Source organism: Miscanthus floridulus, chromosome 14, assembly GCF_019320115.1.
Source record: "Miscanthus floridulus cultivar M001 chromosome 14, ASM1932011v1, whole genome shotgun sequence".
In the NCBI taxonomy this organism is placed as follows: Eukaryota; Viridiplantae; Streptophyta; class Magnoliopsida; order Poales; family Poaceae; genus Miscanthus; species Miscanthus floridulus.
Window position 1 is genome coordinate 3,467,345 of NC_089593.1, and position 71,021 is coordinate 3,538,365.

General features: G+C 48.5%; 3 protein-coding genes and 1 pseudogene across 3 annotated transcripts in view; 2 read left to right on the forward strand and 2 right to left on the reverse strand.

Annotated features, from left to right (window-relative positions):
- LOC136504904 (calcium-dependent protein kinase 25-like) overlaps nucleotides 1-1,159 on the forward strand; it is a 2,479-nt gene extending 1,320 nt beyond the window's left edge. Inside the window, 5 exon segments of the mRNA XM_066499945.1 lie at nucleotides 1-72; nucleotides 216-383; nucleotides 488-615; nucleotides 706-805; nucleotides 1,016-1,159. The exon segment at nucleotides 1-72 is cut by the window's left edge and continues 44 nt beyond it. Of these exon segments, the coding sequence (XP_066356042.1) occupies nucleotides 1-72; nucleotides 216-383; nucleotides 488-615; nucleotides 706-805; nucleotides 1,016-1,120 (573 nt within the window). The 3' untranslated portion in view covers nucleotides 1,121-1,159.
- A 29,922-nt stretch (nucleotides 1,160-31,081) lies between these two features.
- On the reverse strand, nucleotides 31,082-32,741 carry LOC136502905 (uncharacterized mitochondrial protein AtMg00810-like). Its single transcript, XM_066498156.1, has 2 exons — nucleotides 32,401-32,741; nucleotides 31,082-31,136 (listed from the first exon to the last, which is right to left on the reverse strand). The coding sequence occupies exons 1-2, from the start codon at nucleotides 32,739-32,741 to the stop codon at nucleotides 31,082-31,084; spliced, it is 396 nt and encodes a 131-aa protein (XP_066354253.1).
- A 6,399-nt stretch (nucleotides 32,742-39,140) lies between these two features.
- On the reverse strand, nucleotides 39,141-49,623 carry LOC136504474 (splicing factor U2AF-associated protein 2-like). The gene is made up of 13 exons (XM_066499411.1): nucleotides 49,300-49,623; nucleotides 48,855-48,986; nucleotides 48,564-48,775; nucleotides 47,524-47,733; nucleotides 47,335-47,427; nucleotides 47,124-47,162; nucleotides 40,955-41,044; nucleotides 40,766-40,868; nucleotides 40,603-40,683; nucleotides 40,427-40,503; nucleotides 40,165-40,245; nucleotides 39,835-39,926; nucleotides 39,141-39,523 (listed from the first exon to the last, which is right to left on the reverse strand). Exons 1-13 carry the CDS (start codon nucleotides 49,397-49,399, stop codon nucleotides 39,397-39,399), a joined length of 1,437 nt encoding a protein of 478 aa, XP_066355508.1. The 5' UTR covers nucleotides 49,400-49,623; the 3' UTR covers nucleotides 39,141-39,396.
- Nucleotides 49,624-51,597: 1,974 nt separating this feature from the next.
- Nucleotides 51,598-54,685, forward strand: LOC136504475 (amino-acid permease BAT1 homolog; annotated as a pseudogene).
- Nucleotides 54,686-71,021: the final 16,336 nt, after the last annotated feature.

Genomic DNA, 71,021 nt, shown 5'->3' on the forward strand with positions numbered 1-71,021 from the left:
CTTGACAATGTTGTCCTCAACAGGCTCAAGCAGTTCAGGGCCATGAACCAGTTCAAGAAAGCAGCGCTGAGGGTACATATATATATCTGATAACTACTACTAGTCCACATCGATCTCAAACACTGCTTATAAATCAAAGTTCTAAACAACACTGCTTGATTACAAGGGAAATTTAATTTAATCTAATTATGCCCTTAATTATAAACCTAATGTAGATCATAGCCGGCTGCCTGTCTGAAGAGGAGATCACTGGGCTCAAGGAGATGTTCAAGAACATCGACAAAGATGACAGCGGGACCATTACGCTTGAAGAGCTCAAAAACGGGCTGGCAAAGCATGGAACCAAGCTATCAGACGGTGAAATTCAGCAACTGATGGAAGCAGTGAGTTTTCAGAGCATACTATTTAAAAATCTGTGGTTCTATTCAAAATGAGGAGGTGATCGATCTGAAAAAGGTCCCTTTTGAAACCTTCTACATGATTCCAGGCTGATGCTGATGGCAACGGGTTAATTGACTACGACGAGTTCGTCACAGCGACAGTGCACATGAACAAACTGGATAGAGAGGAGCACCTTTACACAGCGTTTCAGTATTTTGACAAGGACAACAGTGGGTAAGTTGAACGTTGAAATGACACAGCTGAGATTCTGGGCTATAAATAAATATATCAAAGGAGAAGACATATAATTCATTTGTTTCACAGGTACATTACGAGACAAGAGCTTGAGCATGCCTTGAAAGAGCAAGGGTTGTATGACGCAGAGAAAATCAAAGAGGTCATCTCAGATGCCGACTCTGACAACGTAAGGAACAGATATTATGTAAAACTTAGTGTACATATATAATAAACCATAGAAACCATAACATCATCAATGTTACAAGGAATTAATGGTGGGTGGGGGTATATAGAAATATAATCTAGTTGATCAAATGATTAAATGTTGCTTGTATTGATTTTATATGTTTTATTGGTTTCTTAAATCAAGAGACTAAAACTTACTTTGCACATGTAGGATGGAAGGATAGATTATTCAGAGTTTGTGGCGATGATGAGGAAAGGGACCGCTGGTGCTGAGCCAATGAACAACAAGAAGAGGAGAGACGTAGTCCTAGAGTGAAGCAGCAAGTATGTAGTGTGTAACTGTGTACAGCGCTCAAACAAGCAAGTTTTCACAACCGTACACTAATGCAATGGAATTACTTTTGCGATCAGTTGATGGATGGTACGGTTGTGTACAATGTGCTATTGGTTGCTGGTTTTGAATCCAATACATATTTCGGAAACTGATAAGGAAATGGACGAGTACATGATGCATGCTAGCTAATCATTCCGGAAGTCATGAACCTTGTTAGATTGATCTCCACCAGTTGGCCTAACAGCCAATTGGGCCCTTATCCGTGCCCTGATCGGGGGCGCCTAGCCATTCTCCTGACTTATGGACCCCCGTCGCGCAGCGCTATAAAAAGAAAGGTGGAGGCCGGGGCGGAAGGTACGAGGTTCACCGTAGCCGCCATCGCCCCACCGAGGCTCCTAGCCCTAGTACGATCTAGAAGGGCGCGCTGTAAGCGACGGGAAGTCCACACCGCCTTCACCGTCACCACTAGTCCGCGCCTACGCTGCTGCTACCGTCGATGAATTAGCGGGCGCCTTCACGGCTTCCCCTACACCGACACGTCGCGGCCACCTTGTTGGCGGCGCCACGGCCACGACTGCACTCGACGAGGTACACTACCAAGTCTGCTTATCTAAGTTAAGAATTTCCCCACTGATCTGCACCTAGAGGTCCTACAAGTCTATCAATGGTATCGGAGCTAGGTTCTAGTTTGTAGATCTAGCACATTGGGGTAGAAAACAGAATAGAAGTCAAGAATCAAGTGATTCAAATCGGATCGGAATCCAAACCCTAACCCTAACCCTAGAAGAGAGGTCGGCGAGGGGAGAGACCTACCCGGGTTCTCCTCACCGTCGGCGGTACCGCCGTCGTGCGGGAAGACCGCGCGCGCTGGAAGAGAGCCGCTGCCTCGCCGGCGCTCTACTGCGCCGCGTACACTTGCGCAGGGTGCAAAGAGCACCACCGCGGTGCCGCTCGACGGCGCCGCGCGTAGCTCCGGCCCACGCGTGCACCGGTGAAGGGCGCCACGGCGGCGCCGCCACCTCCTGCGTCGCGTCCGCCCTTCAGATCTCAGGTGCGGCAGCTATGGTGTTTGGTGAAGAGAGGGATAGAGCTAGGGTTAGCGCGTATGGGGGTCTAGGGCACCGTGGCCTAGACCACTCGACAGCGACGCACTCAGCCTAGGGCGAGCGCGTACACCGGTGAGGGGACCCGCAGCGGTGCCGCTACACCGCTGCTCCTTTCGTTTCTGGCTGTGACGGTGAAAGAGAAGAAGAAATGTTGAAATGAGTTAGGGTTAGGGCGCACTGCCGAGGCAACCGGGTTTTGATCTCACAAAAATGAAGGCTGATCGTCGGATGAAGATGGTCGGCTCAGAGAGATTTAGGCCGAAAGTGGCCTAGGCGGGGTTGGAAAATCCCGGCCCAGGCCTAGGTTGCGGCCTGGGCGCGGGGAGCGGGCGTGCGCGCGTGGGCGAAGCAGGCCGCTGGGCCACCACTGGGTTGCCGCTGAGCCGCGCGCGTGGATGTGCAGAGAAATGGGCCGCGCACTGTTTCCCCGGGCCAGGCCGAATGCACAGTAATAAGTGTGAATTTGTTTATTATTTTTAGAAGTGAATTTTGATTAGTTTTTCATCTTTGTTCAATTTTGAACCAACAGGTTAAATTGTTTAGAGAGTAGAAAAGTACACAGTAAAATACTTCTGAAAAGTAGATAAATTATTTTTTCATGTTTCCGCTGCAAAGTTTAATGCTGATTATCTTATAATTAAATTTGAACCAACGGGAGAATTTAATTTAAATAGCAATTACTTTTAGTAAATTATGATTTTGTTTATCCTCTAATTAAATTGGAACAATAGAAAAAATTAAATTAGAGGAGTAGTCCGATTTGTTTATATTAAATTATGGTATTGTTATTTTCTAACCAACGTTGATGATAATATTATTATAATGAGTTTAAGGTTGAAGTTTAAATCTCTGATAAATTTTACACCAACATGGTCAATTTTTCAAAGAGTAGATAAAGACCAAGAAATGCTCCTAAACTAATAGAATGTATTTTATTATCGTGTTTCGTTGTAATGATGTTGATTATCTTCTAATTAAATTCGAACCAACGGGAGAATTTAATTTTGAAGAGTAGTTATATGTCTTTTAAGTTAATTTATGAGTTTTATGCATTAATTCTATTTTCTGCATAATGGTGATGTAGAATTGATGCAAAAGCATCTTGTAAGTTTTATTTTTTAACGGACGAGATCACTCGGCTGCATGCCAACGGACTGCAATGCTGGGGTGTGTGAATGAAAAGGCTTGAGTCAAGCCAGTTCAGGATAGTTTTTTTGTTAGTTTACTAATTTTCTAATTAAATTAGAATTAACAGGAAGATTTAATTAGAAAATAAAGTATAAGTGAATATTTTAGTCATCATGACTAAATTTTTCGTTACGTTAATTTGTATATAGATTTATCCCGCATGGGGAGAAGTTTGGCATAGTACTTATGCTAGTCAATCCTGTATGGCGGGAGAAGTTTTGTGATGACTCATATATTTTTTGTCCCGCATAGCGAGAGAAGTTTGGGTAGCTCTTATGCTATCCTAGTATTAACCATGGAACAATAGAAATGCACCGTCATGGTCTGTCGACGAAATATGGTCGGCAGTCTACCTAGGGGTATGCCCAAGGTAATAGATTATCAGCAGACAGATGCGCAAGCTACAAACAAGATGGTGACACAAGACAGACACGAGGTTTTATCCAGATTCGGCCATCGTGAAGGCGTAATACCTACGTCCTGCGTCTGATTGTATTGCTGTATGTCAATGAGAGATGATTTTGAGAGGAGTCCCCTGCCCGCCTTATATAGTCTGGGGAGCAGGGTTATAGATCTGGAAACTAATCCTAACCAGTTACAATTGCCATAGGTGGCCGGATAAGGATTCCTATTCTAACCGATTAGGATCTTGCTTGACCTCCAAGTCTGCCTTGATTCCTTGTGCGGGACTCCAAGCAGATTGGCCAGGCCATGCGTCGTCTTCTAGTGGGCCAGACCCCCTGGTCCGGGCCGGCCCTATCCTAGCCATAAGGGTATAGGGGTTAATACCCCCACAGCTAGTCCCCGAGCTCCATGTATTATGCTGCGACCACGCCGTTCGATCTCCTTCGGCTAATGCGATCCGTCTTCATATCATCTCCAACTGGTTGAAACATTGACCAAGCGAATATGCCAGTATTATGGTCAGAACAGAGAGCAGTAGACCACGATTATAGCCAAAGATTCCGGTTGTCCGAAGAATGCATGGTGCTCTAAAGAAAAAAGAAAAAGATTTCTTTCCTGATAAAGTGTGCCCACTTGTATTTCTGAAAAGAAATGTAAGTGACCCTTGTACAGTAGCAGTTATGGCCAACAGTCAGAGCGTAGGGGTCGATAAAATAAGAACATTCACCGCAAGGTGAAGTGTGCCCACTTAGTCCCCGAGCTTGGAAGTAGGTGACGTAGGCACGTGGTGCCAGGGTCTAAAAAGAATTCCCAATTAAGTTAAAAATCTAGTCGTCGTGCCAGCGATACGAGATGCACCGGCAGGTGCATCGTACCGATGTAGTCCCTGAGCTTGCTAGAAGGCGAGATATCAGCCTTGTAGCAAGGTCTAAGTGAGAAAAAATAAATGCCTCTCAACTGTATGTGAGTACAAATCACATGTAGCCAAGGAGAGTGGTCTCCGAGCAATGGTCGGAGAGTGGTGGAGGTAGTCCCCGAGCACGAGAGTGGTCTGGACAGTTCCCGAGCACGATGGTGGTCTGGACAGTTCCTGAGCACGATGGTGGTCTGGACAGTCCCCGAGCACAAGAATAGTCGCGACAGTCCCCAAGCACAAGGATAGTCGCGATAGTCCCCGAGCACGGGGGTGGTCGGGACAATCCCCAAGCACAAAAAGTGTGGCAAAAAACCATATGTCACTTGTACTATTATTTTATGTATTTATTTATTTACTTGTTCTGTCAAGTCCAATCTGACACGTCTGGTCAAAAAAGTAGATGGGTATAACACGTCATACTGCCTTTTTTGTCTTGTCAAGCAAACAGTTGCGTAGCACCTGTCAGTAGGTGCGTCAGCATGGCCCTCCCACACTGGCAACGAAGAGGCACATATATTGGCGTAGATCTCGAGGCTGTGAAAACAACCGTCTGCGGCGCATGCGCACATCTCCCAAGAATTCCAGGTAAACGAAACAGCATAACTCTTGGGTTAAATACAGTATAGGATAGGTAAGTTACTATTTACTGAACCCCATTGCCATTTGCAACCGCAGCTTTCTTCTTCCTCTCGCCAACCCTAATACATCCGAAATCGCCACCAATCAATCCGCCGCCATTTCCCCGTTCACCAGCAAGGCCAGAGTCATGGCGAAAAGTGATGCGCAGAAGAAAGCAGGGGTCATGGCGAAGGAATGGTGGAAATCAAAAAGCAACGAGTAGACCATTGAAGACCTCGTCACCATGGGGGTACTCCACAACAAGGAGCTCGCAGGATGGCGTGTGCCGGAGGGCGAGGGGTACCCCGATCCACAACCAGGTGAGATCGTGGTGTTCGAGGATTTCTTTAAACGGGGATTTGGGGTTCCGGTACATCCGTTTCTTTAGGGGCTCTGTCTTTACTACGAGATTAGGATTTGCAATCTACATCCCAACTCGATCCTCCTTGTCGCCACTTTTATACATCTCTACGAAGCATATGGCGGCTTCCAGCCTCATTTCGATTTTTTCCGCCATCTTTTCTGTCTGCGGAAGAAAGGAAGCGGTGGTTCGAAGATAGCCGAGGGTGTGTACCTCAACCTCCGTGACGGCATGAAAGCCCAGTACCTACACTGCCCATGGAACACGTCGCTCGATGACTGGTACAAGAAATGGTTCTACATCCGCGAAGAGCCGAACATGATAACGCTGTGCGACGTGGGCTATATTCCGGAGAAGAGGACAAGCTGGACAGAGAAGCCTGAGCACCTAGAACAGATTCTAGAAATATTTGGAATGATCCCGTGGAAAAAATTGGATGGTCCGAGCGTGGTCGGGAGCTTCATCAGCCGATGGATCTAGCCCTGCCAGAGGAGGGTACATCCTGGCTATGAGTATCAAGGGAGCGCGGACCCGACAAGGACGAGGCAGGAGGCACTTGACAAAATCAAAGTCAAAGCCAGAATTGGCGAGCTATTTAACTTAGCCGACCCAAATTATGCTAGGTTGAGCGACATCGAGCACGCTTTCAAGCTTGCCCGACCTCCCCCAAAGGTAACTCGTATTGACTTGTATCCGTAGTCTTATATTGTGGTAGGATAAGTAGAAACTTACTATGTTCACCCCTTTTTGTTACCCAAGTTAATGGTCGGGATAGAGCGACAGTGTTTGTGTCGCCACCCCCTGGAGTAGAGTGGCCACAAGGAGCTAATCCCACCACCTAGACCAGCGTCGAGATCGAGGACGATGACATCGACTAGGCGGTGCTCGGAGCGGGAGAGGAGGCAGCGACCAAAACTGCTGGTAAGCAGTCGGCTGCCCCTAAACAGTCGAAGAAGAGATCAGTAACCACCCTGCTCACCGGGGGAGCACTAAATATCAATGAGCCCGAGGGGAGCCCGAAGGAGAACCCAGCCAACAAGCATCGGTAGGCGTTTTTTGCCTAGTCGGACGATGACGCAGAGGAGGGAGAGGATGCGGACACCTTTCGACTTGTCCCTCAAAAAAGGAGGAAACAACTGGAGTCGATGGAGCTAGGTGGGTCCTCCGCGCCTGTGGGACCCTCATTGCCGACGGCGGTGAAGGATGCAGCCGGGTCAACCCCGGGAGTACCTAGGCAAGGAACACGACCGGCGACGGGAGTGACAACTCAATCGAGCACGCCATCGACCACTGCAACGCGAGGGACAAGTGGCGGAGGGGTCAAGCACCAAGGCCCAGCGACAGTGCTGGATGTAGAGGGAGACCAGGAGTCATCCGCACAGCACGTGGAGCAAGTACAGCCGAAGAGACGCGCCTTCTCCACATCATTCCGTGCTTCCAACATGTAAGTATTTGTAACCTTGATGTAAGTTAGCAATTTGCATTTAACATGATTGCCTTCTGAACTTATCTCGGATGTACTAGCTCGGTATCCACAGAAAGTCTGGACCAGCTAGCCGGAAGTGGCGTGGCACCACCAATAAGTAAAGAGCAGACTACCCAGCAGCCGGCCACCAAGGAAGCCATAGTAGAAGATCCGTCGGAGCATCAGCAAGCGAGCGGCCAGACAATAGTCCCCGAGTGGATGGTCGAGGTACCAGCCGAGCTGGGCACGAGTGCTTCGAGCGCTAAACCTGCTGAGGGCAACACCTCAGCGTCGATGGTAATGGAGCAGACTGAGGAGCAGCAGCCGGAGGTGAGAGCACATACCACCTTTACCGACGCTGCAGCTCATGGGAAGGCTGTGGTGATCACAGATGCTACTGACGCCGAGCCAGCACCAGGACCCGTCGAAGAGCCCAAAGAGGACGAGGTGGAGGAGGTCCTGGGCCATCCGCAAGACAAACGACAACATGTTTATGTGTCGCGTTGGCAGAATGACCAATGGGTTATCCATGAGGAAGTCCCAGAGGTCGAAGAAACCAAGAAAGTTGAACGAGCGGCGAAGCAGCTTGTTACGAAAGTGCAGGTAAGCTTAGCTTCACCCCCTGGTCTTGCGGTATAGTCGTAGTTGTGTTACTTAGCTATCTGCACACATGACTTAATGAAGACCGCAAGGTACCGCAAGAAATGCTTCAACCAGATCGAGGAGATTGTTGCAAACAACAAGGGGCTGACGACGGAGGTGGATCACTTGCGCCAGCGACTTGAAGCCGCTGATCATGAAAAACGGTGCAAGATTCCTAGAACCAGAACCTGGTCATCCAGCTCAGTAATAAAGAGCGGGAAAGAACAAGTAAGTAGCCATTTTATCATACCGACTACTGACAAGTGTTGTTGCGTTGTTGGTAGTAACAGTTGTAGTGCAGGCTTAGAAGCTGAAGTGATCCGTCTCCGAGAGGAGAACAGTCGTGTTGTCGGGAAGTGTGATCGCCTATCCGAGGACAACAGAAAACTGGCGCAAGACCAGTCACAGCTCTGGGACCACATGGCCAAGATAACTGAGGAGCTGAAAGGTAAGTTGTCCAACCGCATGTGCTCATTTTTGTTGTGTATCATAGTTTGGCATGGTCTAATGTCTTAATGGCGTGTGCGGTTTGCAGTTATAAAAATCAATGCAAAGAAGCATCTGGAGGCCATGATGAAAGACCGTGACGACTAGAAGGCGCAATGCCATGAGATCACCAAGGACCATGACACCTGGAAAAGTTGGTGCCAGGAGGTGGCAAAGGGCATTTTGCTGGTCCTTAACCTCATCGATCCGGCGCTAGCAGAAGATGTGCCAAGGACTCTGTAGCTGGGATTGATCGAGAGGTGCCAAAAGGCATGGGGATGGTTCCAAGAGTTCCTGAAAGAGGTAGGAGAGTACGCAAGCGCACATGTGCTAAGCATGGTACGTGCTCACTACCCCCTGATCGATCTCAAGCGCCTGGAGGCTGGATACCCGAAGGAGGTAAATCCGGACAAGGCCGAGGAGCTACGAGTGACCCAGCTGGACTTGTCGGCAAAAATTATTGGTGATATTAACCTGTGTGGAGGAGTGACACCACCCATACAAGGAACGCCATCAACAAGTCAGCTGGGAGCGCAGTCATTTTCATGCCAACCGGCGAAGCCTGCGGTCTCGACCAGCCAGGCGTCGGCGGGGCCATCTTCTTCAGCTCGATCAATGTTAGAGTCCTCAAGACCCTTGCACGATGTCAGGCCCAGCGAGCAGCAAGTGCCGCGTGCCCCGACCAGCCAATAGTGTAGGCTATAGCTGTAGAAGAAGATGTAGTTGGGTTATTGTAAACTTGGACCTTTTCAGGCAAGCTTGTAATAACGTAACTGTGTATCAACATAAGCTTGTTTGTTTTTTAGAAAATGTGTTTAAGCTCGGATATAGTGTTGATGTAACTAAGTTAGAATGTGTTGGCGTTCTATTTAGTTGTATCAGTTTAGTCGACACGTCATCCTAAAAGGTTTGTATGGCCCTGGTTTGTCTTACGGTCGGAGTGTGAGGTGCGTAGCTTGTGCACACGTAGAAACACACAAGTCAAACCAGAGAGCACCTGCCAATCAACCATAGCGTAGAGAGCGGATCCCATGCACGCGTTGGGAGAAACCGGAGACAGGGCCTGCTCCGAAAACCCGAGAAGGAATGGTGGTCGGTTTTAACTGGTAGAGTTAGAATAACAATAGACTTCGAAATGACACATTAGAGTGGTCGGAGAAATCATAATAGCTTTATTGAAATAAATCAATAGTACAAGAGGGGTACATATCTTAGTAGCTAAGCATAGAAACGCCTAAGCTTGTCGATGTGCCAGGAATTGGGTACGTCTGTGCCATCTAGGCGAGCTAACCTGTAAGATGTAGGGCGTGTAACCTCCTTGATCATGAAGGGTCCTTCCCATGGGGTTGCGAGTTTGTGGACACCTGCCTGATTCATCTTCCACTTCAGGACTAGGTCCCCGACCATGAAGAACCGCTCCTTGACGTTCTTGTTGTAGTATCTGCGCAAAATAGCAAGGTATTTGGCTGTACGTACGCAAGAATCGAGCCGCTTCTCTTCTGCACTATTCACTTCTAGCTCCCGCACTTCATTGGCCTTGTCTTCGTCGAAGTTCTCTACTCATGCTGATCTGAAGGCTATATCTGCTGGAAGTACTGCCTCAGCGCCATAAACCATAAAGTATGGTGATACGCCGGTATTGCGATTGGGCTGGGTTCTGAGACCCCAGACCACGGCTGGTAACTCTTTGAGCCATCTTCCAGGAGCTTTGTCATTCTCTCTATACATCCTCTTCTTAAGTGCGTCCAGGATCATACCGTTTGCCGGCTCAACCTATCCATTAGCTCTAGGGTGTGTCACCGAGACGTATTTTACTACTATGCTCCTTTCATCGCAGAAGTCCCAAAAAGCGCTCCCGGTGAACTGAGTACCCAGATCGGTGATGATGCTGTTGGGTATGCCGAAGCGGTGGATGACCTGGTCGAGGAACGCGATAGCCTTTTCTGAAGATGCCGTGACCAGGGGCATGTACTCTATCCACTTGGAGAATTTGTCGATCAACACAAAGACGCATGTAAATTTCCCAAGGGCTGGTTTGAAAGGGCCGATCATATCTAGTCCCCAGCATGTGAAGGGCTAAGAGGCTGGTATAGTCTGAATCTCGTGTGCTGGTACATGGATTCTCTTGGCAAAGAACTGACAACCGTCACAATAGCGGACTAGCTTCTCTGCATCGGCTACGGCTGACAGCCAATAAAACCCTGCTCGGAAAGCCTTGCCAACCAGCGTTCTCGAGGCCACGTGGTTGCCACAGGAGCCGGAGTGGATTTTTGTCTAGGAGATGTTCACCATCCTCCTGGGTTATACACTTCATCAAGATTTCCTCCTTCGCGTTCTTGCGCCACAATTTGCCATCGACGAGCAGATACTGCTTACTGCGACGCATCAGGCGTTCGTGTTCAATCTGATCAGTGTAACCGCTACCATCTATCAGGTACTTGATGAAAGGTACTCTCTAGTCAGGCTCCTTAGTGGTCGGAGGTGGTTTGGTGGTGTTTGACGCTAGAACCGTAGCCACCAATAGCTGGTCTGGAAGCTTGTCGGCCGCGGGATCTTCTTCTTTGATGGAGGGCGTGAGCAGATCTTGAACAAATACGCCATGTGGGACTTTGGCTTGGGATGATCCTAACTTTGACAGTGCATCTGCTGCTTGATTTTTGTCCCAGACCACATGTGTGTACTCGATGCCATAGAACTTACCTTCCAGCTTTCTGATCGCTTTGCAGTATGCGTCCATCTTTTTGCTGGTCGTATCCTAGTCCTTGTTGAGTTGGTTGATGACCAGAGCCGAGTCTCCATAGACATAGAGATGTTTGACACTGAGCTCGGCCACGATGAGCAAACTATGTAGGCATGCTTCGTACTCGGCGGCGTTATTAGACGCCGGGAAGTAAATCCTGAGGACATATCAGAGCTGCTCCTTGGATGGTGATACGAAAAGGACTCCTGCTCCTGCGCCGTCAATGTTGAGAGAGCCATCGAAGTACATATTCCAATACTCCATGGGCCCCTAAGAGGCAGGTGTGCTTAAGTCTGTCCACTCGACGATAAAATCGACAAGTGCCTGAGACTTGATTGTAGTACGGCTTGCAAATTCCAAGGAGAAAGAGCATAACTCCATTGCCCATTTGACGATGCGCCCATTCGCATCCTTGTTGCGAATGATGTCTCCTAGAGGGTACTCGGTCATGACCACCACATGATATCCATCGAAGTAGTGTTTCAACTTTTGGGATGTAATCGGTATGGCGTAGATCAGCTTCTGAATCTATGGGTATCTGGTCTTGGATTCATTGAGTACCTCACTAATGAAATAGATTGGTCGTTGTACCTTATATACGTGGCCAGGCTCATCGCGCTCGACCACCATGGCAGTGGAGACCACTCGATTAGTTGCCACAATGTAAAGTAGGAGGGTTTCGTCTTCTCTGGGAGCAGTGAGGACCGGAGGTGATGTAAGGAACTGTTTCAGCTATGTAAAGGCAGCGTCTGCTTCCTCCGACTACTCAAACTTCTCGGATGCTTTGAGTAGCTTGAAAAACGGTAGTCCTTTTTCGCCTAACCTTGATATAAAATGACTGAGGGCAGCCATGCATCCGATAAGCTTCTGAACATCCTTCACCTTTTTGGGTGGCTTCATGTCCAAGACAACTTTTACCTTCTCTAGGTTAGGGCGTATGCCATCGTGACTGACGACGTTGCCGAGCAGTATACCAGATGGAACACCAAAGATGCACTTCTTTGGGTTTAATTTCCATTGGAATGTGTTAAGGGCTGCAAAGGTACGCTCTAGGTTGTCAACAAGGGTGTATGCTTCCTTGGTTTTAACGACTACATCATCAACATAAGCCTCGACAAGGTTGTCTTTTATCTCGTCTTTGAGGCAGGCCTATATGGCGTGTTGATAGGTAGCCCCAACGTTCTTGAGCCCGAACGACATGGTCGTGTAGCAGTAGGCGCCGAAGGGCGTGATGAAGGATGTCTTGATCTGGTTGTCCTTGTTGAGAACGATCTGGTGATAACCAGAGTAGCAATCGAGAAAGGAAAGCAGCTCACAACCGGCGGTTGAATCTACGACCTTGTCTATGCGAGGTAAGCTAAAGGGGTCTTTAGGGCAGTGTTTGTTGAGATCAGTATAATCAACGCACATTCTCCATTCATTATTCTTTTTGCGTACAAGAACCGGGTTGGCTAACCACTCCAGATGATATACTTCTTTGATAAATCCGGCTACTAAAAGCTGTGTAACTTCTACCCTAATAGCCTCCTTTTTATCATGAGCGAACCGTCATAGCTTCTGTTTGATGGGTTTGGCCTTGCGATCGACATTTAAGGAGTGCTCGATCAAGTTCTGAGGTACACCGGGCATGTCAGCGGGTTTCCATGCGAACACACTCACATTGCTTCTCAAGAACCTGACGAGCGCATCTTCCTATTTAGGATCTAGGTTGGCCCTGATAAGGGCCGTTTTGCTGGGATCGCCATCAACCAGCTGGATCGCTTTGTGCTCTTTGGACTTGATGTTCTTACGTGGGGCCTCGAGCTCTAGAATCTCTAGGTGATCAGCTGGGGTCTTCTTGGCGTCAAGCGTGGTCTCGGCCATGTGAATAGAGAGGTCATGAGCCTCTGCTATTTTGAAGTTGTCCTCCTCGCAGGTGTAAGCTGCGTATACGTTGCCCCTAAGAGTTAGAACCCCCTTCTCAGTAGGCATCTTGAGCACCAAATACCTGTAGTGAGGTATGGCCATGAACTTGGTGAGCGCTGGTCGACCAAGGATAGCATGGTAGGTGTCTTCGAAGTCAGCGACCACGAAGTTGATATAGTCGGTGCGGAAGTGGTCTGGAGTACCAAATTGCACAGGTAGCATGATCTGCCCGAGAGGTGTGGAGCTCTATCCAGGGAGAACACCCCAGAACTATGCCTCGTATGGCTTGAGATCAGCCTGGGTTATCTTCAGGGTCGGCAAACTGTTCTTGAACAGTATATCGGTGGAACTGCCGCCGTCAATCAGCACTCTATCGAACTAAACCTTGTTGATATAAGGATCGAGAACCAGAGGAAAACGCCCTGGCTCAGGTATTGTAGCCCATTGGTCCTTTTTGCTTAAGGAGATCTCACGGTGAGACCAAGGAGGGAGCCGCGGATCGACGATGAGGTTGTCGGCATTGGCCATGTTCAGGCAGGCGCGAGCGAGTAGCTTGCGCTCTCGTTTGGTCTTGATGGACACTCTACCCCCAATGATGGTATGGACGCAGTCGGTTGGCTTGACGTACTTGTGATGGGGATCTGCATCTTCATCATCGTTGTCCTCGTCACGCTGCTCCCCTGCGTCGTTAGGCTTGTCGGATTTATCCGGAGCCTGTTGGCGTGTATAGATGGATTTGAGAACACGGTAATCCTCCATGGTATGGTTTGACTTGGGATGGAGCTGGCAGGGTCCTTTCAATGCTTTGGCAGTCTTCTTCGTAATTGCGATGTCCGCCACCTTTTTTAACGATGTTGATTTCGCCGTCATCTTCCCGAGCACGCTTGCCCCTGTAATCGTCATGGCGATTACGCTGATGATTATGCTGGTCGTGATGGTCGCGAGAATCATTGCGCTGATTGCGGCGATCAAAATTGTCGTTCCGACCATGGTTGCTGTCGCAGTCATCGCGGTGTGGGGGGTGGTCAGAGCGTGGAACCCTTGCTGCTTCTTCGATGATTATCTTTTTAGCATCATCAGCGTCCGCATATTTTTTAGCGGTAGCTAGGAGCGCTGTGACCGATTTAGGTCTTTTGCGGAGGAGCTTGTCTCTTAGGGCATCGTGGAAGCGGAGACTAGTGATGAAAGCTTCGATTGCCTCATTGTCGGAGATTGATGGGACCTTGATGCGCATCTCCGAGAAGCATCGAACGTACTCGCGCAGTGGCTCATCTTTGCGATCTCGAATCCGCTGCAGATCATATTTGTTGTCGGGTTGTTTGCAAGTAGCAATGAAGTTGTCGATGAATGCTTGCCTGAGCTCTTGCCAATAATCAAAGTAGTTCGCCGGCAAGCTGACCAGCCATTGGTGGCCTGCATGGCCAACGGCGACTAGGAAGTAATTAGACATGACGTGCTCGTCAGCCATGGCCGATCTGCACGCGGTTTCGTATAGCATGACCCATAACTCAGGGTTCTCCTTGCCGTCGTACTTCTGGAGTTTTTCGAGCTTGAAGTTTTTGGGCCATATGACTTGGTGAAGGTGAGGGGTAAACTGCTTCAAACCCGGAGGGCCGTGGGTGGTATCATATTCCATATGGCGATAGCTTTCGTGGGATGCACGATCGTTGGCTCTTTGGTTAATGCGATCGCGCAGATCGCGTTCTCTGAGGTAATGGCGGAGATCGTTATTGCCATCACGGCGATCCCGATTGCCCCCCTGGTTGACCCCACGATCGTGGTTATCACGGTGATTGTCGTGGTTGTCTCAGCGGTTGTCATCCCGGTAGTTGCGGCGGTTGTTGTCCCAGTTACCATCATGACCACCGTTTCCGCCTTGACGATTGTCTGACGGGTCGTTGTTACGCGAGCCACGTTGGTTGGGTGGCTGTGAGCGACTTGAGTACTGATGACTGTGGCTTGATTCGACTGAGGCGGTCGGAGCCCGAGCTTGGTTCGCAATCTCTGCAGTCTGGGCCATAACAGCCGTCAGGTAGGCTTGCATATCATCACGAATTGCCTAGATTTCTGGGGTATTGGGCAGTCGTTGCATTGTCACCATAGCAACATCTACGTTGGTGCTTGGAGTCTTGAAGACCTACTTTTCCCCTACCCTATCAAAGGCATTGTTAAGATCACGTGGCTGGAGCCTTATGCGTCATGCCTCCACTTCTGCCTCAGCTTCGGCTTGTCTGTGATTAAACTGGTCAATATTGCGTGCTTCGCGTGCTAGCCTTTCTTGTTCTGTTTCGCCAACTGCCGGGGGTTCGTCATTACTGACGACATTGATTAAGTCTCCTCACCTTGGTGGAAAGGATGGGAATTGTGAAAACCCCAGGGGGCGGTCTGGGATATCCAGATCGTAATCAACTTCTTCATCGTCGTGAAGCTGAAGATCAGTGTGGATGGAGCCATTAGATGCGGTGCTAGACGGGGAGCTTGAGTCACCCTCTTGAACTGTGTGGACCGATCCTTCTTGATATTCCTCGATCCGAACCATGTTGACGAAGTTGCGTAGGCCGTAGGGCTGAGCCTGGTAATTCTCCATCAAGGCTTCGCACTCGGAGAGCCGGAGACCCATTGCGGGGGCTGATCGGTGACGAACGGCACGCCCTTCAGGAGTAGACATGACCATGAGATCCGTATCGAGTCATGTAGGATGACTGGCCCGAGCTGGTCGGGTAGATCTGTTGTGGGTAGTGGTTACCTGCTCGGTAGGTTGATTTTGAATCGAATCTACCAGAGCTAGGGTTTCAGCAAGCTTGGTGCCGACTCGATCGATGGAGTCGAGCAGGTCGGTGTTGTCGATCTGCCTCCCTTTGTAGCGAGGAAGCGGGCGACGGGTTATCGGCGTGGCCGAAGACGATGCTGGTATAGCCGGAGCCAGATCCAACATGGTCAGAGCCGTAGCTGATGCCGGTGAAGCAGTGGTCGATGCAGATTGGATCCACGCCTCCTCCGTGATCATGGCGATGAGGTTGTCAGAGCCAGTGGTCCAGGTGATCTGGCCGACGGTGAACGTGAGGCCGTTCGGCGTAGCCATGGATCCGGGGATGATGACCATCTTGTTCTTCTAGAAAGTAGTACGCACACCCCCTACCTGGCGTGCCACTGTCGATGAAATATGGTCGGCAGTCTACCTAGGGGTATGCCCAAGGTAGTAGATTGTCGGCAGACAGATGCGCAAGCTACAAACAAGATGGTGACACAAGACAGACACGAGGTTTTATCCAGGTTCGGCCGCCGTGAAGGCGTAATATCTACGTCCTACGTCTGATTGTATTGCTGTATGTCAATGAGAGATGATTTTGAGAGGGGTCCCCTGCCCGCCTTATATAGTCTGGGGAGCAGGGTTACAGATCTAGAAACTAATCCTAACCAGTTACAATTGCCATAGGTGGCCGGATAAGGATTCCTATTCTAACTGATCAGGATCTTGCTTGACCTCCAAGTCTGCCTTGATTCCTTGTGTGGGACTCCAAGCAGATTGGTCGGGCCGCGCGTCGTCTTCTAGTGGGCCAGACCCCCTGGTCCGGGCCGGCCCTATCCTAGCCATAAGGGTATAGGGGTTAATACCCCCACATGGTCAATACTAATCAAAGGATAAGAAAAAGATACAAGCATGACTTGCAAAAGTACAGTTAATAAAAGACCTTGTTGAGTTCTTGAAGTAGAATGAGGAAAGTGTACTCCTATACAGATCAAGAAATAACTTTATTTGTATGGCATAATCATGTGAAAGAAGTAAGTCATAAGTGTCTCATCGTTCACAGTTTTTTGAATAGTTCTCGAAATTATGGCAGTATAGTTCATACCATATTTCGAGGGAGAGAATTGTGAAATGAATTAAGAGTGAGAATTAAGATCAATTAAGAAACCACTCTTCATTAAGAGTGAGATAAAGATGTTGATGAATGTGTACTCTTCATTAAGAGTGAGATACAGATTTTGTAAGAAACTGAGTGAGATAAAGATTTTGATGAATGTGACCATCGGTCATAACAATGATACCCCTAAGCAGAGAAACAACTAAATTTCTGGATTTTTTAAAGTTTCGAGAGGAAGATAGCGTAGTCACCATCAAAGATATTAAAGCGGTGCTTAAAGCATCATATAAGCTTTTAACAGATTGAACCTAAATAAGAAATTGGAAGATACACTATCTTTATAAAAGATGGGACGATCTGGGGGAGCATGGTATGTAGAGACCTATGACTTGAAGAGAAGCGAGACTGTGTGCCCACTTCAGTGATTCAAAACAATGAATTTCTTGATACCTGTTGATGTTGTGTGACTTATACAACACTTGTTGTTGGCTCTTCGAAGAAGATGAATAATATAAACAAGGATCTTGTGATACAGGAGCCTGTAGAATCAATTGTCTCTTGGCAATGAAGAGCAACAACAGCCCCACATGAAAGTGCCAGTAGCTGAGGCCTCAGAAGGTCTCAAAGAATTACTAAACTAGTTTTCTGATGACTATGAAGTCTATGTTAGTGAAGAAATTCAAATGGAGGGTGATCCCACCTCATTTGAAGAAGCCATGAGAAGCGTTTACTCGTTTGAATGGCAAGAAGCTATGGAAGTTGAAATGGATTCAATGAATAACAACGATGTCTGGGACTTAGATGAAATTCCTAATGGAGCCAAAAACAGTAGGCTGTGAAAGGGTCTACAAGACAAAATATGACTCCAAATAGAATGTGGAAAGATATAAAGCATGACTTATAGCAAAAGGCTTTACGCAAAGAGAATGAATAGATTACGATGAGAGTTTTCTCTCTAGTCTCATGCAAGGATTCTTTTAGAATAATAATGGTATTATTGGTTGGCACATTACGATTTAGAGTTATATCAGATGGATGTAAAGACGGCATTCCTCAATGGAGATTTGTATGAAAACGTTTACATGGCACAACCCAAAGGTTTTGTCATGGAAGAAAAAGAACGTATGGGATGCTGCCTATAGAAATCCATTTATGGGTTAAAACAAGTCTCTAGACAATAGTATTTGAAGTTGATGAAACGATAAGAAAGTTTGCGTTTAAAGAAAATGAGAAGGACAATAGCGTTTATGCGAAGTTCTAGAATGGAAAATTCTTTTTCCACATCCTGTGTATAGATGATATCCTACTCACTAGTAGTAATGTTAATCTGCCATTAGAGAAGAAGAAGTCTTTCTCCTCAAGTTTCAATGTGAATGATCTTGGTGAAGCCTCATTGGTTCTAGGAATTGAAATTCACCAAGATAGATGAAAAGAGGTATTAGGACTATCGCAAAGGCATACTTAGAAAAGATTCTAAAGAAATAAAGTATGCATGCGAGTAAACCTACGCCTGCTCCTATAGTCAAGGGTAATAGATTTGGGAACTTTCAGTGTTCCAGGAACCGATATGAGATCGATCAAATAAGCATGGTTCCATATGCTTCAGCTATTGAAAGCGTAATGAATGTACAAGTAAGAACTTACCCTAACGTAGCTTACGTATCCGGGATATTTTGGCAGAAGTCCAGTCCAGATATAGATCATTGGAATGGAGTTAAGAATGTCTTACAATTTTTGCAAAGTATCATAGGCCTCATGTTGAGTGAGAAAGAACAAGTACTCTCAAATAGTTGTGGGTACAAATGTTAAGTTTTGGTGAGATGTGTAGTGAAATCCACAGTAGTTGCTAACACTCGCAGTTGGAGTATTATTGTGGAAAAGCTCCAATGAAACAGTTGTGGTGTCATCAATGATGCATACCATAGTATAGCTTGTCATGAGGCCTCAGGAATAGACAAAAGTGGTTAAGGGAATATGTACCTAGATTTAACAATGGTAGTCAACAATAACAACCATTTAAAGTAGTTAACTCCTAAGACAACAGGTCAAGTGTGCTGCCAAACACATTAACATTAAGTTATATGTTGTAAAGGAGAAAATCCAGAATCATTTTGAAAGCATTGAGCATATAAGTACCAACCAAGTTCTTGCGGATCCACTTACCAAAGGCTAACCACCCAGTGCGTTCAGAGAACACACAGTCGACATGGGTTTATGGGAAAGTCTATGATTTCTGGATACTAAGGGCCAAGTTGATAATCTATTTCAAAACAGAGAGGTGCATTGTAGTTGTTTAATCTAATGACAACTGACCATGACGATGAGGCACGCTCTATGCACCGATCTACGATGGAATGGGAAAAGATAAAGGCCCCGTTCGCTTGGCTGAAAAAAACAAGCGAAAACACTGTTCCGGCTGATTTGTTGTGAAAGAAAAACACTGTTTCGGCTGAAAAAACAAGCTGAAAAGTACAAATTATAAGAGAAGCGAACAAGGCTAAAGTAAGTTAAGTTTAAGTCATAAGGTGAGATCAAGGGGGAGAATGTTAGATTGATCTCCACCGGCTGGCCCAACGGCCAATGGGGCCCTTGATCCGCGCCCTGATCAGGGGCGCCCAACCGTTCTCCTAGCTGATGGCCCCCGTCGCGCAGCGCTATAAAGAGGAAGGTGGGGGCCAGGGCGCAAGGTACGAGGTTCTCCGTAGCCGCCAGCGTCCCACCGAGGTTCCTAGCCCTAGTCCGATCTAGAAGGGCGCGCTGTAAGCGACGGGAAGTCCACACCGCCTTCACCGTCGCCACTGGTCCGCGCCTACGCTGCTGCTACCGTCAACGACCTAGCGGGCGCCTGCACGGCTTCCCCTACACCGACACGTCGCGGCCACCTTGTTGGCGGCGCCACGGCCACGACTGCACTCGACGAGGTATATTACCAAGTCTGCTTATCTAAGTTAAGAATTTTCCCACTGATCTGCACCTAGCGGTCCTACGAGTCTATCAAACCTAACGGAAGCTTAATGTACTAGTGCTAGAGACAGAACAATATGACGACTCAGCAAGTACATAATCATAAGATTACTAATGACAGCTGTTATATTTTCGTTTTGTACTAGTGCAAAAACAGACGATACATTTGAGGGAACATCATGCAACAAGAAAACTCCAAAAGTTCAATAACTTTCTTCATGCAAATTGAACAAACGATACGGGTAACCATATGGCAGAAGACACAATGATGTCAGTTTATCAACCAAAATGAGAAGTGGAATTAGCCAGTACCAATCAGATCTTAAATCATCCCAAGATATGATGGGAGAATGTTTGTCTATGTAAAAGAAATGTCTGTTGCAGTGATCACTTCCACAGATTGTACAAGGAACATTTTCACACTTGAGACAGTCACTGACAAAAATTGACAATGGTATCATTCTGATACAGCTGCTGAAAAGATATCAATGTCAGAGTCTGTGTAACTCGAATCATAACATGCATATAACAAATCAAGAAAAAGTTACACAGATGACCAAAGATGTTGACAAAACGGTATATATATGATCCTTGAAAGCTATGGAGGCAGTACAATTTTACAGTAACGTGCAAAGCTACAGGTACTATCATTTTCATGGAGGCATCGCAACGAACAGTTGCATGGTGCACTGCACACAGACATGGTGATCTGGCAACAGGAAACAGAACGCCCTGACCGACCACAACCAATCCAATGCAATGATGAAATCAAGACATACCCTCTTGGTTAAGGACCTTACAAGGCACCCAATCAAAGGAAAACACGGTAACCCACATTCCGATCCCATGGCCACACAGGACTACAGGAGTTGCTGCAAGCAGCTGTTGGTGAAGAAACAAAGAAAGGTGTAGAAGGGAAAGCACAGAAGGAAATATGATCCAACCCACACCTTGTATTGATCTCAAGTGTTACATATATAGAGATTACAACGGTGGCCTTTGGCCATGCCTATACAAGGAGTGCGGGCGAGCGCGCTACACGAGCGGGTGAGCGCGTTGAGCGGATCACAGACGCCGCGGTGACGGCGTCCTGCGGTGGCGTAGGCGTGATAGGTGCTAGACGTTACAAGCCCTGGAGACTCGGGCAGCTCTAACCGTTGGAGACCTGATTCCGCGGACACCCCCACACACACAGTCTGGACGTCGGCTGTGGTGACGGAGAGGCTGTCTCTAAAATCGAAGAACAGCGCGGAAGGTAATCCCTTGGTGAACACATCTGTAAAAAATTGCCGCGCACTTGGAACGTGCGTGACACGAAGCTCTCCAATGGCAACCTTCTCCCGGACGAAATGGATGTCAAGCTCAATGTGCTTGGTTCGCCGGTGATGCACTGGGTTCTTGGACATATAGACAGACGAGATGTTGTCGCAGAATGCTACGGTCGCCGTCGGTACCTTGCAGAGCAGCTCGCCAAGGAGATGACGAAACCAAGAGCACTCGGAGACGGCGTTGGCGATGGCGCGGTACTTGGCCTCGGCACTCGACCTCGACACCGTGGTTTGTCGCTTGGAGGACCACGAGATGAGGGAGTTGCCGAGGACACGTAGAAGCCGGACGTGGAACGCCGCGTGTCCGGGCATCCGGCCCAGCTGGCGTCCGAATACGCGGTGATTGTTGGCGACGCCGCGGTGCGTAGTTGAATGCCGAGGTTGCTTGTCCCTTTGACATACCTGAGGATGCGTTTCAGCATCGTCTGATGAACATCGCGTGGTGCATGCATATGCAGGCACACTTGCTGCACGGCGTACACGATATCAGGACGTGTGCTCGTCAGATATTGCAAGGCCGCGGCAATACTCCGGTAAGTGGTGGCGTCGCTGAGGAGGTGACCATCAGCAGCAGATGACTTGGGCTTCGTATCCGTGGATGTGGCGACGGGGTTGCAGTTTGCCATGCCGGCGCGTTCCAGAAGATCGGTGGCGTACTGGGCTTGGGGGAGGTAGAACCCCGTGTTGTTGCGCTGAACGCTGATGCCGAGGAAGTGTTTGATCGGTCCCATGTCCTTCACGGCGAAGGCATCCTGGAGGCAGGCGATGACTTGGCGAAGCAGGCTGGTGGTTGAGCCGCCGCGGTTGTACACGAAGAGCGATGAGTCGGCCTTTGACTGGACAAAGCCGAGAGACATCACATGGCCGGCGAAGCGCTCGAACCACGCCCGTGGTGCTTGACGGAGGCCGTAGAGGGATTTGGAGAGAAGGCATATGGTGTCCGGGCGTTGAGAGTCGACGAAGCCCGTTGGCTGCTGGCAGTAGACCTGCTCCTGAAGATTGCCATGGAGGAAGGAGTTGGAGACGTCAAGTTGGTGAGCCGGCCAGTTTGCATGGTACAGATTGTGGCCGGCTTGACCACCGGGGAGAACGTCTCTCCAAAGTCAACACCGGGACGTTGGTGGAACCCCCGAACGACCCAACGGGCCTTATAGTGCTCGAGTGTGCCGTCGGGGCTGAATTTGTGCTTAAACACCCACTTGCCGGTGATGACTCTAGCGCCTAGTGGACGAGGGACTGAGTGTCCAAGTTCTGTTGGCCTGCAACGCATCAAACTCACACTTCATGGCGGCGTACCATTGCGAATCCTTGACGGCGGAGCGAACACTATGGGGGATCGGCAAGACGTTCGCGGATGCAGTCAGCGCGTACTTCGGGTTCAGCTTGTGGATGTCGGCTTGAACGCGGGTCACCATGGGATGGCCCGCGTTTTGCTTGGTGTAGCCATGCAGGGTGCAGCCAATGGCGCGACCGGTGGCGTGGGCGTGGTCGCGATTGAAGAAGGCGCAGAAGGCGGTGAAGGCGGGGGTGAAGCCGTCGGAGCAGTGCTACTGTTTGGCATCGCGGACGATGGAGGCGGTGTCAGCCGGAACTCTCTCCGGTGGCTGGAATTCTTCCGATGAACTCACTCACGGACTCAAAAGATGCAAACGAGACTCAAGAGATTTTTGGTGCTATGCAAACCGCTACAGCTTTTCTCAATGTATAGGCAACGATATATATACATCATTGACGCTAAAACAGGAAAGTAAAAGAAAGGAAATCCAAAGATGCATATGTGAGGAACAAGCAAGCTAATCTTGCCGTCCACCATACCATACATGCATGTACACGTACGTATACCATACAAGGACGCGCTCGGGAGGAGAATTTCCATGCCAAGCTCAACGCTATCTGTAAAAAGGAAATAAGCAGGAACTCAGGATTACATGCTCTGCTTACATTTCACCCCCTAAGCCTGAAGTTCCTCGCCGATCTTGACAACGCCCAGCTTTATACGCAGTTCGCACAAACGATCTCGCGGGAGCGGCTTCGTCAGAATGTCGGCGATCTGCTCCTCAGTGCGGACGTGCTCAATGTCCATCTTCCCATCTCCAACACACTCCCGAATGAAATGGAATCTCACATCTACGTGTTTACTTCGGTCATGGAAAACAGGATTCTTACTGAGGGCTATAGCTGATTGGCTATCCATCTTCAGCAGGAAAGCTGTGCGCTGCTCGCTCTTCAGCTCTGCAAGCAACTGTGCCAGCCATATACCTTGACAGGCCGCCGTCCTCCCTGCAATGTACTCCACTTCGTAGGACGATAACGCGACGACCTTTTGCTTCTAGGACTGCCAAGTCACGGTGCAGGAGCCAAGAAAGAACAGCACACCAGTGGTGCTCTTCCTTGTATCAATGTCGCCGCCCATGCCGGCATCGCTGTACCCATGCAGCTTCAGCTCCTTGCTGCCACGCTTGTAGTAATAGCCGTAGTTGATCGTGCCCGTGATGCAGCGTAGAATCCACTTCACCGCGTTGAGGTGCTCAGTGGTGGGATTCTCCATGAACATGCTAACGTAGCCGACGGCGAAAGCGATGCACTACAGGAAACAGAGACTTTACCGAGTGCAAAATTCTTTGCCGAGTGTAAAAAATCGGGCACTTGGCAAAGACCTTCTTTGCCGAGTGCTGCACTCGGCAAAGAATTGCACTCGGCAAAGAGTTCTTTGCCGAGTGCCGGGCACTCGACAAAAAAATGCACTCGGCAAAGGACTTCTTTGCCGAGTGCCAGACTCTCGGCAAAAGCGCGGCACTCGGCATAGGCTGACCCGTGTAACGGTGTTCGGCCACGTCCTTCTTTGCCGAGTGCCTACTGTTAGGCACTCAGTAAAGATTTAATTTTTTTAAAAAAAAATCTTTGCCGCGTGTCCCAGATCTGGCACTCGACAAAGATTTATTTTTTTTAAATTTCTTTGTCGAGTGTCCCAGATCAGGCACTCGGCAATTTTTTTTTGAAAAATACTTTGCCGAGTTCCCCTGGCACGGCACTCGGCAAAGATTTTTTTTAAAAAATGTCTTTTTAAAAAAAAAATACTTTGCCGAGTGCCCCTGGCACGGCACTCGGCAAATATTTAATTTTTTTTAAATGTCTTTGCCGAGTGCCCTGTGAAGGCATTCGGCAAAGAGGAAATTTTTTAAAAAAATTCGAAACCCTCTTTGTCGAGTGCCTTCTCCGTGGCACTCGCCAAAGACCCCCTTTGCCGAGTGCCATGCCCCGGCACTCGGCAAAGTTTATTTTTTTTTGCCTCCAAATTTTTTGTGTAGCCCTTTTAAAGCACCAGGAACTCCTAGTTAGAATTCGGAGATTTTTTATGGCTTTTTGATATATTTAGTTACTTTATTTCATTTACTTGAATTTTTTCGAAAAATATAATTTTGAACTGCACGTGGTACGAATAGTGGAATTTAATGATTCAAAAAATGATAGTCATGTTACTGAGTGTAGTGTGAGGCCGTATCTAGGAACGGACCTGAAATTTCGGACATCTTGTTCATGAAATATGACCGCGAACTTGCGTGCGAAGTGTTTTTAAATTCTATAAAAAGCAAACGAAGTCCAAAAATCATGAAACTTGTTGAGATGTCATGATATCATACGTGGAGGCTATGATAAAAATTTCAGAAGATTTCATGCACGTTGTCATGTACGATGCTTACAAACCCACGCCCGCACCGCCCCTGCCCCCACGCCGCCACCGCCCGCGCGCCCGCGCGCTGCCCGCGGCCGCCCCAAGCCGGCCCTACCCCCCGACAGGCCCTGCCCCCGGCCGCGCCCGTGCCCGACCTTGTTCCCAACTCCGACGACCCTGACTCCAACCCCGACGCCGCCCGACCCCAACGCCGCCTGCCCCTACCCCTGACGCCCGTCAGGTATGCCTTCTCTCTTTTTGTTGTCGTGGTAGTGATAGTTGTAGTAGTATTAGTTGTACTAGTAGTGCTAGTGGTAGTAGTAGTATTAGAAGTAGTGTTAGTAGTAGTACAACTAGTGGTAGTAGTAGTAGTAGTAGTAGAATTAGTGGTAGTAGTAGTAGAAGTAGTGGTAGTAGTAGTAGTAGAACTAGTGGTAGTAGTTGTAGCAATAGTGGTGGTAGTAGTAGTAGAACTAGTGGTAGTAGTAGTAGCAATAGTGGAAGTAGTAGTAGAAGTAGTGGTACTACTTGGATATATTCTTCTGCATGGATTGATATCCAAATTACATAGCTTCTCTTGAGACATATGTGCTTGTCGGCCATCGTGCCGCTGTTTTTTGTAGGTTTTGGAAACCTCACTGTGCAGGGGAGGTTCTGCCGAATTTTTTTTAAATGATAGTATTTTGTTCTATTTTTGTAGAGAAGAGTCTATCGGAGCCAAGTCGGAGTTCTCGTCGCCGTGCCAGTCTGCCTGCACCGCGCCGCCTCGCCACTGCACCGACCCGCCACGGCCCCGCTAGCCTGACTCCGCCGCCACCCTAGGTATAACCCCTCTTTCCGTATCATGGTCGTAGATCGCGTAACCTAGTTAGGCGTCTCCTGTTCAAAAGAGATACGGTTGGAGGTATGCAGATCTTTGCATATCTATGACCGTATCTGTTTCGGATTGTCCATGTTTTTTGGACAGCCCGCGGATACGTAGATGGGTTAGTTTCCATGGTCTGCTCTGGTCCGAGACAGAGTTTCAGCATCACCTCCCTGTTGTTCTCCGGATACGCACTCTTCTTTGGCAGGACGTGTATCTAGAGAACAGCGGGGAGGTGCTGCCGAAATTCTATCTCGGATAGGAGTAGAGCATGGAAACTAACCTCATCTACGCATCCGCGAGTGGGATTAGGACCTATCCTCGCCTATTAGATAGTAGGAACACCATGTAGATGCAATTGATGGTTACATTACTCGCTGATACATATGTTAGAGGATGGATGACCGTCAGTGGATGTACACGGGCTGGAGAAGTCAGAGTGATTACACCACGGAATGGATGAACAAGATCGATGCTTTCTTGAACAGTGCATTTGGCAAGGCTGCTAAAGGATATTGCCTAGTTTTGTGTCCCTGCAGCAAATGTGGAAACAGGAGGAGGGTAAACAAGATGGAAATGGGTAAACATCTTGTGAAGAATGGATTTACGCCGGACTACACCCGGTGGGTCCACCATAGTGAAGCCCATCGTATGAGAGGAGGTGGTGAGACCACGGGTGGAGGCTTTTGATGCTGATGCCGGGGTACCAGACATGTTAGATGACTTTCACCAAGGACAGTTCGATGAGGGACGTGAGAAGGAGGAGATGGAGGTAGCCGCACAGGCGTTCTACGACATGATGGACTCGGCACAGAAACCTCTTCACGATCGGTCAACGGTGTCTCAACTAGATGCCATTGGACGCTTAATGAGGTTGAAGTCTGAGTTAAACTTGAGTCGACCTGGCTTCGATAAGATGTTGGCCGTGATTGGCACCCTACTTCCGAAGGGCCACATTCTGCCAAAAAGCATGTACGAGTCACAGAAACTCCTTCGAGCACTTAAGATGCCGTATGAGCAGATACATGCTTGTCCGAAGGGGTGCGTCCTATTTAGGAAAGAACATGAGCATGCAAAGTTCTGTCCAAAGTGTAAATCCTTCAGGTACCTAGAGGTAGACTCTGATGATGGCCAGAAGAGGCAACTTATGATCCCCATGAAAATCCTACGGTACCTTCCGTTCCTACCGAGGATCCAATGGCTATACATGACCGAGGAATCCGTGAAACAGATGACATGGCACAAAAATGGCAAACGGTACAATCCTGACAAGATGGTACATCCATCCGATGGTGAAGCTTGGATCCGCTTTAATGGCAAACATCGTGACAAAGCAGATGAGGCTCGTAATGTATGTGTCGCGCTGGTAACAGATGGGTTCAATCCTTATGGAATGATGGCTGCCCCATACACATGTTGGCCCATCTTCGTTATCCCCCTTAATCTCCCCCCGGTGTCTCCTTTCAACGACATAACATATTCTTGTCGTTGATAATTTCTGGACACCCAGGGAGTAATATGGGTGTGTTCATGGAGCCCGTGTTTGATGAATTGGTCCATGCTTGGGACGAAGGGTATGGACATATGATCGAGCTACAAAGACAACCTTCAAAATGCATGTTTGGTACCACTACTCCCTGCATGACTTCCTGGCGTATGGGATATTCTGCGCCTGGTGTGTTCACGGGAAGTTCCCTTACCCAATATGCAAGGAAGGTGTGAGGTTCATTTGGTTGTAGAAGGGTGGCAAGTATTTGTCGTTCGACAGACATCGTCAATTCCTACCTCTTGACCATCCATTCAGACAAGACATCAAGAACTTTACGAAAGGTGTCAAAGTGATATCTGATGCACCCCGGATGATCACTGGTGCCGAGGTTCATGCTCAGATAGATGCTCTCATGCCTAATGAAGAAGGTGGTTTTGTGGGATATGGTGAGCAACATATGTGGACTCATATCTCAGGCATGACGAGGCTCCCCTATTTCGATGACCTTCTTCTGCCACATAACATTGATGTAATGCACACTGAAAAGAATGTTGCCGAGGCACTTTGGGCAACACTCATGGACACTGAAAAGTCTAAGGACAACCCTAAGGCTAGAGTGGACCTGGCAACATTGTGCGATAGACCAAATCAAGAGATGCAGCCTCCTAGTCGTGGTAAGACCTGGAGAAGGCCTAAGGCCGATTTCATCTTGAAAAAGGACCAAAGGAGGGAAGTACTTGAATGGATCAAGACGCTAATGTTCCCTGATGGGTATGCAGTGAATCTAAAGAGGGTAGTGAACTTAGGCACTCTGCGAGTAAACGGGATGAAGAGTCATGACTACCACATATGGATTGAGCGGCTTCTTCCGACGATGGTTCGAGGCTATGTCCAAGAGCATGTCTAGCAAGTGCTGGCAGAGTTGAGCTACTTATTCCGCCAGCTTTGTGCCAAGGAGCTCTCTCGGACCATCATTGATGACTTGGAAAAAGCGGCACCCGTGTTGCTTTGTAAGTTGGAGAAGATCTTTCCACCCGGCTTCTTCTTGCCGATGCAGCATTTGATTGTACACCTCCCGTATGAGGCACGGATGGGGGGGCCCGTGCAGAACCGTTGGTGCTATCCAATCGAGAGATGTCTGAAGACTCTTCGCAAAAAATGTAGAAATAAAGCCAAAATTGAGGCTTTCATTGCAGAGGCATACATTCTAGAGGAGGTGTCGAACTTCACAGAGAAATACTACACTGAGAAACTTCCTAACGTTTATAATCCATCCCCTCGTTAGAATGCAGGCGAAAATGAATCAAACCTCAGCCTTTTCCAAGGGTAACTCGGAGGCGCAAGTGTATCGACCACTAAGTAATTGAAAAATGAAGAGTGGCACAGTATCATGCTATATGTGTTGACCAACCTTGTCGAGGTGCAGCCGTTCATTGGGTAAGTTCTGAACGAACTTGTTTCATTTCGCCGTATGTCTTTGTTTCTCTATCCAACCCCCTTGTTTCTCGTTGGTACAGGGAATTTCTTCGTCAATCATGGCATGGATCAAGGCAACCTACCCCGCAAGAAAATGATACCCTTCTTTCACGGGGTGCGGGACCAGGGAGCCCTGATTTCATTTGTTGGTTCAAATAGAAAGCCCAAACTGATGTGTCTATAAGTGATGAGCTGAGACAGGTTGCAAACGGCTGTGCCATTAGGGTCAAGTCATTTACCGGTTATGACATGAATGGATATCGTTTTCACACAGCAAGCTACGAGCAGAGTCGGCCCAATCGGAAAACCACAAACAGCGGAGCGATTACGTTTAGGCAATGACAATGAAGACAACATTCCTCCTTCGGATAGTGTTGATGAGTTGGACAATATTGATAGTGATGACGAGACCTATGATCCAGCTAATCTCAACCACGAAGATTATTTCTAATACATGTAATACTATGTTTTTTGTAATTATGTTTTGTTCATTTTTGCACCTATTTCTAATTACGTCTTGTTTTTCTTTTTTGTTGCAGGTGATTGAACAAAGATGGCGGGCAACCGTCATAGGTCCGTGAACTCGATTTACCAAAGACCACGCCGGCTGCAGGAGGAGGGGGCGGCAGAGGGATCGGACAGGAGGAGGAGGAGGAGGACCGTTGGACGTAGGAGGGGGCCGTCTCCTCCCACGCCACGTGAGGAGGAGCCGAAGGAGGAGGTGGCACCCATGGACGAGTCAGACAATGAGCTGGTTCGCCAGACGGACGAGGAGGAGGGGCCGCACGAGGATGACGAGTTGGAGGCGGCAGGCACGGGTTCTGCTTCCTCTGACTCCTCTTCGAGTGTCTACTTGCGAGGTCCCGCGAGCCTCCCACAGGCTCTGCTTCATCACCAACGCCCAGTGATTCACCCCAAAGGGCAAAAGTAAGTAACTTTATATGTTATCACCACCACTTCATATGATATGATGAAAAAAACTAATAATTTTTCTTAATCACTTGTGCAGGAACTGGGTGGTTGTGTTAGGTGGTAACGCATGGCTAGTCAACGGCATCCTGGGTCTTCTGTGCAGGCAACACTTCCCCGGCATTGTCACGTACGCATCGAAGACAGAGCCAGTCTACTCGTTTGACCACTACACCATCGCCACCAATGTGGAGTACCCCAACAAGGCGGCGCGGGTGAAGGCAGAGCTTTGGGTAAGTCTCCCTCGCACAACATTGCTCAATACGTCGCATTCATTGGACTTTTCTTGAAATAATGAATGGATACATCGCTTTTGTATGTAGACTTATTACAGATGCGAGGAGGGATTTGAGGCCAGGGCGGAGCAGGTGACTACCAAAGCCTGTAAAAAACTCGTCACCGACATGCATCATGAGGCACACATCTAGGCCATCGTAACCTACTACGGATCGAAGCTTGGAGAGAGGAAAACCAAGAAAGACGCAAGAGAGATGCAGCTCACCCAGGAGCAGTACCTTGAGGTAAATGAAGAACATCAATATTGATTTGTTTTGAGATTAAGTTAGTTTAATTTGATCTTCTTATATGTCCAATACTTGATGACGTGTAGATGATTCCCTGGTGGTGCCAAGCGTATCCCGAGTGCTGGGCGATGATGGTGGAGAGGTGGTTCACGGAGGAGTACCTCAAGATGCACAGGGATGCCCGGGACCGTCGTTTGCAGATGCAAGGTCTAGCACACCATCAAGGCAGTCGTAGCCTCGTCGGATACAAACAAGCATGGGTACGCGAATTCATTTATCTATTGTGACACTCAGTTCTGCCTGATTTGTAATCATCGTGCTGTCTTTCTCGCAGTCCGCGTCACATAGTGGTCAGGCTTGCTCGAACTTCCAGGCATGGTGTATGGCCCACAAGGGCAAGGCGATGTCCGACGTCTCCTTCAACCTGGAGGACCCGCCCGAGGCATACACGAACCCGAGCGTCCACTCCAGCATCAATGAGTACACTGAGGTGGCGAGGTCACTCCATGGGTCAGACCACGATCCGAGCACCCAGGACTTCGATGGAGAGGCCGTCATGAGGGCGGGCAAGGCAAGAAGCATGGGTGGTTCTGGCTTGGCGACAGCGTCATCGACACAGCCTCTACTCCCTCTCTCTCCCAGATCCGAGCACGGAGCACGAGCGAGAGCCCGGCCATTCGCACATGGCCGATCGCTGCACAGCACCGAGTCGACGCACTCGAGGTTATTCATGTTTTATTCATCATACATTAATCTTTACACACCTTAATTAGCTTTACATTACTGAAACATTGGAGTGAAATATTGCAGGCTCGGCTGGAACAAGAAATGAGGCAACGTCGGGAGCTGGCGGCCCAGCTGGACGCCAAGCGGACCGAGCGGCAGGCCCAGGCGCAGAGGCTGACGAACATTACGGAGTTCCTATAAGGGCTTGGGCAACGTGTGGGCTTATCTCTGTCACTTGGGCTGTTGGTTCCACCTCCGCCTCCACGCCCTGCAGCTCCAGCTACTCCTGTGAGTATGAAAGTTTTTTACTTTCGCTTGTGCTTTGCTTGTATGGCCTCTACCCTCCTAGATTAGCTATCCAAATAATCTTGTCTCACATGCAATATTTTCTCCTTTTTGCAGTCTCCATCTGATGGTGGATCGAATAATCCACCTCATGCACCTCCGAATGATGCAGCTGGGCCTTCACCACAGTCACAGAGGCCGAGATGAGTGCACGTTGTATTTTTTTCATTTGTTGTTCACTTGGTGATGGACTTGTGATATACTTATGATGCACATGTGAACTTTGATGGACTTGTTGATTTATTTGGATGGACTTGAGCACTTATTATTATATATGTGATATATATTGTGATGGATGTGATATGTGGATGGATGAGATATATATGTGATGGATGAGATATATATGTGATGAATGAGATATATATGTGATGGATGAGATATATGATTGTATGAATTTATTTGTCATGATGGAATGTAAAAATAATAAAAAATGGCCGTTTTGGGTCACTTTGCCGAGTGTTGCACTCGGCAAAGGACCCCTTTGCCGAGTGCCAAGGTCACAGCACTCGCCAAAGCTGAAAAAATGAGCTGACGGAAAACCATTTTTCCAGCTTTGCCGAGTGTCATGACCATGGCACTCGGCAAAGAATTTAAAAAAAAAAATCCAACTTTGCCTAGTGCCGGCCAGAGAACACTCGGCAAAGAATTTTGTTTAAAAAAATTCAAACTTTGCCGAGTGCCGGCAAGAGGGCACTCGGCAAAGAATATTTTTAAAAAAATTCAAACTTTGCCGAGTGCCGCCCCAGAGGGCACTCGGCAAAGATTTTTTTTAAAAAAAATCAAACTTTGCCGAGTGCCGGCCAGAGGGCACTCGGCAAAGAATTAAAAAAATTTAAACTTTGCCGAGTGCCGGCCAGTGGGCACTCGGCAAAGAATTTTTTTAAAAAAAATAAAAAAATCTTTGCCGAGTGCCTGTAGGGTTGACACTCGGCAAAGAAATTTTTTTTTTTGAAAAATAAAAAAAAATCTTTGCCGAGTGCCTACAGGGTTGGCACTCGGCAAAGCCACCGTCAACGGGGCCGGTGCCGTGACGATCGCTTTTCTTTGCCGAGTGTCCCCAGGGCACTCGACAAAGAGGGCTTTGCCGATCAATTTTTTGCCGTGTGTTCTTTGCCGAGTGCAATTTGGCCTTTGCCAAGTGCCTCAGGCACTCGACAAAGAACCTGAATCCAGTAGTGACGTTCGGCCAAGTATGCACCCAGTACCGAAGGCAGCCGACAAGGCTTCGGTACTCAGTGGCGTCCACCGGCGCAGCTGTACTTGCCTTCAACAGCTTTAGGCGGGGCTCCATAGGAGTATGGCATGGATTGCAGCTCGCCATGCCCGCGCGCTCTAGAATCTTGCGGCCATATGCCGCCTGAGACAGCTTGATGCCGTCGCCACCCTGACACACCTCAATGCCAAGATAAAAGCAGAGTAAGCCCAGATCACTCATCTTGAACCTGGCGCTCATCTCCCGCTTGAACTTCGCGATCTCGCTGGCGTCATTCCCGGTGATGATGAGGTCGTCGACATAGACCCCCACCAGCAAATGAGAAGCGCCCATGCTGCGAGCGTAGACAGCGTGTTCCGACGCACTATGGCTGGAGCCGAGTGCCTCCAATGTCTCGTCGAGCTTGATATTCCACGCATGCGGTGCCTAACGAACAGTGCCGGCCCTAAGGGGGGGGGGCAGGAGGTGCGATGGCTGGGGGCCCAGCCAGGATGGGGGCCCAAGCCCAAGTATGAAGTATATAAGACCCCAAATATATAGTGTAAAAAAATGAAGCCCAGACTTGCAACGTTGCAGGCATGTCTGCAGGCCCGTCGGCCTCTTTTCAGCACCACACAGTCATGCAGCCTAGACTTGCAACGTGCCGAGTCAGCCTCTGTCTTTCTGCCCTTTTTTATCACCACGCAGTCACGCACTCACGCAGACTTCCGCCGACGGCTGATTGACTCGAGCCGCTCAGACTTCCAGGGCAGTCCGCAAACGGCGAGACGTAGGCACACAGCGCCGATCCAGACGCAGGCACGCATAGACTTCCGCAAACGGTGAGACGCAGCGCCGATCGAGCGATCACCACGCGAGGCAGCCGAGGGCCCGAGGCAGGCTCGACGAGGACGACGAGTCGACGACATCTGAAGATTTATCTTGGTTATTGCCTTCTGCCCTTTCTGTGATTTATGAATCTTGGTTCTCAATCAGTTCATGTGTAAATTGTATAGGCCCTAGGGTTTTTTCCTTGTTCAAATTTTATCTAGTACTTTATACTCATATAGTCATGTTTTTCTTGTAATTTAGGTCATGTGTAAGAATTTTAGAATGTTACCTAAGAAACATTTGTCAGGGGTTGCGAAAAGAAAACGGAAAAGACAAGAAGAACAGTTTGTTCAGTCACAACAAGGTGCTTTAGATAAGTTTTTTTCAGCTTCAAGTAGTGTTGTGCGTGATGACAACCCTATAGATGCACCTAATAATCAAGAAGAAGAGCAACAACAAGTTAATGCCAATTTAAGTGAACAAGTTGATGCTATAGAGAATGAAAATTTACAGCCTTCCTCTCAACCTAAAAATTCAATTGATGATGTGCAACCTTCTATTCATGATGTCTTTGATCCCAGAACTTGGGAGAATCTTGATAATAAGGGTAGAGATATTTTGATTGAAAAAGGACCAGTGAGAGAATTGAATCTTGAGTTCCCTGTAGATGCTCACAATAGACATTTTTCATATGCTTACTATTCCAGAAAGTTAAGCAATGGTGAGGTGGTTGATAGAAAATGGTTGGTTTACTCTAAACATATGGACAAAGTTTTTTGTTTTTGTTGCAAATTGTTCAAATCAGATCAGAACAAAAGTTTGGTAGCACACGATGGAGTGAGGGACTGGAAACATCTTAGTTTAAGACTCAAGGAACATGAAAATAGTGTTGAGCATATAAGAAACATGAATACTTGGAATGAACTTAGGCGGAGGTTGAGCAAAAATAAAACAATTGATGATGATTTGCAACGAGAAATTGCAAAGGAGAGAGCGTTGGAGACAAGTTTTAGTAAGAATCGTTTCTGCTGTCAAGTTTCTTGCTAAACATAATTTGGCTTTCCGAGGGCAAAATGAGAAACTATATCAAGCTAACAATAGTAACTTTCTGGGCACAGTTGAAATGATGGGTGAATTTGATCCTGTGATGCAAGACCATATTAGGCGGATTCAAAATAGTGAGATTCATCATCATTACCTTGGGCATAAAATTCAGAATGAGATGATTTCTCTTCTTGCAGATTGTGTAAAACAAACTATATTAAAGATCATTAAGGATGCCAAGTATTTTTCTGTGATTTTAGATTGTACTCCAGATGTGAGCCATGAAGAACAAATGACTCTAATTATTAGGTGTGTGAATATATCGGGGAATGTTCCAAGGGTAGAGGAGTTCTTCCTAGAGTTTTTGAAGGTTGATGACACATCAGGATTGGGTCTTTTTAATAAATTAAAGAGTGCATTGGTCTCTCTTGGTTTGAATATTGATGATGTGAGAGGTCAAGGGTATGATAATGGTTCAAATATGAAGGGGAAACACCAAGGTGTTCAGACGCGCTTGCTTGAAATTAATCCAAGAGCACTATATATGCCATGTGCATGTCATAGTCTGAATCTTACTCTTTGTGATATGGGAAAATCTTGCAGGTAAACTATTATTTCTTTTATATGTTATATATTGTTTTCATATAATATACCATTATTTGGGATCTTACTATTTGTGATATTTGAAATCTTGTAGGCAAGCTATTTCTTTTTTTGGCATTATCCAACGTATATACACCCTGTTTGCAAAATCTACCAAAAGGTGGAAGATTTTGGTTGACAATGTCCCAGGATTGACAGTTAAGTCATGGTCTAATACTCGCTGGGAAAGCCGAATAAAAAGTGTTCAAGCTATCAGATTCCAAACTCCTCAAATAAGATCAGCTTTAATAGCGCTAGAGAAGGCTTCAACTGATGACCCAATGGCAGTTAGTGAATGTCAATCTTTGGTGAGTGCACTTGAGAATTTTAAATTTATAGTTGGTTTGGTTATCTGGCACGATATTTTATTCTCTATAAATAAGGTTAGCAAGAAGTTGCAATCTAAAATTGTGAGTATAGATGCTACTCTCAAACACATTGAAGGTGTCATATCATATTTTAAGAAGTATAGAGATGAAGGTTTCACTTCTAGTATGGACACACCAAAAAACATTGCATCTGAATTGGATATAGAGCAAATATTTCCTACAAAACGTCAACGAAAGAGAAAGAAACATTTTGATGAACAAGATGACCAAGACGAGGAAATACAACAGTCTGCTGTGGACTCTTTTAGAAGAGAGTACTTCCTAGTTATGATTGATTCTGCAATTGCTTCATTGACTAGTAGATTTGAGCAGATGACAACATTTGATAATGTTTTTGGGTTCTTGTTCAACTCAGAAAATTTGAAATCCTTGGATGAAGCTGATCTTTGGTTGCGCTGCAAGATTTTTGTGAAATTTTTTTCTCATGATAACTCATCCGATGTTGAGATTAATGATTTTTTTCAGAATTAAAGGTGTTGCAAGTGACTTTGCCAGATTCTTTGATGTCGGCGCCAGAGATTCTGAAGTTTGTTATGGATGCAGATTGCTATCCAAATATTTCAGTTGCCTATCGAATTCTTTTAACTGTACCTGTGACTGTAGCTTCGGCCGAAGGAAGTTTCTCAAAATTGAAGTTGTTGAAGAACTATTTGAGATCAACTATGTCAAAAGAAAGGTTAAATGGCTTGGCTATGTGCACCATCGAGAAGGATATCTTAGACACTATTGATCTCGATACCGTCATTGATGATTTTGCATCAAGAAATGCCCGAAGAAGTATCTTTTTATAAGAAGCAGTGGATACGATGGAGTTCTATTCTTCTTTAAGGTAATCGTATTAGTTCTAGAAGTACAAATATATTGCTCTTTTAGTCTACGTTGTTCCTCGCTCTCGATAATTATCAGACATATTAAATTAAAAATATATTATTGGATTTGCTTTCCCTATACAAATAAAATTAGTCTATATATTCTAAAATTTTATGGTCTAGAGGGGCCGTCGCGACGAGTTCGCCAGAGGGCCCTCGAAATCATAGGACCGGCGCTGCTAACGAAGTCCGTAGAGCGCCTTGTCCAGGCGCAGCACCTTGTCCTCATGGCCGTCGATGACGAAGCCGGGAGGCTGCCTGACGTAGACCTCCTCGACTAGCTCGCTGTTGAGGAACGTGGACTTGACGTCCATGTGGTGCACCGGCCACCCCTCCTGGGCGGCGAGTGCCAGCAGCCGCCGCACTGACTCGCTGTGAGCTACACGCGCGAAGACCTCGTCGAAGTCCACGCCCGGCTGCTGGATGTACCCCTTCGCGACGAGCCGCACCTTGTGCTTGATCACCTCACCAGCGGCGTTCTTCTTCACCTTGTACACCCACTTCAACCCGATCACCCGGTGACCGGGTGGAAGGGGCACCAGACGCCATGTCCGGTTGCTCTCGATGGAGTCCATCTCCTCGATCATGGCGCGACGCCAGGACTCGTGCTTCTTGGCCTCGGCGAAGGTGGCTGGCTCCTCCTCAGGAGGAGGAGTCGGTGCAGCGAGCGACACCACCGGTGTGCCCGCCATGGGTGTGCCGGGGCTCGCTGCAGGGGCTCGCTGCGGGAACTCTCTCCGGTGGCCAGAATTCTTCCGGTGAACTCACTCACAGACTCAAAAGATGCAAACGAGACTCGAGATTTTTGGTGCTGTGCAAACCGCTACAGCTTTTCTCAATGTATAGGCAACTATATATATACATTATTGACGCTAAAACAAGAAAGGAAATCCAAAGATGCATACGTGAGGACCAAGCAAGCTAATTTTGCCGTCCACCATACCATACGTGCATGTACACGTACGTATACCATACAAGGACGCGCTCGGGAGGAAAATTTCCATGCAAGCTCAACGCTATCTGTAAAAAGGAAATAAGCAGGAACTCAGGATTACATGCTCGGCTTACAGGCGGCTGAGGTGGCGCTCGCGTCGTTCGGGCGCGCTTTGGATGCGCCGCGATGGCGTCGACAAGTCGTGGCGGTGTTGATGCTGTCTGTGGGGGCGGCGCGGCACGTTGGCTGGGGAAGCGAGGAGGCGGATCCTCGTGCACCGGTGGTAGTTGAGATGCGACTGTGTTGGTCGCAGCGGCGCGGAACGGGAATTTGGTCTCGTCGAAGACGACATGGCGCGACGTGATCACCCGACGCGTCGCGACGTCGTAGCAGCGGTAGCCACGATGGTCCGCCGGGTAGCCGTTGAAGACGCACGGTCTGTATCGGTGATCGAGCTTGTGCCGCGACGTGGCCATGAGGTTGGGGAAGCAGTGGCAGCCAAACACGCGCAGCTCGTCATAGGTCGGCGCGACGCCGAAGAGCAGCTGGTACGGCGTCAGCGTGCCTGTGGCACGACAGGGGCGGCGGTTGATGAGGTAGGTCGCCGTGGCTAGCGCTTCGGCCCAGAACTCCGTCGGCGCTGCACTGTGAAGAAGCATAGTTCGAAGACAATCGTTAAGAGTACGGAGCACGCGCTCGGCCTTCCCATTTTGCTGCGACGTGTAGGGGCAAGACAGTCGCAGCTGAATGCTGTGCGCTGAGAATAGCAGGCGTAAGGCATTGGAATCAAATTCCTTGCCATTGTCAGTTTGTAACGCCAAGATAGGCAGCCTGAACTGATTCTGAACATAGGCGATAAAAGCGCTAATGGTGGGCAATACCTCAGATTTCTGCCGGAGGGGAAAGGTCCACAGATAGTGTGTATAATCATCAAGAAAAACAACGTAGTATTTATAGCCAGAGTAACTGAAGACAGGAGATGTCCAAACATCTGAATGTAAAAGTTGAAAAGGAAAATAGGAATGTGTGGTGGAAGTGCTGAACGGCAGACCCACATGTTTGCCCATTTGGCAAGAGGAGCAGACATGAGCATAGGATTTATTACATTGAAACTGAAAATTATGTAAAATGTGAGAAAGGACAGGATGCCCTGGATGTCCCAACCGCTGGTGCCATAAGGAGACCTCTGAAGAAGCAGCGAGGGCCTGATGATGTGGGAGCCGAAGAGGGTAGATGCAGGGCGCCATCTCGTACTGGGCACCCGCCGGGTCTGTGTCCTTGAACTTGCGCAGCTCGGCGGAGGCCGCGTCCAGGTCCTTGACCATGCGGCTGATGGCCGCGCCGACGACCTTGACGTGGCTGCCCTTGAAGCTCTCCCGCCCCTCGACTAGCGCGTCGTAGCAGTAGGCCACGTGCACGCGGTCCACGACGGTGGTGTTGCAGATGGACTGCACGAACTGCATCGATCAAGGAGAAGCAGTAGCCAATCCGGGCCGGTTCTTGTGAACAAATTCTCGTTCGGGAGAGGCCAAATGGCCAATGGAACAACGCTAGCCCAGCCACTAGTGTTTTTATTTTTTTTTAGCCCAGCCACCAGTTGGTTGGCACTGATTAATTAATACGGTGCTGATAGACTGTGCAGTACATGCATGTTCCGATATGCAGATCCCATGTATTTTCAAGAGGGTTGTATTATCTCAATTGTATTGACTGTCTTGATAATTTTATTAAAACTAACCTTTCCATTGAGTTGTACTAAACGAAAAGAAAAGACAGCATGATGTGCGTCATGAAGCAAAACATACGCTGATTGAATCCTACAGTACATCTTGACAATGACAGCCGTATTCAGGTCAGGCTCCCTTCGGCGGAAGCTGATGTGGATGTTGGGAGCGGGCTCAATTGTTATACAAGTCAAACAATTCTGTCAGATTGGAATTTGGAAGGGCGCTATATATTCACTACCACTGGTGTAAATTCCCCTGCATCACTGGTAAAAATATTATCCAGATTTCAAGAAAATGATTATACTTCACACCAGGTGTTACATGTTAACATATGCAAAATCGTGCATACATATCCTGTCGCAGTAACAAATAACATACGAGTATATATATACCAGCTCATGCCTGATACCCAACTATGAAACTATCATTCTCAACATATATAGGAGTATATACCAGCTCATGCCTGATACCGAACTATCATTCTATTCTGAGGTTAATCAAGCAAATGAAAGGCCGAGCATATGAGAGGCCAGATGCAAAAACTTCCTGCTCTCATGCTATGTTGGTTATCCTCTACGTGGACTCTTCTAACTCCTCTCCAAATCGATCAAGTCTTGACACCTCCGCATCATAATCACGGATAAGAGAGTGGTTAATGGAACCATCATCTTCGCTTGCATGGATTTGCCGCCCACCAAACCTGCGAGGCCAAGAAAAGGACAACAAATGCTATCAGAACAGATCAATCTGGGAGCACAAATGTCAGTTGCTCGGCATTCGTTTATATAATAATAATCTTCTGCGCTTTGACAGGCAAACATGCACAATTCCAAGAGTTACCATCGGATTTTTAGTTAGATACTTAGATGACAAAATTTTCTCCAATATTTCTGGCTAAAATCAATGAGGAAATGATAAATTAAAGGTTTCTGAGGGAAACAAACAGGAGGTGAAAGCCAGAAAACCCATTTCAGCATTTGTTAACATCACATCAGACATGTGTTGACCTACCATCTTCCATTCATCTTCTCTATGCATTTGGCGCCATCTTTCCGGTCTTTGAATTTCACCAGTATGACACCCTGTGGGTGATTTTCACAGACCTGCAAGCACAATCACATGAATTTAGCAAAAGCAGTTTGGTGAAGGATAAAATAAGAACAATTTGGTGAGTTATGCCTGATCCATGCCAGTTTGGCTTTAGAGAATTTCTTTTTACAAAATGTACGTATCCAGCTCACAGTATATTGAAAGATGAAAAGTTTGTTTTGCAACAGAGCAATTGGTAGAATTTGTTTCTAGACAAGTTCAGAAAAGCAACATATCTGTGGCTAGGTGTACCTTGACATTATCCACTGGACCAAACTTGGCACATTCCTCTCTAACATCTACCTCAAGCTCAGAAAGAAGGTCTTCATCAGCCTACAAGGTCAGAATATTCTTGGTTAATCTAATAAAAATGAAAAGAAAGTTGCTATGAAGCATGAGCCTCATGAGAGCAATCTGAAATAATCTAATGTGTAAACAAGTACAAGTATGCCCTGTCTCTAGGATCAAAAGAGTGCAGATTGAAGGCGGCATCAAGCATAGTTCAGCTACTTACTCTCAACTCAGCAGGAGTGAACATGTGCCGTAAAATTACTGTAGTAGGAATCATCACCTTCTTATCATCATGTCCACCTAGTTTGAAAAATTATCAAGAAAGCAAATGAAGTTAGATCCCAAGTTAGAGTTACCTAATGATTAAAATAACTACCAAATAACAGCAATCAAAATTACCCCATCCAAGCATTTTGTCTTCAACCTTTCTGATCTTCCTTTTCTTTTGCTTGTCAGTTTTCTTTACAATGAAAACATCACCTGAAACACATATGCAGCATCAGTAATAAACTTTGTAGCTGATGGAAGAGTATTTGGTTTTAGAACAATTATGAGATTATACCTTTCTGCTGAAATCTGGCTGGACTTATAGACATCAGAGTCTTACCACCAGGACGGAATGATGTCCCATCCAACAATTGAACTGCTAAAGCTACAGAAGGCTCCTGGATCATCCGGGGAAAAAAAGACGTGTGAAGAAAAGAAACGCATAATAAGTCCAAATAGTCTGAGCAGTTTAACAAGGAGATACCTTGAAATATGTCACCAAGGCATCACCCTTTTTCCTCCCAGTTTCCTTGTCAATATAGATCTTCACCCGAGGCTTTTTAGTCTCCGGGTCCTGTGGTATCAGTTTATCAACATTTAAAGGTGCATGCTTTTAAAACATATTATTGATAAGAGAAACAAGTCAACAACGATAGCTATTCAAAATAAGATATCGAGTAAATATTGTAATATCTTTTCAGTTTACTTAAGCAACCAATAGTATTTGATTAATTAATATTAGCCATCTAAGATAACCAATGGACGTCTGTGACAATATGATAGGCAGTAGCTCTCTGTGCCTTGTCGATCGGAGGTTGTAGCTATGGGAGATCGGTAGTCGGGGCTTGAACGTCGTACGGCGGCGAGGCGCCGTGATCGCACGACGAGAGAGAGAGAGATGACGGCTAGGGTTAGGGTTTTAGAACTCCCGGCTCCCTGAGGGAAGCCGAGTAATGTGATTACTCTTTGCTTAATTGTCCAAGTGTCTTACAATTGATATTTATAGCTAATGGAAATAACTGAAATAATACTATGGGCCTTTAGGCCCCCTAACCCCCCTGCGGCTGCTATCAGCCACTAATGGGCCTCCTCCGGCTGTAGGCTAAGCCGGTCATAACATCTCTCCCCGCCTGCACAAACAGCTCGTCCTCGAGCTGGAAGTCGGGAAACTGCTCGCGAAACTCCGGAAGGGACTCCCAAGTGGCATCGTCGTCGGAGAGGCCTTGCCACTTGACCAGCAGGCGCCACTCACCGCGACGCTGCTGCGCCTGCAGGACACGCTCTGGAGCAGGAAGATGCCGGCCGTCGAGGACCGGGGGCAGCTCGCCGGCTGCTGCAGGAGGGTCGCCGCGGTGGGGCTTGAGCAGCCCCACATGGAAGACGTCGTGAAGCCGTGCACCCTCCGGAAGCTGCTGACGGTAGGCGACGGAACCGATGCGTTCCAGAACACGGAACGGACCGGCAAACTTCGGACCGAGCTTGCGCTTCGCCCGAGGGTCAAGGGACTGAGCCGTCCGGTGGAGCAGGCGCAGATAAACCCAATCCCCGACCGCAAACTCCACGTCGCGGTGCCCGGCGTTGTAGTACTTCTTGGACAGCTCCTGCGCCTGGAGAAGGCGCTGACGCACCTCGGCCAAGATCATGTCCCGGTCTCGGAGAAGCGTCGCGGCGGCCTCGGAACGGGCCGACCCCGGCTGATACGGCAAGATGGGCGGCGGAGGGCGACCGTAGACCACCTCGAATGGCGTGGCGCGCAGGGCCGTGTGGAACGAAGTGTTGTAGCAGTACTCGGCCCAAGACAGCCAATCCACCTAGGCGCGCGGACGATCACCTGTGATACATCGAAGATACATGGCGATCACCTTGTTAACCACCTCAGACTGACCGTCAGTCTGGGGGTGGAAAGCCGTGCTCATGCGCAGCTTGACGCCGGCGCATCGGAAGAGGTCGCGCCAAACATTCCCGGTGAACACGGGGTCCCTGTCGCTGACGATGGAGGAGGGGAACCCGTGCAACCGGACGATGCCGTCGAAGAAGGCGCGGGCGACGGCTGCGGCGGTGTAGGGGTGGCCGAGCGCGATGAAGTGCGCGTACTTGGAGAAGCGGTCGACCACCGTGAGAATGACGGATTTGCTGCCCACCTTGGGCAGCCCCTCGATGAAGTCCATGGAAATGTCCGCCCACAAGTGGGAGGGCACCTCGAGCGGTTGCAGCAGGCCGGCTGGCTGCAACGTCTCCGTCTTGTTGCGCTGACAGGTACTGCAACGGCGCACCCAGTCCTGTACCAGCGCACGATCGCCCGGAATGTAGAAGTCAGTGCGCAGGCGGTGGAGCATCTTTTGGACACCCTCATGGCCGGCCGAGTGAGCCAGCAGCAGCGCCTGGGGGCGCAGGTCGCCGTGGTCGGGGACGAAGATCCGGCTGCCATGGAGCAGCAACCCACCATCCAGGCGCCAGGGGGCAGCCAGCGCCCCGGCGGCCAGCTGCTGGAGCAGGTGCTGGGCATCCGCGGCCTCCCTGGTGGCGCGGCGCACGTCGTCGAGGAAAGCGAAAGAGGGGCCCGAGAGAGCACACGCTGCACCCTCCGTGCTCTCAGCCACCCGCTCTGTGTCGCGGCGAGACAAGGCGTCCGCCACGGTGTTGAGGCGGCCGGGACGGTACTCCATCGTGAAGTCGAAGCCGAATAGTTTACTGATCCACTAATGCTGAGGCACGGTGGACAAGCGTTGATCCAAGAGAAACTTTAAACTGTAATGGTCAGTGCGAATAAGAAAGTGTCGTCCCCATAGATATGGCCGCCAGTGGCGCACGGCCTGCACCAAACCGATGAGCTCGCGCTCGTAAGCTGCAAGCTTGAGATGTCGAGCCGCGAATGGGCGGCTAAAGAAGGCGAGAGGTCCGGCGCCCTGGTGAAGGACAGCGCCGAACCCCACACCCGAAGCGTCGCAGTCCACCATGAACAGCCTGTCGAAGTCGGGCATCTGGAGCACGGGCCCGGTGGTGAGGGCGCGCTTCAGCGCCTGGAAAGCCTCCGCAGCCTCCGTGTCCCAGTCGAACGCGTCTCGCCGCAAGAGACGCGTCAGGGGAGCCGCGATGAGCCCGAACTCCCGGATGAACTTCCGGTAGTAGCCCGCCAAGCCCAAGAAGCCACGAAGTCCCCGGGCCGAGCGTGGCGGTGGCCATGCGGCGACTGCGGCCACCTTGTCGGCGTCCATCGCGACGCCGTCAGCGGAGATAACGTGACCCAGGTAGGCCACTGACGTGGCCCCGAACGAGCACTTCGAGCGCTTGAGGTGGAGGTGGTGCGCCCGAAGCTCGTTGAGGACGATGGCGATGTGCTGCAGATGCTCCGCCCACGACGAACTGTAGATGAGAATGTCGTCGAAGAAAACCAGCACAAACCTCCGCAGGTAGGGGCGAAGCACGTCGTTCATCAGCGCCTGGAACGTTGCCGGCGCGTTGGAGAGCCCGAACGGCATGACCAAGAACTCGTAGTGGCCATGGTGCGTGCGGAAGGCAGTCTTGGCGATGTCGTCGGGGTGCATCCGCACCTGGTTGTAGCCCGACCGCAAGTCGAGCTTAGTGAAGAAGCGAGCCCCATGGAGCTCGTCGAGGAGCTCGTCCACCACCGGGATCGGGAACTTGTCCTTGGACGTCTTGGCGTTGAGGACGCGGTAGTCGATGCAGAAACGCCAAGACGCGTCCGCCTTGCGGACCAACAACACCGGTACGGAGAACGGCGAGGTGCTCGGTCGGATGATGCCCTGGGTGAGCATGGCCTCGCACTGGCGTTCCAGCTCGTCCTTCTGCAGCTGGGGGTAGCGGTACAGGCGGACGGCAACCGGGGCCGTGTCGGGCAGCAGGTGGATGCGGTGGTCGTACGGCCTCGCCGGAGGGAGACCGCGTGGCTCGTCGAAGGTGGCCCCGTGCTGCTCGAGGAGGCAATCCAGCAGGGGCTGCTGGATGGCGGTAGTAGCCGACGCAGCCTGCTGGGAAGGCTCGGGTGGGTCAGGGCCGCCCACGCCCTGCCACTGGATCCGTCGTCCGTCGCGCCAGAACGCCATGGTCTTGGCCTCCAAATCCCAAGTGATGGGGCCGAGCGTGCGCAGGTAATTGTAGCCGAGGATGAAGTCGAAACAGCCCAAGTCGATGCCAGCGCACGTGATGGTGAAGGTCTCCCCTGCGATGGTGATGGGGACGTTCTGGGCGAGCCCAGCGCAGCGAAGTTTGTCCCCATTGGCTACCGTGACGCGGAGGTGTTCCCCGCCATCCGGAGCAAACCCAAGGTGCCGCATCGTCGCCCCACTTAGAAAATTGTGGGTGGAGCCGGTGTCAAGCAACGCCAGCAGGCGCTCCCCCTTGATCATCACCGGCAGCAGCATGGTGTTGGACGTCCGAATGCCTGCAAAAGCATGGAGGGAGACCGCAAAGACATTAGCAACATCGGCCTCGGGAGCGGCCTCTGCCTCCTGCAGAGCCGACGCCTCTTGTGGTGGCGTGGCTTCCTCGATGATGTCGTCGGCGGCCAGGTATAGGAGGCGCGGGCACACGTGGCCCGGGGCGTAGAGCTCATCGCAATTGTAGCAGAGCCCCTGGCGGCGCCGTTCTTGCTGCTCGGCTGGCGTGAGTCGCCGGAATGCGCGGCCGCCCGGGGCGCCCGCTCCCGCGGCTGGAGGAAGCGCAGCCGGCCCGGCCCCTGGTGCGCGCGCCGCTGGGAAGCCCGCCCGTTGGACCGGTCGGGCGGCGCGTGCAGGAAGCGCCGGAGGAGTCGCAGCCGCCCGCCGCTCAAATGCGCGGGCGTAGTACATCGCCGTCTGCAGGTCCTGCGGGCGGTGGATCTCGACATCCACCCTAAGGTGCTCCGGTAATCCGCCGACAAAAAGCTCAGCACGCTGGCGCGTAGAGACGTCCGGTGCGTGACAGGCGAGCGCTTGGAAGCGATCGGCGAACTCCTGGACGGTCGTGGCGAAAGGCAGCCACCCGAGCTCCGCCAGCCGACTGCCCTGTAGCGGCGGCCCAAAGCGAAGGCGACATAAGTCGCGGAAACGCTCCCACGTCGGCATGCCTTCGTCCTGCTCCAAGGCGTAGTACCAGGTCTGTGCGGCCCCGCGGAGATGGTAGGACGCAAGCCAGGTACGGTTGGTCGCCGGCGTGCGCTGGCCGCGAAAGAACTGGTCGCACTGGTTCAACCAATTAAGCGGATCAACGGTGTCGTCGTATGTTGGGAACTCGAGCTTGTAGAACTTGGCCTGCGGATCATAGCCGAACGGCGGCTGGCTACCATGGCTGCCATAGTTGGATGCGCCGAATGGCGGCTGGCCACCATCGTTTGGGACGCCCCCGTAGACAGGCCCCCCTCCGTACACGTCCAGAACTGGCGCCGCTGAAGGGTGGGACGATGGCATGCTGCTGCCGTGGAACAGCAGCCCGTCGGTGTCACCATAGAGGACCCCCGTGGCCGGAGCGCCCCCATAGGAGGACCCGACGCCGGCGGAGGACGGCGGTGGTGGAAGCCATGGCTGCGTCGTGGAGGATGAATAGGCCGGCGGTGCCGCGAACAGCCAGGGCGGCAGCGGGGACGGGGAGTGCGGGAACTGAATGTGTTGGATCGGCACCCCACCCCTCTCGTTCCGATGGTCTCCATGGGATCCAGGTGGCTACACACGTGCTGGTCCAGCAAGCGAAGGGTGCCCGCCGTATCTTCAGGAGTCAAAAATAAAGAGTGGTAGTCTTCTTCAGGTCAATAAAATAAGCCGAGATGTAAAAGGCTTATTTTTAGGTGTTTGGTTTGTGTCTAGTGGAGGCATCGTTAGTGTCATCGTTAGATTGCAGCTCGAGGACGAGTTGCTTGTCCAGGTGGGGTGTAGTGTTAGAGAAGTCAAGGGCCTATTGGGCCTTAGCCCATTAGGGTTAATTAGTCGCTTGCTTAGGGGCCAAGTCAGACCTCTCTATATAATGAGAGGAGATGTATCAATCTAGAATCAAGCAAGAGATTAGAAGGAAATCTCTTCTCTCTTGCCGGCCGTGGGCGAAGCCCCGCGGCCGGCCTCCCCCAGCGCCCTTGCAGCCCTAGCCGCCGCCGCCATGAACAGTACCCTCGGTACTGTAGCACCACGGGTACTGTTCACGTCACCCGCCGTCGCTCCCCTCGCCTCTCTCCTCTCAATCCTAGCAACCACATAACACAATATCTAGTATCATAATGCATGCTGTAAGTTTGGACAGCTGAAATTTGCTAAATGATCTATTCAACAGTGAAATACACAAACGGCATGTTCGCTTGCCCAAACCAGCCAGCCAACAGTGTTTTCCTCTCACAATAAACCAACACCAGCCAGCCTAAACCAGCCCAAAAACCAACCAGCGAACAGGCCGAAATTCTGGGTTATAGTTTGCAACAATTAACAGCCTTGACATGAATAATTGAAGGCCCCAATATCCCATGACTCTGATAAGTCAAATTACAAAGTTCCTTTAACAGTATGCCGATTAGTTACTTTCACAGATGGTGGCTATATATTAGTCCAAGCACCAATAAAACTAAGTCATTTCACAGGTGTGACGTGTGAAAAATGAAAATAACACCAAGAATAAATAACAGACAGTCAGACACAACAAGTTTGTCTCAGCAACACAACAGACTAAAAGCATACCTCCTTTATTATTCCACACTTGGAAAATACCTCCACAATCTGCAAAAGGAATCCAGTATTAGAAGTTCAGAGCAAGCAATTTTTTTTAAAAAAATAACCAACTAATTAAGATTTAAGAATGTGTTAAATGATGATTCAAAAGAATGATTTCCATAGGTGATAGGAGAGAAATAAAATGAGGCTACCAAATTAGTTGATACAAGCAATTTACCTCCTCTACTGTGACATCATCAGGCAAACCAGTTACATAGACATGTGTGTTGACTTTGAGATCAAACCAACTGTCTGGAGGTTTGTTAGCTTCCTATCAAAGAAGTTCAACAGGTTACTAGAAGATTCAAACTAAACAGTGCAAACTTAAGAAGAAATCCTAGAATGACATGGAAAATGGAAACAATACTTTTTTTTCAGCTGGCTTCTCAGAAGATTTCCGTTTCTTTTCTCCTTTCTTTTCTGCTTTATCAGATTCTTTGTTTTTGCTTTCCACTGGAATGTTGATTTCTTTTAATGCAGATGGGTCAGGGATATCTGGTGCCTGAAATACTTCTTCCTCAAGTGCAAATGTCATCTCTTCAACAGCATAACCGTCCTTTTTACCTGATACATCATTCTATAAAAGCATAGAAGAATTAGATAATTGCAAAAAAAAATGATGGGGGAATACTAAACAATATGAAGGTGGCACAGTTTCTCCTCAAAAGAACAACACCAGAACATGAAACATAATGAAAAACTCTGTGTATATAGCATTATTATTCCCGACATAACCAATACAAAAATTAAGGAATTCTAAATCCATTAGCAAGTAAACTGCGATTTATACTGGTATTTGCTGGAACAGAGCATAGTTGACAAGCATTGATGTTTTCAATCATCAGCAAACCACAAGGACTATGGTGAAGAGCAAGAAACTAAAGAGAAGAGGTCAACCTTTATGAATTAATGGCTTAGTATCATATAGGCTGTTTCAGAAACAGAGCTTAAAATCTTCCACCAACATAGGTAGTTTTGGCAGCAAGTATGAACAAGATCAATTGAACAGTAAAGATCAATACAGGGCTCAGATCAATTAAACTCCTTCCAAATCTTACGTGAGTGAGAAGACTATAGGTGCCCCAGGAATGTATTCCCAAACTAGTAAAATCCTTGAAATGATAAATAGTTCCACAAGAGCTTCTGGGTCTAGTAGGTGATGGGTGATAATTTCCACTGCTCCATTGTACTAAGAAATGACAGATAAGTTGTACAATTGATATATGCCACATCCAATACAAGTTTCTATCAGATGGTCTATGCTGATTATTCATAAAGAAAGTACAGAACACCTAAGGCTCTAAATTCAGGAGACTATTTCAATGGTGGAAAGTCAAGAAATTCACTGGTGGAACTAGGCAGTGTATGTAAACCTAGAGATGGCAAGGACAGACGAGCAGAACTTACTTGAGGAACCCATGCCCTCAGAGTACGGTCCCACTTGTAAATGGTGCCATCATCGTCAGTAAATTCCTCCTCTCCATCCGGCGGGGTTGCCGGCCGCTCATCATCCTGCGGGCCCACATCACCATCTTCAGCGCTGCCTTTCACTTCCTTCTCGGCCTCGGTAACCTCCTTTTGGAATTTCGCGAAATCATCATGGACATCCGGAGCAGCAGCTGGACAGAAACCCAATGGATGAGAAGGGAGCCTTACAGAAATTCCGTTGCAGGCACAGCGCAGGGCAATGGCACTAACCTTGTCCAGATTGATCCTTTGCTGCTGTGACTATAGAATGTAGCTCAGGGATCGACGAGAGCGGCATCCATTCCTTCCTCCCTTGTGCCCACAGCATTGTGCCCTCGTTGAGGTAAGCGTTTGAAAAATGCTCTGCGAAGGGAGCAAAATTATGCTTCGTGTTCAGAGTTATTTGGGGCAAACATATAAACCATAGAATCAAAATTCTACAAGTGGAAAGGCGTGAAACCGAAACCTTCTGGGCAAGATTATCTACCCAACGATTCAACTTAAGAGATCCTGAATGAATAAAATAAGCAAGAGGCTTGCTTCACCATCAGGGAAGGCAAGCAATTCCGCCTAGCTCACGGACTCAACCCTAAGCGGCAAGGCCCGACCCCAGCAAGAACGCAAGCTCTAGCCGTGAAACGCACTGGACTCCTAGGAGAAGGCGGGAGAGGGTCACCTCGCAGCTCCACAAGAGCGTAGGGGCCAACGCCCTGCTGGTCCGGACCGAGCACGTACCAGCCCACATCGCCGGCGGCGGCCGCGCCGCTAGTCTCCATCTCCACGGGCACCTCTCCAAAGCCGGGACAGAAGGGGAAGCGGGTGGGTACTGGGGGGGGGGGGGGGGGGGGGGGGGGGGTGGACGAGGACGCTATTTCGTGGGAAACGGGTGGCCTGCGGCGGGGAGGGATGGCGGAGGCGAGGCGGCGGCTGGCCGGAGAGGCGGCAGCGGAACGACCGGTGGACGGGGAAGACTCGAGAATAGAAGAGAGCCACGTGTCGTATCTGGACGGCTGAGATCGGCCCCAACACCCGCGATCCAACGGTGCTGGGATTTCTGGGCTTCATTATCTGTCTTGACAAATTAGCAGCCCACAGGCACGCTGCTAGTGTTCGGGTTCGTCTGTGGTTCCGAATTCCGAATTCCGATTTTGCTGTGAGCGTATTAAGCCCCGTTTGGACTTTGGAGTACAAGAAACCCGCGTCTTATATTGGGTCTGCTTATAGCTCAAAAAAAAAAGACGGTACTCAGTGCAGAGAGCTCCTACTCTATGCGGAGTCTAGAGAAGGGTGTCAGTGGCAAGCCTTACCTTCTTCTGTGCAATACGAGAAGACCACGACTTAAACCTAAGATCTTCCGGTCACATACGGTAAGACTTTACCGCTTGCACCAGCCCCGCCCTTCATAAGCTTTTTCTGGCCATCTATTTGTACTAAATGCAAAAAAATTATTTGTGCAGATTCTCATGAAGCGCTTCTCTCCATAGTTGTACCAAACAAGACCACTATCTGTGTTTTGTTTGATTATCAGATCTTGACAATTATTAGCATCCAGCTTGTTTGGAATCGATCAATTTGGCATTCTACGACATTTTTATCATATTCTTGAGTCCATTGAGATCCTAACGCGGGCAGCATTTGCATGAATTCTTCTCGGATCCATTGACACTTTTCTAGTGTTTTTTTCCACTTCTCCTGTATTTTAGTTGCTTGATTTTGTTGTTGTTGTTGTTCAGTTAACATGTAATTTTATCATTGTTCGACTATAGAAAAAAAAATGAAAGACTTTTCATTTATGAATTGTCCTTTTAATTTAGGACCAGACAAAAAGCTTGTTGAGCTGGCTCGGAGGCTCCTTCTAAAAGTGCTCTGAATGACTTGTTTTCCTTTTAAAATAAGAAAGACTTGATTTTGAATAACTTTTGACTTCGGCTCGTTAAGTTTGGTTTGAAGTTAGGTCTTAACGATTCAGAAAAAAATATATGACAAATAAGATTATGTCAATTGCAAAGAGAGCTAAAAAAAAGAGATGAAGTTGGCTCATTTTCCACCCCTATTTTAATTGCGCAAGTGGGATGTTTTACACTGTTGCATGAAAAATAAGATGCCTAAAATATAGCATTTTTTTGTTATTTTTTATATGCATGCATGGCCAGAGATTCCTAAACACAAGACGAAAAATGGAGACCGATAAACAAGGCTGGACATCTTGGCAAGGCATAGATTTTCATACTGAAAAAATGAGGTATGTGATCGAAGAGATGGCATATTGCTAGCTGCGCTCAGTACGTACTACGTGAGGAACTCAGGATGGAGAAGATTCTACTCCTTGGCAAACACATACAAAGCGGCACTGTTCCTTGAGGTACGGTACAAGACATAGAGTAGAGTAGAGCAGAAAGCAAACTGGAAACATCGTAGGTCTTTTAGTTTATCCTTCTAAAATTTACTTTTTATCCCATCGAATGATTGCACACATACATAGAGTATTAAATATAAACTAAAAAATAATTAATTGTACAGTTTGTGACTAATTTACGAGACGAATCTTTTAAGCCTAATTAGTCTATGATTTGACAATGTAGTGCTACAGCAACACGTGTGCTAATGACGGATTAATTAGACTTAATAAATTCATCTCGTTGATTACTGACGGATTCTGTAATTTAGTTTTTTATTAGTATCGGAACACTCCAAACGACATCTTCATATAACACTTGATATGACGCTCCAAAATTTTACGCCCTAAATTTAAATAAGGCGTGAAACAAGGTTTGCGGAGAATCGGGATCGACCACACGATGTACTATTGTCTGGATCATCCAAACTGTCCGTCAGTGTCTCCTGTTGACTGGTAGATAAGATCCCTTGTGCCCACCGGATCCGGCACGTTGACTTGTCCTCTCTCCAGGACCAGCGTAACATCCCCGCCGGTCGCCAGTTCGCCACCACCAGCCAACCACAGTCCACACTCCACAGACCTCCCTCCCACCAACCAACCCCACGGCGTAAGCGGCGGCGGCGGCGGCGCCATGACCTGGAACAACCCCCCTCCTGCTCCCTCCGACGACGCCGACGACGGCCGCCTCCACGAGCTCGGGTACAAGCAGGAGCTCAAGCGCCACCTCTCGTACGTACGCCACCGCCCATCCATCTCTGCTACATCGTCAGCTCGAGCCTTGGTCGTCTTCCACTCCATCTTTACTTACTCTGGACCATCGCAGGGTGCTGTCCAACTTCTCCATCTCCTTCACCGTCATCTCCGTGCTGACGGGGGTCACCACGCTCTACAACACCGGCCTCGCCTTCGGCGGGCCCGCCACCATGACGCTCGGCTGGTTCTTTGCGGGCGCCTTCACCATGGCCGTCGGCCTCTCCATGGCCGAGATCTGCTCCGCCTTCCCCACCTCAGGCGGCCTCTACTACTGGAGCGCCCGCCTCTCCGGCCACCGCTGGGCGCCCTTCGCCTCCTGGATCACCGGATGGTAGGTAGCTACTCTTCCACTGTAGACTTGTTCCTTTTACATTAAAAAAAATGGAATCTTTATCTGTGATCATGAAAAATGGTAACTTTATTTGCAATCATGAACGCTGCTTTGATCTTGGCTTGGAGCACTCTTGTTCAGTATGTATGCGTTGACTTGAGAACGTACCATTGTCCTGTTTCCAACTGTTCACTCTGAAACCGCGACCTCAGTTCTTTCTAGCCTCTAACACGTATCGTTTCTTTGCCTCTGTTACTACTTTCAGGTTCAACATTGTGGCACAAGTAAGCAAGCAGAGTATCCCTTTTCTGAATCTCCATTCCTCCCATCAATCAATCTTCAGTCTCAGCTCTCAGCCACTGCTAGCTTATTCGATCCAATCCACCTCTCTTCTCAATTTCTGCAGTGGGCAGGCACTGCCAACATCGACTTCTCTCTGGCACAGCTAATCCAGGTGATCACCCTTCTCAGCACTGGGGGCAACAATGGCGGGGGTTACTTGGCGTCAAAGTACGTCGTTTTTGCTTTCCACGCAGGGATTCTGCTGAGCCACGCCGCCATCAACAGCCTCTCCATCACTTGGCTATCTTTGCTCGGCCAGTTCGCTGCGCTTTGGAATATGCTAGGTAATGTCTGACTGATGTCTCCATAGACTCTGCATCACTTCAAATGCAAAGGCAAAAAAACACATACTTCTGATAAAAGGCTCATTAAGTTTGCTTTTTTTTTCCTTTCCTATCGTCTAATAAAACTTGCGGCAAAGCTTTTGCCATCCTTTCTTAAAAAAAAGTTTGCTTGAGATGTGCATGATATCTGTCTGTCCTTTTCAGGTGTCTTTGTGCTGATGATTGTGATATATTTCTTGGATCATCTAGGCGTAGATCAGTGGGTAAACTCAACTTAGACAAATGAACTTGCTGATGTACCTCACCAAGCAGCGTCGCGGCCATGGCGCCGTAGCGACGTGGCCTCAAGTGTCGGAGTAGAGGTAGCTTAACGCGCCCGCTAGGGTGTCGAAGGTGGCAGCAGTGCAGGCGCGATCCAGTGGCGGCGATGAAGGCGGTGGAGATTCCCTTCGCTCACAGCGCGCCCTCTAGACCGGACTAGGGTTAGGAACTTCGGTGGGGCGTTGGCGGCTGCGATGAACCTCGTGTCTTGGGCCCCGGCCCCCACTTTCCTCTTTATAGCGCTGCGCGACGGGGGCCCATCAGCCAAGAGAACAACTAGGCGCTCCCGATCAGGGCGCGGATCAAGGACTCAATTGGCCGTTGGGCCAACTGGTGTAGATCAATCTAACAGATTGTTGTACCAGTTGTTGCTACTGAGAGGGCCAGTGCAAAGTACGTTTTCACCCATTTCAACACGGACAACAGTGCCGGAATCCACAGCAACCTCTACATCTTCGTTCTGGGGCTCCTTATGAGCCAATACACGCTGTCAGGATACGACGCGTCTGCACACATGGTAACAGAAAGAAAATCCTTTTAGCTAGTGTCATGGTAATTAAGTAGCACTGTCCTAACAATGAATGTGCTTTGGCTCTATGATGCAGACCGAAGAGACGAAAAACGCAGGCAGGAACGGCCCGATCGGAATAATCAGTGCGATCGGTATATCGTTGGTAGTAGGCTGAAGGACATCCCCTTCCTCCTGAGCCCCGACAACGATGCGGGAGGCTACGCGATCGCTCAGGTGTTCTACCTTGCCTTCAAAAGCCGGTACGGGAACGGTGCTGGAGGAATCGTCTGCTTGTGGATCGTCGCCGTCGCCATATACTTCTGTGGCATGAGCTCAATGACTAGCAACTCAAGGTGACCCATACTCTGCTTAACTTGTCATTGAGATTTCTGAACTCTGAAGTCTGAAGAACTCCCTCCAGAGTGGAGCAACTACGATTACCACTAATTTATGGCCGCGTTCTTTTGATTAGGATGACTTATGCGTTCTCGAGAGATGGGGCAATGCCGTTTTCATCCATCTGGCACAGAGTTAACAAGCAAGAAGTGCCGATAAACGCCGTCTGGCTCTCAGCTTTCATTTCCCTTTGCATGGCATTGCCGGTAACTGAACTGAATCATTCATTCTACTGCTATCCTTCATATTCTGAAATGGGCTTTCAGTTTACACCATTTGCAGTGCATGAGGATTCACCCTGTTTGTTTTCCAACTATCCAAATGCAGTCTCTGGGCAGCCTGGTCGCGTTCCAGGCGATGGCATCTGTCGCGACGACCGCGGTCTACATTGCCTACGCGCTGCCGATCCTCTTCCGCGTGACGCTGGCGCACAACCGTTTCGTGCCTGGACCCTTCAGCCTCGGGCGGTACGGCGTGCTGGTGGGCTGGATCGCGGTGCTCTGGGTTGCAACCATCACCGTGCTCTTCTCGCTGCCGGTCTCGTACCCGGTGACCAAGAACACCCTCAACTACACTCCGGTCGCCGTCGGTGGGCTGTTCACCCTGATGTTGTCGTCGTGGATCGTCAGCGCAAGGCGCTGGTTCACGGGTCCCGTCACAAATTTGGCAGGATAGGATAGTGACTGCTGCTAATTGTTAGGAGTGCTACTAAATACTAATGTTTTTTTTTTGCCATTCACCCGTTTTTCATTAAGAGAAAATAGCTAACAGTACACCCGTGCGCGAACACGCAGGCACCTTACCACCTAACTACTGGATTCACTTAGAAAAAATTACATAGAATAGGTGTTTTGCGACTAAATCAGCAAGACAAAAGCGAGCATCTAGACCCGCTGGTTCCTGCCCGGAAAGAGGACCTGCATGGCTTCCCGCGTCGACGTCGACGGGGGAGGGTGAAGGCGGCCTGGAATTCCTCAAAGGAGGCTTCGTCAAGTAGCTCAGTCTCCACCTCGAGCCCCAGATGTTTCATCATCACCTTCTGCGCATGAGCCTCCGCCTTTTGTTCCCTGTGCCTAGCGCTCCTCTTGGGGACGAGCTTCGAGTCGTCCAGCTCTCCTGCCCGCCCGGATTAGCCGCAGTCGTGGAGGCAAAGACAAGACAGACATCGTGAGCGGCTTCTTGAATGTAGCAATGAAGTCCTCGGTCGACATTGCGGCCGTCGCATAAGGCGCTCTGCCATCAACGGCCGGTGTGGCTAGGCTGTCTCCGCCTACACCTTCCTGGATGGTGGGGAAGTCGACCTGGATCGGAGATGGGGATCCCCCAGCCTACTTCGGCTCCAAGACTGAGGGCCTTGGTGAGGTTTGGCCCGAGCCGCACTCGTCTAGGCCTGAAAGGCACAGGTCCACCGCCTGGGCCACCTCTGACACAGCCTGGCTCATGAGACCTGCCTGCACCTCAACCAGCATGGGATCGAAGTCCCAACGCTGAACCTCCAAGCAACGGTCCACTACGAGCTCAGGCTCAGGGTGCACCGCTTGTAGCTGCATTACGCCTCCCTGGATAGCGACGTGTGCAAAGGGGCCTCCGAGCCAGGCACGGACCCCGGCCGCGCCCACAGACACGAAACCTCGAGGAAAGGTGTGCCTGGAACTCCTCTGGCGTGACGGCTGGCTGGTCTCCACCAACGAGTGCGGCGAGAAAAAGGGAGAGGTCCACTCCAGACGCGGTGAGCTCCACGTTCCTCTGGACGACAAAGACCTCAACCTTAGGACGGTTATCAATGTCACCCAGAGGTGGAGATACCGGCAGGCTGCTGTTGTGGTGCTGCTGCGACAACGATGACGATGCGGTCGACCGCTGCACACAACAAGACGACAACAACATTGTCGGCGTCTGACCTGGCACAGCGCAACATTCCGACGACAAGCTGGGTCGCCTCGAACTAGCAGGGCGATGTTCCTTAAAGGCACTCTGGCTGGGGCGACGCGCCACCGAGGATGAAGGCTTGCACGCCGGCAAATGACCATGCTTGCACGCCCTAGCCCGATGGTCGATATCCCGGCAACATAGATAGCGGTGAAAGCATCTAGGCCCCTAGTTGGGTTTCAGTGATTAATGACGATACAAGATTACTATGACTAACGTGTGTTTTGCAGACGCAATTAAGTTAAGTTATGGTAATGGGGATTGATTGGGCAATCGAGGTGGTCATGCCCCTACGATGAAAATCGTTTCGGTTTTCAAAGGATGAACGACAAGGTTAAGGATGATTAGTTCTAAGTGTCGATTGGAGTTGGAGTGACACTTAGAGTAGTTTAGGACTTTGTTTTTCCTTTGGCCGTACTATTAAGGAGGGTATAGACGGGTAGCTTGACCTAGATCAGTCTAGTGAGTTAGGTGTGGTGCACACTTGTTAAAACTAACACTAGGTAGCTCCTACATATGCATAAGATCCAACGGAGCAAACTTCATTCGCATATGATCGAGAGTTGGAAGTGAATGAAGGGTCAAATGCTGACCGGACGCTGGCTCCAGTGCGACCGGACGCTGGCCACAGGGTCCGGTCAGTTCATTTGACCAAGGAGATTATGTCTGGCGCGACTAGACGCTGGAGTGGTCAAGTGACCGGACGCTGAGGTCCAGCGTCCGGTTGACTCCAGTAAGGTTCCAGAAGAGAATATCTGCGACCGGACATGTCCGGTCAGTACTGACCGGACCCTGGGGGTTCAGCGTCCGGTCGAGTACAGTAAGGTTCCAGTGAGGGTTTAATGCGACCAGACGCGTCCGGTCAATGGTGATCGGACCCTGCCAGCGTCCGATCAACACTTAAACACTGGTGTGCGGGTTGAACTGACCGGAGCATCCGGTCAACATGACCAGAGCGTCCGGTCACCCCGCAGAGGCACATAACGGTTCGTTTTTCAGGCTGCCTTATAAATAGAAGCTCCACTCGTGTGTGGAGTTACTTTTGCTTATTCCAATAGCTGAGAAACACGTTTGTGAGTGCTAAGAAGAGCAAGGTCCTAGTGAGGTGATTGAGATTTGAGAATCCAAGAGAGTAGCATCATTAGTGAATCAAGAGTAGCAAAGTGTGCATCCATCGTTCTCATTAGGCTTCGCATGGTTAAGTGAGAGTTCATGCTTGTTACTCTTGGTGATCACCATCACCTAGACGGCTTCGTGGTGATTGGGAGCTTGGTGATCATCCGGCGGAGCTTGTGGGTGACCCAACTCAAGTTGTGAGCGGTTTTGGGTGATTCGCCGCGACGGAGTGTCGAAGAATCAACCCGTAGAGAGCACTTGATCCTTGCGCGGATCAAGGGGGAGCTACACCCTTGCGCGGGTGCTCCAATGAGGACTAGTGGGGAGTGGCGACTCTCCGATACCTCAACAAAACATCGCCGCGTTCCTCTCTCTTTATTTACTTTGAGCATTTACTTTGAGCAATTCAATATTTGTTCTTACATTTATAGAATTGCCATGCTAGAGTAAGTTTAGAACATAGGTTGCAAGTCCTTTGTGCGTTAGATTGATAGAAACACTTTTCTTGGCACAAGGGGTTAATTGGGCTAACCGTAGAATTTAATTATTGCAAGAAAATTTAGAATTAGCCCAATTCACCCCCCTCTTGGGCATCTTGATCCTTTCAATTGGTATCAGAGCCTCGTGCTCACGTTTTTAAGCTTAATCGCTTTGAGCAAGATGTCTCATGAGGATGGACCTCCTCCTATCTTTGAGGGAGATGACTTTTCATATTGTAAAATCCGCATGGAGGCGTACTTAGAAGCTCTAGACGTTGGTATACTTAGAGCCGCCTCACAAGGCTTTCCAAAACCTCGGGATGCTACTAACTTACAAGGCGATGAGGTTAATTATGAAAAGTGGAATGCAAAGGCTCGAAACACCATCTTTAGAGGCCTTTGCAAAGATGTGTTCAACCGCGTAAGGAACCACAAAGATGCCCATGCACTATGGTCGGACGTTTGTGTGCTCCATGAGGGAACCAAGAGTGAGCGTGAGGAACACTATCATCTTGTAATTAAAAAGCTAAATTCTTTTGAGATGCTTCCCAAAGAAAGTGCTAATGAGATGTATTCACATTTGAATATTCTTGTAGAGGAAGTCAATGGGCTTGGACTTACTCAAATGTCACCATCCGACGTTGTGAGAAAAATCTTGAGTGTCCTCCCCATTGACAAATATGGGCATATTGTGACCATGCTACATCAAGGTGATCTTTCCGCCGCTACACCAACACAAATCTTGAGAAAGATCAATGCTCATGAAATTTACATGCACATCATGCCACAAGATGGCCCATCCTCTACCAAGAAGAAAGACAAAGACTTAGCATTCAAAGCTAGCCAAGAGAAGGGCAAGGCAAGACTTGAGTATGAAAGCTCAAGTGAAGATGAAGTTGATGATGAAAGCCTTGCTCTCATGGTAAAGAAGACCGCCAAGATGCTAAAGAAGCTCAACAAGAGTGGCATCAAGTTCGATGGCAAGAAGAAGAAGTTATTCACAAGCTCAAGAAGAAAGCCAATCTCCGAGATGGATTGCTACAATTGTGGAGAACTTGGCCATCTAGCTCATCAATGCACAAAGCCTAAGAAAGATAAGTTCAAGAACAAGAACAAGGGCAAGAAAGATTACTCAAGCAATGAAGATGAAGATGAGAAGAAAAAGAACAAGCCATACAAGAAGAGAGATGGCAAAAAGAGGGACTTCCACAAGAAGAAGAAGAGTGGAAAGGCCTACATCGTCGGTGATTGGCTCACGGACATTGATTCATCTAGTGGATCATCCGATGATGATAGTGAAGATGAGAAGGTGGCCGCCATTGCTATTGATCTTTCATCTTCACCGCCACCATCACCATCATCCTCTACACATCTATGCCTTATGGCGAAAGGTGAACACAAGGTAACTAATAATGATGATAGTAGTGATGATGATAGCGATAGCGATGATGATGATTCACCTTCATATGATGATCTTGTCAAAATACTAAGAAAATACACTAAGATCATTAGAAAGAGTAGAGCTAAAAATGAAAAGCTTGATGCTAAAAATGATTCACTCTTAGCAAAATGCGATACTTTGGAAAAGGCTAATGTTGAGCTTAAAGAAACAAATAATGCTATACCATCCAAACTCAAGGAGCTCAAATCTTCTAAGAAAGAGCTTAAAGATAAGCATGATAAACTTGAGTGGGTGCACAATGAGCTCATCACTAGCCACAACAAGCTAAAAGATGAATATACAACTCTAAAGATCAATTATGATACTCTTGTTATTGCTCAAGAATTTTTACCAAATGAGCCACATGATGCTACTAACCATGTTGCTAAGATTGATATAGCTACATCATGTGATGGTTTAATTGATGAGAGCATTGAGCAAGGATCTAGTGGCAAAGGCAAGAAAGTGGTTGAGTGCAATGACTATGATGAATATGTCAAGCTCAAGAATGCAAATGAAAAGCTCATGAAAGATCTTGAAGAAATGAAAAGCCACAACACCATTGTGCATGAAACTCTTGATGATGATAAAGAGTTGATCCTTGAGAATGAGAAGCTCAAAGAAGAGAACAAGAAGCTCAAGAAAGAGAAGAACAATGATGTTCTCAAGGAAGAGAACAAGAAACTCAAGATGGAGAAAGAGCATCTCAAGATGGGATTGAGGAAGTTTGCAAGAGGTAAACATCTCCAAAGTGAGCTACTCATAAACACCGTCATGAAGATGGATAGAAGTGGCATTGGATATGTGGCAAGTGTAGAGAAGAAGAAGGCTCAAGGTCAACAACAACAATCAAAGCCAAAGCCAAAGCCAAAGAGATGTTTTGAGTGTGGACAAGAAGGTCACTTTGCTCATGAGTGCCAAACTCCACCGCCACAACCCTTGCCCAAGCATGCTAGACCCTTTGCCTTCAATGCTCACTACATGCTTAGAAAGGATTCTAGTGGAAAAATGAAAGTCATGTTCTTAGGACCCCCTAACAAGAATAGGCCTAAGAAGATTTGGGTGGCTAAGTCACTTGTTGAGAAGGTGAAGGGCCCTCAACAAGTTTGGGTTCCTAAAGCTTGAATCTCTTGTGTGTAGGTGAACTACAAGACAGGTGGAAGTCATTGGGTTATTGATAGTGGTTGCACTCAACATATGACCGGTGATCCTCGTATGTTCACCTCACTAGATGAAGAGGTAGATGGACAAGAGAAAATAACATTTGGAGATAACTCAAAAGGCAAGGTTAAAGGATTGGGCAAAGTGGCAATATCAAATGATCATTTCATCTCCAATGTGCTTTATGTTGCTTCATTGAGTTTCAACTTGCTATCCATTGGACAATTATGTGATCTTGGCTTCCAATGCTTGTTCACCGAAAAGGAGGTTGTTGTATCCAAGGTAGATGATAATCAAGTGATATTCAATGGATTTAGATACAACAACTTATATCTAGTAGACTTTACCTCCGAAGATGCAAATTTGAAAACTTGCCTATTCACCAAAACAACACTTGGGTGGCTATGGCATAGAAGACTTGCTCATATTGGGATGAGCTCACTCAAGAAGCTTATGAAGAATGATTTGGTGAGAGGGTTGAAGGATGTGAAGTTTGAAAAGGACAAGCTTTGTAGTGCATGTAAAGCCGACAAGCAAGTTGCAAATACTCGTCCAACCAAAGCTTTCATGTCAACCACAAGAGTGCTAGAACTCCTTCACATGGATTTATTTAGACCAACAACTTACAAGAGTTTGGGAGGAAATCTTTATTGTCTTGTGATTGTTGATGACTATTCAAGGTATACATGGGTATTCTTCCTTCATGACAAATCCGAAGTTGCATCTTGCTTCAAGAAGTTTGCTAAGAGAGCTCAAAATGAATTTGAAGTGAAGCTCAAGAAGATAAGAAGTGATAATGGAAAAGAATTTGACAATACAAACATTAAAGCTTATTGTGATGAAGTTGGGATCAAGCATGAAGTCTCCGCAACTTATACTCCTCAATAAAATGGTGTAGTTGAGAGGAAGAACTGGACTTTGATCACTCTTGCAAGGATAATGCTAGATGAATACAACACCCCCGAAGCTCTATGGGTGGAAGCAATCAACACCGCATGCTATGCATCAAACCGCCTATTCCTTCAAAAGTTCCTTAGCAAGACACCTTATGAGTTGCTTAATGGGAAAAAGCCAGACGTCTTCTTCTTTAGGGTGTTTGGTTGCAAATGCTACATCTACAAGAAGCGGCAACACCTAGGGAAGTTCCAAAGACGTTGTGATATAGGTTTTCTTGTTGGTTACTCATCAAAGTCCAAAGTATATAGAGTATTTAATCATGCCATCGGCTTGGTTGAAGAAACATATGATGTGGAATTTGATTAATCTAACGGCTCCCAAGGAGCACATGAGAATCTTGATGTAGGTGATGAACCATTGAGGGAGGCTATGAAGAATATTCTGGTGGGAGACATCAAGCCAAAAGATGATGAAGATGATGTACAAGTCATTGATCAACCTTCTTCATCAAGTGTGCCACAAGATGGTGAAAAAGATGGGAGAGTAGAAAATGAAGACACCCATATCTCCCATGAGCAAATGGTGGTACAAGCACAAGATGTTGATGCTCCACAACCACCTCCTCAAGTGGTCAATAGAAGAAATATACCTCTCCTACAAGATCATCCACAAGATCTCATCATAGGGAGTCCATCAAAGGGTGTAATGACCCGATCTCAAAAACTTGCTTCATTTATTGCTTATCACTTTTTTGTCTCTTGCTATGAGCCTACCAAGGTAGAAGAAGCTCTTAAAGATCTAGATTGGATCAATGCCATGCATGAAGAGTTGAACAACTTCACTCGTAATGAAGTTTGGACTCTTGAAGAGCGACCAAAAGGTGCAAGAGTCATTGGAACAAAATGGGTGTTCCGTAACAAGCAAGATGATCAAGGTGTTGTTGTGAGGAACAAGGCAAGACTAGTTGTAAAGGGGTTCTCCCAAGTTAAAGGTTTGGATTTTGGAGAGACCTTTGCACCGGTTGCAAGATTAGAAGCCATCTGTATTCTACTTGCATATGCATCACATCATGAAATGAAACTATATCAAATGGATGTGAAAAGTGTATTTTTAAATGGCTTTATTAATGAACTAGTCTATGTTGATCAACCTCCCTAGTTTGAAGACCCTAGATATCTTAATCATGTTTATAGGTTGTCCAAGGCACTATATGGGTTTAATCAAGCTCCAAGAGCTTGGTATGAGCGCCTTCGGAACTTCCTCATTGAGAAGGGCTTCACCATTGGGAAGGTCGACACCACACTATTCACCAAGAAGCTTGATGGGCATATCTTCATTTGTCAAGTATATGTTGATGATATCATCTTTGGATCATCAAATGAAGACTCATGCAAAGAATTTGGTGAATTGATGTCAAAGGAGTTCGAGATATCAATGATTGGTGAGCTTACATTCTTTCTTAGTTTTCAAGTCAAGCAAATGAAAGAAGGCATCTTCATCTCTCAAAAGAAATACACAAAAGATCTTTTCAAGAGATTCAAGATGGATGAATGTAAGCCAATCAAGACACCAATGTCTACCAATGGACATCTCGACCTAGATGAGGGAGGTAACCCAGTTGATCAAACTCTCTACCGTTCCATAATTGGTAGCTTGTTATATTTAACCACATCTAGGCCCGACATCATGTTTAGTGTGTGTATGTGTGCTAGATTTTAAGCTAATCCTAAGGAAACACATTTAATTGCCGTAAAAAGAATCCTTAGGTATCTTAAGCACACACCAAGCATTGGCCTTTGGTATCCCAAAGGAGCTATATTTGAATTAGTTGGCTACTCCAATTCAGATTATGTCGGTTGCAAAGTTGATAGAAAAAGCATATCCGAAGGGTGCCATTTGCTTGGTAGATCACTTGTGTCTTAGTCCTCCAAGAAACAAAATAGTGTGGCTTTGTCCACCGCCGAAGCGGAATACATTGCCGCGGGTGCTTGTTGTGCACAAATATTATACATAAAACAAACTTTGCTAGACTATGGTTTAGTTCTAGAAAGGGTACCTCTTTTGTGCGACAATGAAAGTGCGGTAAAACTTGCAAATAATCCAGTTCAACACTCTCGCACCAAGCACATAGATATCCGCCATCACTTTCTAAGAGATCATGTTGCTAAAAATGATATATCACTAGAAGGTGTAAGAATCGAAGATCAATTAGCGGATATCTTCACTAAACCGCTAGATGAGGCTACATTTTGTAGATTGCGAAATGAGCTCAATATACTTGATTTTAGTAACTTCGCTAAAAGATGAGCTTGTGTTGTCCCTTGCATTCATTGTAATATACAACATGTTTGTCTAACATGGTTAAGATAACCACCGAAAAGCGTGTGAAGAAGCTTAACCTTGGATCAAACTTGACAAGCAACTAGATTTACTTACAAGTATTGCATATGCATGGATGTTGTTTTGTCGTTTTGTTCCATTTGCCCTCTTATTGCCTATTTTCTTAAAAAGAATTATAGCCTAAGGCAAAATATTTTGAAAAATATGAGGGTTTGAGAGAGGTCACTCACATCAGTCCCAATTGGTGTTTATTTGGATCTTATTCACGTTGGGACTTGATTAGGAACAGGCAGCGCGGAGGAACATTGAAGATTTGCTGGAAAAGAGTGACCGGACGCTGCACCAGACTCTACAGTCCAGCGTCCGGTCAGTTCACAGGAGGTTAACAGAAGCTGAAGGAGTGACCGGACTCTATGTTTAAGCGTCCAGTCAGGAAAGGTTCCAGCGTCCGGTTGATCTACATGGCGTTAAAGGCAACTAACCGGACTCTGGCTACGTCCGGTCATGGACCACCGGATGCGTCCGGTCGTGGTTCTAGAGAAATTGGAACTCTCTGGAATCGACCGGACGCTGGGTGGTAGCGTCCAGTAGCTACCACCGGAGTGTCTGGTCAGTAGATATCGTGCGGTATCAGGTCTCTTCCCTATTTTCCATTTCTGACTCGTGAGGGCCACCCTATTTAATCAAAGCACCATCGATTTCCTTTGACCTAATCCGCCGCCGACGCCATCGCAGCCGAGCTCACGTGCCACCGCCGTGCCGCCGCGTCTCCCAGCACCGCCGCAGCCGTTGCTCCCTACGTCTTCACAGTCACGTCCACACGCCGCTGCCAGCCCGCGCGCACGCCGCTGCCAGCTCGCGCGCACATCGTCGCCTGCTCCCACGCCGCCAGCGCCTCCTAGTGCCGCACCAACGCCCTAGCTCCAGCCGTGCAGCCAAGCTCCACCACAGCCCTAATCACCGAGCTCGTGTCCTTCATCCTTTACCGCTTGCATCGCCAATCTTTGTCGAGTCGAAACCCTAACCCTAGCCAAGTCGGTGGTTCCCCGCGGGTCGCTTCCCTTTTTCATCGGATCGCCGGTTCGTTAGGTTACAAGCCAGTCGTTTCTATTTCGCATCTAAATTGCTTGCTCTCATAGGGTTTCGCATCTATTAGATATATCGTATTTACTTGTATATCCATCTATTCCATCGTGCAGCGAGTCGGTGCCGTTGAGGTGTCAGTGGCAGTTGACAGTCAACTCGGAGCCAAGCTCGCGAGTACGGATTGAGGTCAAACCTCAAAAGTGTTAGTGGATAGTTGATCTTATCAGCAGTAGTTTCTCTAGTCAGATAAGATGGCTCGCACCAAGAACGTTGGTGGTGGTCCAGGAGATGATGATCGGAGGCCCCCGCCTCACCAGCCTACAGGACCTAAAGGCAAGGCGACGAAGCAGGTTGTATCAAAGAAGCGCAAGTACCCTGATGCAGAAACAGCGAGAGCAGCAGCAGTTGCTGAGGCCGTAGAGCATGCTGAGAGAGGAGGTGCCTGCAGTGGAGTTGTCATTGCAGATCATCTGGCACCAGACGCGTAGGGTAGACTTGAGCAGATTGAGAGTCTTCATGGTAGTCCATCTGGGACTGTCATGATGGCAGGACGACGTCTTCCCATTGTGGATCCTCAGCCTCAAGGAGAGTCACAGCAGGAGTTACAGTAGCAGCTCCCACCAGTAGAGCCTCAGTCAGCTCAGGAGACTCAGGAGGGTGAGCAGGCCGAGGAGGCCGAGGAGACAGAGCAGGCACCATAGCCCCTGCTATGCCGCTCTGGTCGTACCCGTGTTCTAGTTGCACCAAGGCCGCCGACACAGCGGAGGGGATCACGTCCACCGCCTAGACCACAGGGTCCGCCTCTAGTGACCCATCTTGACTTGAGGGCTACCACGACCAAGCAGGTCCGACAGCTGAGGTTTGTAGAGTTTAAGGTGTGGTTTCCACCTAGGAGAGATGAGAGAGCAGCAGAGGGTTTCTACATGCCACTACAGGAGGACTTCTACAATACATATCTAAACAGTGGGGCAGTTTTCAGATCTCAGCGGGTTTGCAGCATTGAGGCTATAGTCACAGCAGCCGGAGAGCATATTCGCCCCTACCTTGCATATCTGTCGGGGCTGACAGATCTGATTGGCCGGACAGGATTGTATGTACCATCTTAGGTTCGGTAGTTCTATACATCGCTCTACATTGACCCACATCATAACTTTATACACTTTGCATTCAGAGGTAGAGACTATAGGATGATGAGTCATAGGGCCAGGGAGATACTGAGGCTACAGGAGCAGCCTATTAGGTTACATGAGGTGTGTTATGGACAGCAAGAGCCTCCCAGGCGTCCTCATGGTGGTTTGGTGCCCCCTACAGATCTTGTGCGCCATTGCTTTAAGGAGCCCTTTGGTTAGGGGTCGAGGAGGAACCCCAGTGACCTTACTCCTACAGCTAGAGTGCTAGAGGCTATCATAAGGAGGACACTACTTCCCAAGTTGGGATACAGAGAGAGCTTGACTCGCCTCCAGCTTTGGCTCCTCAACGCCCTTATGCAGCAGACAATGTTGATGTATGGGATCTTCTTCTGTCTAAGATGGAGGACACGATAGCTGAGGGCTTCAAGGGTCGCAGGCAGCTTCCATATGCACATTGGATCACATTTCTTATGCTCAAGGCTGTGCATGTTAGGACACCAGAGATGGTTGCAGAGTATAGAAGTGCCACCATAGAGTTTCTAGCTTATAACATGGCACAGAGGATTAGGCATAGCACACCACACGCACCCACTCAGCCTCGCCGTCATCTAGATGTACCGAGTCTAGTGATAGTTCCGATGACGACTACCTACCTATTCCTCATATGCCTCCACGCAGACATGATGTAGAGGCCAGTAGTTCTAGCTCCGCTCCACCTACACCGTAGACGGACCCTGCCTTGATTGCTATACTTGAGTGGATGCAGCAGGATCAGGCACGACAGGCTCAGGAGACCGCTACCAACTTTGCACAGTTTCAGGCTCGTCAGGACAAGTTCCAGTGACAACAGTAGGTCCTCTAGCAGCAGCAGCAGCAGCAGATGCATCAGCAGCAGTTACTCATGTAGTAGCAGCTTATGGGATTTATGCAGCATGTAGTAACAGCACTTGGGGCTCCACAGTCACAGCCTTCATCCCAGCTTGCTCAGCCTGCCACCACTACGACGACTCCAGCAGTACAGCCCAGTGGGCTTCAGAGTTAGGGACAGCCTCCAGCTCTGTTTGCTTCTCCCACAGTACAGGTGTCCCAGTGGTTATCCTCGCCAGTGGTAGCCCCGCAGTTCACACCATATCATACGGGCTTCTCACCGGATCAGTCACCCTCGCTATTTGTACCTGACACGTCAGTCTCCAGGAGTCTTGGAGCATCTTTTAGCGAGTTGATAGGGATGCCTACACCGCCACATATGTATGCCCTAGGTCCTTCTACAGCAGCTCCCGTCGCCGTGACTACTCAGAGGCTCCCTTCGTCTGTCGTATCTTCAGATCCTATGACAGATATACTAGCAGCATCACAAGCAGCACCTACCCTAGCTTAGACCTAGACCGCTTCAGCGACACTTCCAGCCACAGAGGGTTAGTCAGTCCAGAGCTCAGGGTCAGATGATGATGGTGCCTAGTTTCAGCTTGCTCCGCGTACCTCAGCGCCCGGCTCGTCCGCTGCAGTCCCGCCAACCGACCCTTAGATTTTGGTGTTTGACGCCAAAGGAGGAGAGGGTTCGAGTATGTAGACTCAGGGGGAGCGTCTTTTAGGGGGAGCCTAGTTAGCTATTAGTCTATTATATACATTTGGAGCTTTATTTGTGTGATACACTATTACTATTATGCATTCGTGTGTTTACTTTCATGCATATTATTATATCTATGTGATAGTGATATCTACGTGATTGTGATATATGACATGTGTGCTCTCTACTTTGAATTCCTTTATATGTCATATCACTTGTGTTATGCTCATTTGCCTTTGCTTCCGTGCTTTACTCCGATGCAAATGAGCTTTATTACTTGTACTCATGCTTATTTCATATCTTTTGAATACATCATGTTGGCTTGGGTCATATAAGCTTGCCTAACACTTTTGTTCCTATTGACAAAAGCTTATATGAACCAAGCATGTCAAAAACCTCACTCTTTCACATACTCGAGGCGGTATTGTCATCAATCACCAAAAAGGGGGAGATTGAAAGCATCTAGGCCCCTAGTTGGGTTTCGGTGATTAATGACGATACAAGATTACTATGACTAACGTGTGTTTTGCAGAGGCAATTAAGTTAGGTCATGGTAATGGGGATTGATTGGGTAATCGAGGTGGTCATGCCCCTACGATAGAAATCGTTTCGGTTTTCAAAGGATGGACGACAAGGTTAAGGATGACTAGTTCTAAGTGTCGATTGGAGTTGGAGTGACACTTAGAGTAGTTTAGGACTTTGTTTTTCCTTTGGCCGTACTATTAAGGGGGCTATGGACGGGTAGCTTGACCTAGATGAGTCTAGTGAGTTAGGTGTGGTGCACACTTGTTAAAACTAGCACTAGGTAGCTCCTACATATGCCTAAGATCCAATGGAGCAAACTTCATTCACATATGATCGAGAGTTGGAAGTGAATGGAGGGTCAAATGCTGACCGGACGCTGGCTCCAGTGCGACCGGACGCTAGCCGCAGGGTTCGGTCAGTTCATTTGACCAAGGAGATTGCGTCTGGCGCGACCGGACGCTGGAGTGGTCAAGTGACCGGATGCTGAGGTCCAGCGTCCGGTCGACTCTAGTAAGGTTCCAGAAGAGAATATCTGCGACTGGACGCGTCCGGTCAGTACTGACCGGACCCTGGGGGTTCAACGTCTGGTCAAGTACAGTAAGGTTCCAGTGAGGGTTTAATGCGACCGGACGCGTCCGGTCAGTGGTGATCGGACCCTACCAGCGTCCGGTCAACACTTAAACACTGGTGTGTGGGTTGAACTGACCGGAGCGTCCGATCAACATGACCAGAGCGTCCGGTCACCCCGTAGAGGCACATAACGGTTCGTTTTTTAGGCTGCCTTATAAATAGAAGCTCCACTCGTGTGTGGAGTTACTTTTGCTCATTCCAACAACTGAGAAACACGTTTGTGAGTACCAAGAAGAGCAAGGTCCTAGTGAGGTGATTGAGATTTGAGAATCCAAGAGAGTAGCCTCATTAGTGAATCAAGAGTAGCAAAGTGTGCATCCACCGTTCTCATTAGGCTTCACGTGGTTAAGTGAGAGTTCGTGCTTGTTACTCTTGGTGATCGCCATCACCTAGACGGCTTCGTGGTGATTGGGAGCTTGGTGATCACCCGGCGGAGCTTGTGGGTGACCCAACTCAAGTTGTGAGCGGTTTTGGGTGATTCGCCGCGACGGAGTGTCGAAGAATCAACCCGTAGAGAGCACTTGATCCTTGTGCGGATCAAGGGGGAGCTACACCCTTGCGTGGGTGCTCCAACGAGGACTATTGGGGAGTGACGACTCTCCGATACCTCGGCAAAACATCGCCGCGTTCCTCTCTCTCTATTTACTTTGAGCATTTACTTTGAGCAATTCAATACTTGTTCTTACATTCATAGAATTGCCATGCTAGAGTAAGTTTGGAACATAGGTTGCAAGTCCTTTGTGCGTTAGATTGATAGAAACACTTTTCTAGGCACAAGGGATTAATTGGGCTAACCGTAGGATTTAATCATTGCAAGAAAATTTAGAATTAGCCCAATTCATCCCCCTCTTGTGTATCTTGATCCTTTCAAGCGGGACGAGGAGTGACACAGAGCGGCGATGTGGTCGTGCGCGAGGCAGTTGAAGCAGAGATCCACAAGCTCTGGCGGGACGGGGCGGTGGCGTTTGGGTGCCATACTCCCCGGATAGCGCCGGTGATGACGACTCTCGACAATCTGGAATCCATCGGTGTTGACGTTGCACCCTCGATGGGGTTGCCGAAACGTGACAGGCACGAGCGCCCTACGCCGCGGGCGAGTCGCTGGTGCATCGGAACTCTCGCCGCTGGCTGCGAACCAAGGCGACGCTGTGCGGGCGCTCGGGCGGCGTTCAATGGCTGAGTCCCACAATTGTTGGGCCAACGGTCCTGCGTCGATGATGCCGCTCCCCCCTTGCAGGCACCAGATGGGTTCCCTCCATTGCGCTCTGCGCCGCGTCTGGAGCCCCTGCCGGCGGTGGAGGCGTGGCCTAGAGAGCCTTGCGAGCAGCGCCCAGGTACGACGGGTGCGTGGTAGAAGAAGCGAGTTCGTCGTCGAAGCTACCCGACCGGGGTCTTCCTCCCAACGCCGGAACTAACTCCTGACAGCTAACCGACGGGTGGGGAAGAAGGGGAGGGCATGCGTGGAGAGAGAGGACGGCGAGGGCCTGCCTGAGCGTGCCGCATCCTCCTCCTCGTCCTCGTCATTCAGGACGTCCTCGATGACGACCAACGTCTCGTCCACCATCCCTCCAACCGTCGCTGGCGAGGTGGCTACTAGCACCTGGAAGGTCGCCAGCAGGCTGGGGTTGGGGCTGGCAGCGCGGGCGCCGGCATGGCCGCTTGCCCGCGCGAGCTGGGATCGAGCGGTGGCGCGGCGGAGACCTCGATCTCGCCGACCCCAGGGTGAGCGTTGGAGAGACACCCAACAACGGTGTAGATCGGGCGACGATGGGGGCGAATCTGGATGCTGATGGGGAGGGCGGCAGGGGATGGGGCAGATCTAGAAGGGCTGAGCTCTGGCGGCTGGAGGATGATGACGAGGAGCGGGTCTTGGGGGGGGGGGGTCGGGGTCCATCAGTTGAAATTTTAGATGTTGCTTTAATAAGTATCATTATAAAACTCCTAAATACTAATGTAACACAAATGGTGCCTGATTGGAACGAAAACAACAAATTCAGTCATGATGTAGCAATGAAATATGTTGTATTGTATAGAACTATAGTATTGGAGAGTGGATGATGATCATTGCTACACACCTACACTACACATATGACATCTGTTGTCTTTTATCAGTTTCCTATTTTCTATAAAAAAAGATCCTGTTCTTCAGAAATGCATTCTTGAATTTTCCCAAGGATTTATATCTGTGCCGTAAGATATCCAATTCATGAAAACAGGGTGAACTGAACCTGCTATTGTTGGTTTTTGTACCGATGTAAAAACGTTTCCAAAAGTGCTTGCAGTTTACTGTTACTAGATGCAATCAAAAAGAGACAACAGAAAACACACAAGGTCACAGGCCTATATATTGTACCATCTATAGTCTCAAAATGCAGTCCTTTTTTTCCCCTGAGAAATGAAATGCAGTGATTTTAAGGTGCTTGGTTCTGGGGATTCACCTTTTTTTTGTAAGTATATTACTTGGAAACTAATACATGAGACATTGATGTATCACCTTGGCTATTTGTTGGTTGTTACTGACAATTCACATAGTAGAGAAATTGGGAACAGAAATATTAACGACATAGAGCTTGACAATACATACATATATTGATATATAAACAAATGCAACAAACAGCAGTTTTTGTACTAGCTCAACACTGTCACTGTCACGTCATACATTAACAGTTTATTAAAAAGATCGCTTACATCCAAACAGGGGGTTTCTCCTGTGTCAAATTTGTGGAAACAAGGTTTTGAGCTCATGAAATACAATTCCAAA

What these genes read in the sequence shown, in the direction of transcription:
- LOC136502905 (XM_066498156.1), bottom strand. Translation starts at nt 32,741, where the DNA reads ATGGGCGCTTCTCATTTGCTGGTGGGGGTCTATGTCGACGACCTCATC. An exon ending in AGCCTTGTCGGCTGCCTTCG is followed by an intron (nt 31,137 to 32,400) that starts GTACTGGGTGCA and finishes TCATACTCACAG; the next exon opens with GAGTAGCTGGAGCTGCAGGG.
- LOC136504474 (XM_066499411.1), bottom strand. Translation starts at nt 49,399, where the DNA reads ATGGAGACTAGCGGCGCGGCCGCCGCCGGCGATGTGGGCTGGTACGTG. An exon ending in AGAAGCCAGCTGAAAAAAAA is followed by an intron (nt 47,428 to 47,523) that starts GTATTGTTTCCA and finishes CTTCTTTGATAG; the next exon opens with GAAGCTAACAAACCTCCAGA. An exon ending in GAGAAGATGAATGGAAGATG is followed by an intron (nt 39,524 to 39,834) that starts GTAGGTCAACAC and finishes TTGGCCTCGCAG; the next exon opens with GTTTGGTGGGCGGCAAATCC.